Source organism: Nyctibius grandis, chromosome W (assembly GCF_013368605.1).
Source record: "Nyctibius grandis isolate bNycGra1 chromosome W, bNycGra1.pri, whole genome shotgun sequence".
Classification (NCBI taxonomy): Eukaryota; Metazoa; Chordata; class Aves; order Nyctibiiformes; family Nyctibiidae; genus Nyctibius; species Nyctibius grandis.
Window position 1 is genome coordinate 1591731 of NC_090694.1, and position 71494 is coordinate 1663224.

Here is a 71494-nt window from a genome sequence, read left to right on the forward strand (position 1 = left end):
GTTTATTCTCGATCCTGGACAGTTTATCTGACAGTTGTTTAAATGAGTCCTTGTTCTCCTTAGTCAGTTTTTCCACAGCCGAGACACGGGCCTGCAGTGGGGAAGAAATACTATCTTCATACTGTCGCATATAGTTAGCCATTTCGCCCACATTAGGTCGTGCCATAGGATCTTCTCCCCAGACTAATATTGACAATGTATGGGTATGTGTTGGTGGAGCACTCTTCACAACCTTCCGGAACATGGATCGGTTGCATTCCACTTCATCAGGATTTACAGGATCTACAATGTCCTGAGGGTGTTTATAAATGATCTCTTGCACAGCCAGTTCTCTAAGGTAGTTAATACCTTTTTCTATAGTGGTCCATTTGCTTAGGTGGCTCATAACATCATCTTTATAGGGATACCTGCTCTTTACAGCTGACAAGAGTCGCCTCCAGAGGCTGATACTGTTTGACCTTCTTGGAAGCATCTTATCAATACCACCATCTCTGGACAGGGATCCCAACTGTCTGGCTTCTCTACCATCCAATTCTATGCTATCTGCCCCATTATCCCAGCATCGGAGCAACCAGGTAATAATTGGCTCACCGTCATAACGACTAAAATCTTTTCTTATATTTCGCAGTTCTTTCAGGGATAAGGAGTGGTAGGTTATTTCTACTTCCGAGTCCGAGTCCTCCTGTGATTGTTCTGCTTTAGAAGGACCTTTCTTGTCCTTCTTGTGTAATGGGTCTGCTTTAAAAAGACGATCAAGGAAACCCCCCTCTGTGTCAGGCCCTGACTCTGCCTGAGAAGGGCCCTCACCTGGGTCCTGTGCTGGCTCTGCCTTAGAAGGCTCTGAGTCATCATCCTTCACTTTACTAGCTGATTTCTTTCTGTGTTTTCTCCTGGTTACAGGGGCAGCATGATACCTACCGCTGTTGCTGCACTGACATCTAATCACATACCACACCAGAAACACATTCAGGACAAACGAAAATAAAACCATGCCACCTAGACAGCACCATCCTAATTTCGCAAAATCTAGTGGAATCACCTTGGCAGAAAAGGAGAAGGTACTATTTCCCAAAGTAAAATTGGAAGTATAATCATTAACAGAATCAGCTAAAGGACTCCCAGAGTGCGCAGATAAAATCTCTGCTACCGAGGTCAGAGCAGTAACAACCCAGTTTATCACGACATAAATCCGTACAAAACGCCATAACAAAACAATGCATGTTGACCAGTACCCAGCAATGATAAACTGCACATAAACACTAACAAACAACGGCAAGTAAGGTATTATTACACTTAACTCTGTAAAAGGCTTAATAAAGAGACGAGATAGCACAGTGATCAAAAATGACATTACCATCTTCGCTATCTGTTTTAATTTCCAACCCCTCGTAAATCTCAAAGGAAGAACTCCGATACTCTCTCAGCTGAGCTCTCCGGGTCTCCTCCCACTGGAGCTGGGATTCGACTTATCAGAGCAACCTGTCGGAGCTTCTTTCGAGCCCCACGTTGGGCGCCAATAAATCTGTCACGGTTTAAAGCTGGGCCAGTTATTAAACCTGTGGCAGATGCCCTCTGTTATCCCCCCCCTCCCCCCAGAGGGAAAGGGAAAGGGAAAAGGGAGAGAGGCTTCCGGGTTGGAAAGTTAAAACAGTTTTAATAAACTATAATAATGAAAAAAAAATATAATAATAATAATAGAAATAATCAAATATATACAAATATATATACAAAACCAAGATTGACCTCCCCTGAAGTCAGCCACGTCACCACCGGCACTGCAGGGCAGGCTCCGGGAAGGCCCAGGCTGGGCCTAGCAACGGTCGAGAGCTGTATTCAGGGATGCACGGATCGGGATCGGGGGCAGCAGGAAAACAGACGGAGTCCTCCTTGGACACCGGCCATAGCAGAAAAGGGCGCGACCCTCGTGATCCCCCCCCTTTATACCGAGAATGACGTGTGTGGGATGGAATACCCTCGTTGGTCAATTTTGGGTCACCTGCCCTGTCTGCTCCCCACTGCAGCTGCAACCCCCCTTCGGCTCTTCACTCGTAAGCAGTGAGGAATTCAGCAGTGACCTTGGTTTCTCTAAGAATAAGTACAGCAAGAGCCTTACTGCACAACATCCCTACCGGTGCCTCAGCGATAACTACAAACTTCGGGCGTTATCAGTCTTGGAGGCAGACACTGTCTGCAAACATGCAGTTACTTAGAGGAGACTTAGCTGAAAGCAAAAATCACTGAAAGGAAAATCGGCCTGGTTTAGGCCAAACCAGGACACTTATACATGCTATTAATGCAGTTGTTATTTTTATTAGATCAGCGTCAAACATCCTATTTTGTTACGCGCATTCGCAGTCATCAGTTTCAAGCAGGACTTTCCATTGGTAATGAGGCAGCCGACAAGCTGGTAGCTACAGCTTGTCAAAACCCTACAGTTAATCTGTTTGAACAGGCCCGACTTTCTCATGAACTTTTTCACCAATCTGCCAAAATGTTAACTAAACAATTTAATATAACGCTTTCTGATGCGCGTGGCATCGTTCAGTCATGCCCTGCCTGTCAGAAGGCTGGATTTGGTCTTGGCCTCGGAGTGAATCCCCGAGGTCTGCAAGCATTGCAACTATGGCAAATGGATGTCACTCATGTGGCAGAATTCGTCCGTCTTAAATATGTTCATGTCAGTATTGACACGTTCTCACATGCCATTTGGGCCACGGTTCAAACAGGTGAATCTGCAAAACACGTTGTGAAGCATATGCATGCTGCCATCGCCGCTCTTGGATGCCCTAAGGAAATTAAAACGGATAATAGACCTGCATATGTTTCACAAACATTTGCTCGCTTTTGTCAACAATGGGGCATTCGCCGTGTCACTGGCATTCCCTATTCACCTACGGGACAGGCGATTGTAGAACGTGCTCACGCTACTCTGAAGTCGCTTTTGCAAAAACAAAAAGGGGGAGAAGTGGTTCCACTCTCCGACAGACTTGCAAAAGTGCTTTATGTGTTGAACTATTTAAGGCTTACTGGGGACAGAGAGTCGCCCCCAATTGTTGTACATCACGTCATTGCAATCTGGCCTACAAAAATGTGAACAGGTAAAGGTACAGTATCGGGATTTGCGAACAGGAGAATGGAAAGGTCCCGTTGAGGTAAAAATGACTGTCCGAGGATATGCTTGTGTTTTAACAGAGGAAGGACCGCGGTGGGTTCCTAGCCGATGGGTGAAGCCATGGAGAGAACATGATGGACAACAGGATGCATCATCATCACCCTCCCGATGGTAACAGGTTTAGGACATCCACCGACAGTCCTTCTGCCAACACCGTGGAAGGGGAGTCACAATGTTTGGGTGACTCTGATGCGGAGCTTGAACCAGACGCAGTTTTGTGCCTCCTTAGCTCAACCTGAACAACCCTTTCATACATTTCTAGTGGGGGTCCCCTTAAACAGATCTGAAAGTAAGGAGATAGTGGCAGGGTTGAATGTGCTGAAACAGAGCCTCTGTGAGAATGCAATGAAATGTGGCGAACATTGGGATTTATGGGACGATAGCTTGCCTGTCAGTCCCTTAGAGCCCCAAGAACTTGACATCCTAGGAGCTTTAGGGGCGGAATCCTGTGTGTTTTTCAGTTATACGGAGGGATCAAACATTTATCAGAACAACATAAAGGGATTACAAAATGTCACACCCAGTAATCCATTGTGGCAAAATGAATCTATCTGGTGTGCAAACGTAGGCCGCAGTCGAACAGAGCCAGCACCGGATTTGGCCATGCCTAGAAAATTACCAGAAGGTTTATTCCTAATTTGTGGGGATAGGGCTTGGCCAGGGCTGCCCAGTAAGAAACTGGGAGGTCCGTGTACCATAGGTAAATTAAGCTTACTAATGCCTACACAAAAGGTCATATTAAACCACACTAACCTACACAAGATTAAAAGAAGTGTCACTACCTTGGGGAAAGAATGTAAAGATGAGGTAGAACTATGGTCTAGGACCAAAGTAGTTCTTTCCTCTATTTTTGCACCGGGTGTCACTGCTGCACAAGGACTAACACAATTGCAAAATTTAGCTTGCTGGGTTGCAAAAAGAGCTGATCAAACTTCTAGAATTTTAGGAACATTAGCCAATGATGTAGATAGTATCTGACATGCTACCTTACAAAATAGAGCTGCTATAGACTTTTTATTATTAGTGCACGGTTATGGATATCAGGATTTCGATGGGATGTGTTGTATGGATCTGAATGATTGCTCCAAGTCAATTCATAAGCAGATCAAAGAGCTCATGGACGCCACACAGAAAATACGGGAACAGCATGGGTTTCTGGATGATTGGTTGGGTAATCTGGGAATTGGAGGGTGGCTGGTCAGATTGATTAAAATGCTATTGATGGGATTGTTTGTGATTTGTATTATCTTGCTGATATTGCCGTGTCTATTCTCCTGCTTGCAAAGGGCCCTGCAGCAGATGATAAACACGGCCTTTCTGGCTCAAAAAAAGAAAGGGGGAATTGTGGAGGGGTTTCTGGAAGAGAATGGTCACCTCCTGAGCCAGATGTAAAAGGCCACAGGCCTATCTCCTGTGTGCTTCCCACAGAGCCTCTGCCAGATTTAACACCTGCAAGGCCACAGGCCTATCTCCTGTGTGCTTCCCACGGAACCTCTGCATACTTGACAGTAAACATCACTGTGAACAGTGCTGGACTTGGCACCTGCAGGATCATGTTACAGCACAGGGGGATGGTGAAAGGACTGACCAATGGGAGGTTGCAGGGGGGAGCGTGGACAAAAAGACTTAACGTATCATAAGTGGGTTGCTACGGCGTGATTGCTATTAAGCACCAATCATAATAAAGTAGGCGCGTGATAAGGAAATAGAACTGCTATATTAATCCAGGTGTATCGGCTAATAAACGGCATTTGCTTAATCATATTGGTTGTGTAGCAGTGTCCTGTAACTTCCGCGTCAACAGGATGGATATATATGCCCTGAACAAAAGCCAGCGTGCCCAAAACATCGCACAGCGTTCCCCTCGGCACGTATGACTTCTTAGTTATCTGGAGAGTGGGAGGCTCCAGCCTCTCCCAGATGGCTGCACTTTAGAAGAATTTCAAATCAAAAACTTCTTCTGACACAGATTGCCCCTGTGTCTGGGTCCATCGCTTCTATTCCTTTTCTTCCCCTGAGTGTGAAGATGGGATATCCGTCCAAGGAGTTTGCTGATCAAAGGCACTTTCTGAATGTACAAATAATTATCAGAGTCCTCAAAGACTTTCTTAAAACGGAGAAGCACTTCAGCTCTGTGTGGCTGGGAATAACTGGAAACACCACCTCCACCATGCTGGCCAGACCAACAGTGTCTTCTGCCTGGAGAACCTACAGAACAGGATTGACAGCATCTAAACCACCGCTCCAGCTCAGACAAGTGATGGGAGGGCTGACATGATGGTCACTCCCAGTTGGTCACCTCAGAATGTCATCCCTTAACCTGTGGCCTTTCTTTCTCCACTGTCCCTCCTCTGTAGCTGCATCTCATATTAAATACTTCCTTCATCAAATGTGAGTACTTACTGTGGCTATTAGTGATGTACCAAGCTGTAGCCGTCAACTGTGGTGTAATCAGGCTCACCTGAAACACAGAGCACAAAAAAATTAGGTCTGCTCATGAGAAGTGCTCATTGTGAGACTTTATGCAAGACAGAAACACCGTGCACTGGCCACTCACGTTAAAGGGATGGGGAGGTAGAGAGGAGTGAGGCTCATTGATTTGCCCAAGAGCCAAAGCACGACTTCATTTTGCTGAGTCCCACTGCAGTATCCCATCACTGACGAATGATATAGCTCATGCTGTTGAAGCAGAGAAGGGCTCAAACTGCAGAGACAGGCGGGATCCCAATCTTAGACATCCTTAAGCTTCAGGAATGCCTACACACAGGGCTTTGATCAGAAATTCTCCTGGGTGAAACCTTGCCTCCAAAGTCAGCACCCAACTTCCCAGCATCTTTCAGTGGGGACTGGACTTATAGCAGGAGCTTCACCTAAAGCAATCCCTTTAGAGAGCTAAAGCTCACGATCTGATGGGGAAAAGCAAGAGCAGAGTGTTCTCTGTGGGACCAGAAACCCCATAAAGCCAATAACTCACCTGGCATGCTGGTCGGGGTGGGTAGAGGTCCCCTCCTGCGCAGAAGGAAACACAGAGCTGAGGATCTACGTGGCTACAGGACTCACAATGCCCTGGCTCTGTGCCAGGGCAAGAGGTTTGGCCAGCCTGGGCTTTATGGAGACCTGCTACCAAGGCATGTCATGGTGGGCTCACCACCAACAGCCTGCTTGGCAAACATGGGAATTGAAGCTGATATGGTGGGGGAGAGGAAAACGTAACCAAAAAGCACTAAGTTGGGGAAACATTCACAAGTGAGCCTCAGGGCATGCCTTTTTACATGCCTCTGCCCAGAGTGAGACATCAGGAAGCCATAATTGGACATGACTCCTCTCCCAACGTGACAGCCAAAGTGGCACACTCATCTTTAGCGACAGTCTTTAGCCCCGAATCTTCATCTTCCCCCCAGGCAGAAGCATCCTTCACCCTGTCCTCCCTGACCAGCTTCTGTCCCAAGGGAGTGAATTCGGCTCTGCTATTCCTCCCTCTATACCCACACATGCTTTTAACTGATCCGTTGCTCCTCAGATAGACAGACCACATGGAGAACCATGCAGGGAAGCCCAGAAGATTTCATTCTGGTATCAAAGGCTGCTCTAGAAGGGAGCTCAGATAGAGCAAGACATGAAATTCAGTATTCCCTTTGCTGCCTTGCTTTCCTGCTGTCTGAGCACCACAGCCCCTCACCTCCATGCAAAGGACTTCTGGAAGAGGCTTGGCACAAGAAAAAATGAGCACGCCCTCGGCACAAGAAAAAATGAGCACGCCCTCACCACAAGCACTTCCAGAATAAGATTCCCACCTATGAGAAGGGAGAAATGATCCCAAAAAGGGGGGCAAAAACCTCTGACTGGGCTTGAAGGGGTCCTTGAAGAGCTTATAATAGGCAGCATGTTGGCTTAACTCTTGCTGTGGAGAGTGATGGACTACATAGCATGGGAAATATTTTCCTCTAATACTCCCAAATCAAGCCTCCAACAGACTGAAAGCAACAAAATATGCGTTTTTTTTGTTTGAGAGCATCATTTGTAACATGTGATGTCCCTTACCTCGATATAGGTACAGGAACCGGACTTCTCACCAGAGCTGGATTTCTCTGTGTATTATAGTAGTTTTCATAAACAACAGGAGCTAGGGAAAGTTAACAGTAGTAAAGTACAGACCTTTTATAAGCATAAACTACTTGTCAACACCAATATTCAGCTGCTAAGCCTTTCCTCTCTCTGGGAAAATGCCTGATCAGGAAATTAAAAGTTACGGAAAGGGGAGATTATCTTCAGGGGCTGGTGGTAAGTGGCAGAGACTAGTGCTGCATGCCAGTTAATGAAAGGAGGGATGTTGCAAAATCAATGTTTTTGCATCCAAACTGATGCTGATCAGAGCAGCAGCTCCATGAGGAGCACAAGGAAGCCAGCGCTACTTTGTGAGATTGTACTGAGCACTTACCTGGGGCCAAACTTCCAGTTTTGCGTAAATTTACAAAAAAATCAATATCCTTCTCAATGCTGCACATTTCTAAACTCTTGCGGATTTCCTCGTATTTCTGCAAAAGGGAAATAAAAAGCTTTTCTATACATCAGGTCAAAAAACAAGAGGGTTTTTGTCCAATCATTTATCACACATGGAGTGAAAGCCCAGTGCTCACCCAGGGTACAAGCTTCAATGGTAGAGGAATCATAGAATGGTTTGGGTGGGAAGGGACCTTTAAAGGCCATCTAATCCAACCCCCCTGCCATAAGCAGGGACATCTTCAACTAGATCAGGTTGCTCAGAGCCCCGTCCAACCTGATCTGGAACATTTCCAGGGATGGGGCATCCATCACCTCTCTGGGCAACCTGTGCCAGTGGTTCACCACCCTCAAAAAAATGTGGGAATACCAGAGGAAACCTCATCTGCAAGATGGCCGATCAAAGGCCACAGCCCGACTCAGGGGTAACACAGCAGTGCACAGAAAAGCAAACTGGGCTTTGCTTTCCAAACAGAAAATGAAGATTTTCATTTGTCATACCTCGTCATTCTGGACGCAGTCCTGGGAGAGCTGGTTGACATGAAGCCAGAGGCTGTTGCGGAAGTAGTTGATCCGCTCACATTCCTGAGTCTCAAAGAACTGAAACGACACAGACAAAACGTCCCTAACATCTTTAAAACGAGAACAAAACTCTTTTATCCTGAACGTTTCTCATCCCCAAGTGCCACTACAAAGATGACTGTCCTCAGCGAGGAGCAGGTAGTGGTGGTCTCCTGTAGGAAACATGGAAACCACGAGTCCTCCAGTTTGTCCAGAGGAGAAATCATCCCTCTATGCAACCAGGTATTTCAAAGATGAGTGTTAAGCTCAGGAAGGTCTGCAGGACCAATGTGGAAGGGGTCACCTGGCACACTGCTGCCTCTGGGGAGACCAAGCCAGCTTCCTCAAGGCAGTGCATGTTCCCTAGGTACCCCATGGTCCTGTGGTCCCAGCTCACTTCCCTCCCACAAGTATGGAGCAATAAAAAAGCACTGGGGGTATATGAAAACAGATGTGCATTGATTGGTTGGTCTTCTCCCTCTTTCCTGCCCAGCCCTTTTTGAAGCAGGTTTAAACCCAAATTTTTTGAAATCTGCTGTCTGGTATACCTCAATTTCATGTGCCTTTACATATTTCCATGACAGATAACCTTTCATCTCAAGCGTACATATGCACTTGTTATCAGTTATGACCTTTGCAACAAATCGAGGTGAAAACCTCCATGTAATCTGTCTGCAGAACTGTAACTACTGCTTCCCACGCCCCATCATCAGAGAGGCTTTTGGAGATCCCAGACACCAAAAGCAAACCAGCACTGAGACACCAATGCACACCACACAAAACAGATAGAAAATTCCATTTCAAAAGGAAAAAGTAAAATAGAGACCTGAGGAGAAATAGCTTGGGAAGGGATTGGTGTGGCTGGGTGTGAGAGACTGGAATGTAAAGTGATTGTCTCAAAGTTTGCTTGTGTGTGCCGGCTTGACTGGTAAGACAGCAGAACTGTGGAATCCACAAGCTTGTTGATGCAGCACACCACTCTTCTGCTTATCAGTCGCCGACCATTGTCTGGGCTGAGCAAGCAGCCCACCAAGAACATCCTGTTTACTCTGAGTGATAAGCGAGGCCTAAGGTATGTAAATAGTGCATGAGATGTATGCGCATATGCAAAACTATAGTCACAACGGTGTCAAGACACCGTTGTCAAGATGACGAAACCCACTCCCTTACCTACATGGTATAAAGGAAGACCACCCCCCCGACACACTGTGCCGGACCACCACCAGAACCACCAGAAGACCGAACACCGAAGACAAACAGAGGACCTGCGGGCCGCCACTGGATCCTGGGTGGTGACTATCCTATCCTTGCTATACTTTCTGTAATCTCAGCCTATTTTTCCTTCTGTCTCTTGGTTTCTTTTACATGTCTTTCCTCCTCTTTCACAAAATATCATTATCCACTTATTATTCTCCAAGTAAACATAGCCCACTGTGAATCAATACTGTGCCTCGTTTGTGCTTTATGTTCGTCTCAAGGATCAACTAAGAACCCTTTCATAGGGGAGGGGAATCCTTTGCTGCTCCCGAGTGCACCGGGAGGGAAAGGGGGGGGGGGGAATTATTTTTAGGGGGCTCTAACCCATAGGGGTGGGGCTGACCGTGGAGTTTTTAGGGGGCTCCGACCCAAAGGCGGGTGGGGGCTGACCGTGGAGTTTTTAGGGGACTCTGACCTGTGCCGGCTGGGCAGGGCTGACCGAGGAGGGCTGTGATCTGATCAGTCATAGCTGGTGAACCCCCCCCCTCCCGTGGAACCTTATCGGTTCTTGACACTGGGGATGGGAAGACCTTTTGCAAGCCACCAGCTCTGCACTTCCCCAGCAAGTGCTAGAAATCCTTGCTAGACCACTTCACTGTGAGACAGTCTGCTTTAAGCCAATACAACTGCTCAGAGGGGTTCCCACACTACAGCATGGTCCATGAGATACAAGGTGAAGGGCTCCTGGTGCATGGGGATGGCTTCACCCAGCCTGCGTCCCCAGCCCACCATCAGCCTCTGCTGCAAAGTCATTTAAAGTTTTTCAGAGTTTCAGAACCTGCTTGTATCAGCAATAGTGTGGCCAGCAGGACTAGGGAAGTGATCGTCCCCCTGTACTCAGCACTGGTGAGGCCACACCTTGAATCCTGTGTTCAGTTTTGGGCCCCTCACTACAATAAAGACATTGAGGTGCTGGAGCGAGTCCAGAGAAGGGCAATGAAGCTGGTGAAGGGTCTGGAGCACAAATCTGATGAGGAGTGGCTGAGGGAACTGAGGTTGTTTAGCCTGGAGAAAAGGAGGCTGAGGGGAGACCTTATCGCTCTCTACAACTACCTGAAAGGAGGCTGTAGCGAGGCGGGGGTTGATCTGTTTTGCCAAGTAACAAGTGATAGGATGAGAGGAAACAGCCTCAAGTTGTGCCAGGGGAGGTTTAGATTGGAGATCAGGAAAAATTTCTTCATGGAAAGGGTTGTCAAGCATTGGAACAGGCTGCCCAGGGAAGTGGTGGAGTCTCCATCCCTGGAGGGATTTAAAAGAGGTGTAGATGTGGTGCTTGGCGACATGGTTTAGTGGTGGGCTTGGCAGTGCTGGGTTAATGGTTGGACTCGATGATCTTAAAGGTCCTTTCCAACCAAAACGATTCTGTGATTCTATAATTCTATGGGTGATGTTGCAGCTATAGCACATACTGGCCTCGAGTCACCAGGTGTGCAGAGGTGACCATGACCATGACTGTTCAAGATGATGGCCACACCGAACATGCAAGCAGGTAATGGACAAAAACATCAGCACTTAGTTCACTGACTGTTGATTTTAAAAGGTGGTGGAAGGAAAAAATAAATATAAAAAAATAGTGGAAACCTTGAAGTAGTGGGACCTTGAATCCAGAAGCCAAGCGTAAGACACACGCAGGGTTAGCTGCAACACATCCTGCTGCTTCTCTGCCAGGGGAACACAGAGAAGGCAAATCTGCACCGTCCATGACCCCTGCAGCAAGGGATGGACACCCAGAGGACCACACTGCTGTGTGAAGGTATTTTGGGGCATTTACCTCGCAAGCTTTGATGTGCTCTTTCTGCCATTCTTCACGGATCTTCTCCAGTGTGATAACGTTCTGCTGGTAACTCCTGTCTGCAAGGGAAATTGCATTGTCATCTGATTAAAATTAATTAAAAAAAAACCCTTTTCTAGAAGGTAATATGTGAAGCCTGAAATGGCTGGGATGTCAAGGAGAAAGCAGCAGTAATGTGTGAGCTCGGCTGTGGGTGGGCACTGCAAGGGGACGCAGAGCCGCAGAGCAATGCAGAGGGTCGTGCTGCGGGAGCAGCCTTAGTGGGGCCATGCGTGCTTCTCCAGTGCAGGTGTCCACCTCCAGTATCTTGGGCACGTGCTTCTGAGGAGCCGCGCCTGACCCAAGAGCTGGAGTTCACCCAAGAGCCATGCCATGGCTTCACAACCCCCTGCCCCAGGAAACATTCCCCTCACCCTTCAAACGCTGCATTTCCATGCTCACCAGAGTCCTCCAGAGCCGATTTTGTCTGAGCCAGCTTCAGGAACAGCTGCCAAAAATGAGAGAGAGAAGAAAGGTAGAGGGGAGCACTGGTGCATCACCAACGGCACTGCAGCCCAACCGGGGAACATCACCAGCCCTCCCGTCTCACCCCAAACCCCAGAGCTGGGAAAAGAGGCATGGGGCAGGAGAGCTGTGAGAAGGGACACCCCTTTCTCCCCCTGCCCCATGGCCACCCCCCTTTCCGTACCTTCTCCTGCTGCTTCTGCGTCACCAGGTTTGCGTTGCGGTGCACAACCTGTTCTGCCTCATCCTTATCCCTGCAGCGCTGCTCATAGAGCCGCTTGGCCTAGGAGAGCCACCAAACAGGGCAGGAGCACGTCAGCAAGCAACAAGGTGCAAATATAGCTCATGCGGGAGGCTTTGGAGGAAAGCACAGCCTACAAGTGAAGAGGTGGGCACAGGCTGCTAGCAGAGCAGGGAATGGCACGCAAGGTCCCAGGTGCCCTACTGCTTGGGCAAAACCCACCTCACAAGACAAGCTGCTGTTCACTCAAGATGAAAAGCTCATGGAAATCCGGTCCATGACATCTAAATCACTCATATCCAACCCTGCAAGGCTACCACCAGCCGTGTGCCTTGCATACTCTTCAGTTTCGCTGAGCGTGCCCTGCACACCACTCATGCAGACACAATATAAGGATGTAGAGGGGTTTTTGGAGCAGAATGGTCATGTAATGAGCCAGAAGTATGAGAGTATGGAGTGAAGGCCTAGCTGCGTGAGAAGATTCATGTAGCTAGTGTCAACAAGCCGACCTTCGAGAGATGAGGAAAAACAGCAGCTGAGCAAACAAGAATTGAGGGAGTAGCCGGTGGGAGCCGAACACGGAGGAGAAGAAACAAGAACTGATGGAGCCAATTAAGGAAGGACCAGTGGCAGAGCAGTGACCAATCAACACATCAAAGAAGAGTATGTTTAGTAATATTAACGAATAGCAATGCACATGCTTACAGCTAGGGAAAGTACAAAATGTATAAAAGGGACAGCTTATGCTTAATAAATGTCTTCACTTTGATTCACATTGGATTTTGTGGAGGCGTGTTCCTTCTCCTCAGATGGTGACCCTGATGAGACGCTGATCGACGGCAAGTTCGGGGAATAGCCCAGAAGGAGGTACACCGGCTGGAGTACGGCTCAGCAGGTCTGAAGACCGGGGCGAGACGGAGGACGACTCGCAAGAAAAGAAAAGAAAAGAACGTTGCAACGGGACACTTAGTGAGGTGAGCAGCCGGGGGAAAAAGGAGATGGGCCAAAATATTTCTAAAGAAGAAAGTGCGATAGTAAGGCTTCTCCTACATATCCTCTCTAAGAGAGGAGTGAAACATGATGAGCATTTGCTCCGGAGACTGTTAGTTTGGTGTCGAGAGCATGGGTTCCCTTCGGACCCCCAGAGCGCTTTTAAGGTGGACACTTGGGAAGATATTGGAAAGGGTTTATGGGAAGCAATAAGCAGTGGGGAAAAGGAGGCAATAGAACTGGCAACTGCATGGAGGGCTGTTCTTACTGCTCTTCAAGAAATGAAAGCAGAGAGGGCTGTTGCAGCAGGGGCTTTTACGGCTCTGCGTCCAACAGAGGTTAACCCTGGGGCGAGAGGTCTTCGTGTTTTTGGTCAGCCGCCAATACCGGTTTTTTCAAACCCCTCCGCACCACCAGAAGAGCAGGAGAAAATTGAAATACCCCCTAAACCAACAGGGGAGCCCCCTAAACCGGAGGAAATGGAGGTTGATGAGCATCAGCCCGAGCCCACCCCCCCACCCTTCAAGCCTCCGCGAGCCGCCAATCTCGCAAATCGCGCCGAATACGAATATCCCCCTCTGCCCCCGTCGTCTCCCCCATCGCCTGCCGGCGGTCCAGGGAAATTTAAGGATCCGGTGGCTTGGGCGGAAAAATTGTTAGCAAAATTACAAGACCTGGAAAGACAGACGACCTTAACTGAGCGACAGCATAAGGAGGAGCAGAGGAGAGAAGAAGAAAGGGAACGCCTACGCGGGGGGCCCAGGGGGGCCGGGGGGGGTGCTGAGGCGGCTGGGACTAGCCGCATGAGAAATATGGATGGGAATGTTGGTATGCACTCTGTCATGGGGGACGGGGGAGGAGACGATCCACGATTACGGTGGCGAGGAGTTATACGGAATGCGCTAGTGGAGGGGGAGATTCTGCCCACAGCTTTCCCAGTTATTTTGGGAAATCGGAGAGAACCACCGCACTGGGTAGGATTACAGTGGGAGATTGTTAAGGAGGCACGGAAAGCGGTACAACAAAATGGGTTGCATGCACCTTATACCCAAGCATTTATAAATAGTATCTTTATGTCCATGCTTTTAACACCTTTTGATTTTAAGCAATTGATGGCGATGATTTTAACCCCGATGCAGGAACTCTTGTGGCGGACGAGGTGGCATGACGCAGCACAGGCTGCAGCGGTGGAAAACCTGGGGAGGGGAGATAATGATCCTCTTTTAGGGATAACATTTGACCAACTGGTGGGAGAAGGGCAGTTTAGTGATCCACAACGACAGGCACGACTTAGACCAGAAGCCTTGGCACTTACTGCCACCTTAGCCCGAGAGGCTTTTAAAACCCTCCCAGAAGATGGGAAAGTAATTCCTGCCTATACAAAAATAAGGCAAGGTCCATCTGAGCCTTATATGACATTTTTAGAAAGATTGCGTGAAGCATTGGAAAGGGCATCGCTGACCGATGTAGCTCGAGAGGCGTTGCTAATGTCGTTGGCAGTCGACAATGCTAATCCTACTTGTAAGCGCATTTTACAGACATTACCCAAAAATTCTAGCCTGGCAGAAATGATGGATGCGTGTGAGCGCGTAGGAACAACGGAAGAAACAGCAGGATACATGGCGTCAGCCTTTGCGGCTGCGGTGAAACCTCTAGTACGATCAGGGAGAGGCGATCAGGGACCAAAATGTTACAACTGTGGCAAACCGGGACACCTTAAGGCTCAATGCCGAGTAAAAAGTCACGAGTTTGCAGGGACCTGCAATCGCTGCCGGAAATACGGTCACCGTGCAGATGAATGCCGATCTAGATTCACTAAGCAGGGAACTCGGCTGGGAAACGGGGGGGCGAGCGCGAGGAGACCCAGCGCGATGACACAAAACAGGTCTTCCACCCGGGCTGCCTGGATGGCGTCGCCGCCGCCACAAGAGGGAGTGCTGGGGTCGACATTGCCACAGCAGTAGAGGTGACTCTGATAGACCCGCAAGTGCAATGTATACCCACCGATATGAAAGGCCCACTGGGTCACGGGTTGAGTGCCTTACTTATCGGGCGATCCTCTACGACCCGAAAAGGTCTTTTCGTTTTACCCGGTATAATCGATGCCGATTTTACAGGGGTCATATCTATTATGGTATGGACCCCCCTGCCACCAATTCATATACCCAAAGGAGAAAAAATTGGACAACTGGTCCCCTTTAAATCAGCTGTGCCCACAGCTGGGAATCAGATAAGAGGGGCTGGGGGTTTTGGATCAACAGGCCAGGCTGACATTTATCTGGCAATGGATATCAGTAAGGCAAAACCAACAGAACGGGTAACACTAAAAGAACCTGGTGGGAAAACTTGCGTGGTAATTATGCTGATTGATACTGGAGCAGACGTTACAATAATCAGTCAAGCAGCGTGGCCTCATTCGTGGCCATTGGAGATCCCCCCTACGCCCATTTTGGGGGTCGGGGGAATACAGACCACTAAAATCAGTACAAATGTGATTTGTTGCAAATTGCAGGATGGGAGTACCTGTACAGTAAGACCATATGTGATGCCTGTCCCCATTTGTTTACTGGGGAGAGATGCATTAAGTCAATTAGGGGCACGCTTGGTAACTAACAGTGAGGGTTTTTAGAGGCGGCCATTGATGAAGGGCGACCAATCCTAAAACTAACCTGGAAAACAGAAACCCCAGTTTGGGTTGATCAATGGCCGCTGTCTGCAGAAAAAATCGCCCACCTCGAAAGCTTGGTACAGGAGCAACTGGAAAAAGGTCATATTGAGCCCACAACAAGCCCATGGAACACCCCAATATTTACTATTCCGAAAAAAAGTGGCAAATGGCGTTTGTTACATGACCTTCGAAAAATCAATGAGGTCATGGATGATATGGGAACCCTACAACCAGGGCTCCCATCCCCCAATATGATCCCTAAAGACTGGGACATTTTAATCATTGACTTAAAAGATTGTTTCTTCACCATCCCTTTGCACCCTGATGACTATCAGAAATTTGCTTTTTCGGTGCCATCAGTGAACAAAGCTGCACCTATGAAACGCTATCATTGGGTTGTGTTACCACAGGGAATGAAAAATTCACCGACAATGTGTCAAATGTATGTGGCCTGGGCACTTGCTCCTGTGCGAAGGAATTTTCCAAATTTGATTATATACCATTATATGGATGACATTCTAATAGCAGGGAAACAATTGGATAAAAAACAATTGATTCATACACTGCAGACTGAACTAGCAAAAGGTGGATTGCAAATAGCTCCAGAAAAGGTACAACAGGAGGAAAACTGGAAGTACCTTGGGTGGGAAATTACCAAAACAACTGTTAGACCCCAAAAACTAGAAATTCGTGTGAATATCAGTACTTTAAATGATGTACAAAAACTGTTGGGAGACCTCAATTGGGTGCGAACCCTGTGTGGTCTCACCAATGCTGAATTGGCACCTTTGATGCAATTGCTAAAGGGAGGAGGCGGTGCAGATGCCCCCCGCACATTGACACAGGAAGCTGAGCAGGCATTGAAACACCTGAGTACCAAAATAGCTATGGCATACACTCACCGTTGGGACCCAGATTACAGTATTGGAGTATTGGTTATCAATCACGATCGCCACCCCCTGGCATTAATTATGCAGTGGGTGACTGACAAGGATCCTCTACATGTGCTGGAATGGATCTTTTTGCCTATGCAACCAAAACGTACCATCACTACGAAAGTAGAGGCCATAGCACAACTTGTAATGAAAGGAAGGCAGAGGGTTGTAGAGATAGCAGGCGTCGAACCTGCTTTTTTGGTTATTCCACTGGTTGCAGAGTATCTACAATGGGCATTACAAAATTCCATACCATTACAAGTTGCGTTATTGGATTATAGGGGCGAGTTGAAGGTACATCTACCCCCTCACAAATACTTCTCCGTGCTGCAATTGGGTCAATGGGAAGAATTACCAAAAAGGTCAGAACGTCCGGTCAGTGGTGTCACCGTTTTTACAGATGCTGGAGGCAAAGCTCAAAAAGCAGCACTAACATGGTTAGACAATGGGAAGTGGCATGATGTAATTTTATCTGACATTCAAGGGTCTACACAACAATTAGAATTGCGAGCTGTGGTGGAGGTCTTCAGGCGATGGAACACAGCACCTGTTAATGTGGTATGTGACTCTTTATATGTCGTAGGGATTGTCCAGAGGATGGAGCGTGCTCTGCTCAAAGAGATAGCTAATGAACAACTATACCAACTTTTTCATGAATTATGGCTTTTGCTGACAGAGCGACTGCATCCATATTTCATCACACATATCCGTAGTCACACAGGACTCCTGGAAGGCTTAGCTGAAGGCAATGCTCGGGCAGACAAACTTGTCGCACCTGCCTGGGCTGCGCCTTCAATTGATCGCTTCGCTCAAGCACAACGATCTCATGCCTTTTTCCATCAATCTGCTAAGGTACTGCGGCGTCAGTTTGGGCTACGCAGTGCAGATGCACGTGGGATAGTCCAGTCCTGTCCAGACTGTCAACATCTTGGGGGTGGTTTAGCACCTGGTGTCAACCCCCGCGGTACTGGACCGTTGGAGATATGGCAAATGGATGTAACACACATCCCCGAATTTGGACGGCTGAAATATGTCCACGTGAGTGTTGACTGTTTCTCCCTTGCTACCTGGGCTACAGCACAAACAGGCGAATCCAGCAAACACGTTCAACGACACATGCGTTCTGCTATTGCGGCCCTGGGCATTCCACAGATGATTAAAACGGACAATGGCCCAGGCTATGTGGCACGCGCCACACAGGACTTTTTCCAACTGTGGGGTATAACACATATAACAGGTGTCCCACATTCACCAACGGGACAAGCTATTGTGGAGCGCATGAATCAAACTCTGAAACACCTTTTACAAAAACAAAAAGGGGGAGAGCCAGGGCTATCTCCTCCTGACAGGTTGTGTAAAGCGCTTTATGTACTAAACTTTTTACGCTTGCCACAGGACTACTCTGTACCTCCAGCAGTAAAACATGGTGCAGGGTTAAAGGGAGGTATGGAGGCTTTTCAGAAAGAACAGGAACAAGCCAAAGTGATGGTAAAAAATGGGGTGACTGGTGTGTGGGAAGGTCCAATGAAATTAATAACGTTGGGTCGAGGGTATGCATGTGTCGTTACAGATACAGGAGCCAAATGGGTACCAGCTAAGTGGGTGAAGCCGTGGCTACAAAAACAACCTGAACTACAGGAGCCAACTCAGGATCTGCCTCGGAACACTGACCTCTCGAGAGATCCAGTGCCCTGACTGCGGGAAGTGTGAAAAAAGGTTTGCGTGGGAGGTATAGAAAAGGGAGCAAAAGGCGCAGTCATGATAAAGCAAGGGGTTGTTTTTTCTGTGTTAAGCCTGCTTTGGATCCTGGACCTGACAAAAGGTCATCAACCGATAGTCCTTCCACCTACACCATGGAAGGGGAGTCACAACGTTTGGGTGACTCTGATGCGGAGCTTGAACCAGACGCAGTTTTGTGCCTCCTTAGCTCAGCCTGAACAACCCTTTCATACATTTCTAGTGGGGGTCCCCTTAAACAGATCTGAAAGTAAGGAGATAGTGGCAGGGTTGAATGTGCTGAAACAGAGCCTCTGTGAGAATGCAATGAAATGTGGCGAACATTGGGATTTATGGGACGATAGCTTGCCTGTCAGTCCCTTAGAGCCCCAAGAACTTGACATCCTAGGAACTTTAGAGGCAGAATCTTGTGTGTTTTTCAATTACACAGAGGGATCAAACATTTATCAGAACGACATAAAGAGATTACAAAATGTCACACCCAGTAATCCATTGTGGCAAAATGAATCTATCTGGTGTGCAAACGTAGGGCGTAGTCGAACAGAGCCAGCACCGGATTTGGCCATGCCTAGAAAATTACCGGAAGGTTTATTCCTAATTTGTGGAGATAGGGCTTGGCCAGGGCTGCCCAGTAAAAAACTGGGAGGTCCGTGTACCATAGGTAAATTAAGCTTACTAATGCCTACACGAAAGGTCATATTAAATCACACTAACCTACACAAGATTAAAAGAAGTGTCACTACCTTAGGGAAAGAATGTAAAGATGAGGTAGAACTATGGTCTAGGACCAAAGTAGTTCTTTCTTCTATTTTTGCACCGGGTGTGGCTGCTGCACAAGGACTAACACAATTGCGAAATTTAGCTTGCTGGGTTGCAAAAAGAGCTGATCAAACTTCTAGAATTTTAGGAACATTAGCCAATGATGTAGATAGTATCCGACATGCTACCTTACAAAATAGAGCTGCTATAGATTTTTTATTATTAGTGCACGGTCACGGATGTCAGGAGTTTGATGGGATGTGTTGCATGGATCTGAACGATCATTCCAGGTCAATTCATAAGCAGATCAAAGAGCTCATGGATGCCACACAGAAAATACGGGAACAGCATGGGTTCCTGGATGACTGGTTGGGTAATTTGGGAATTGGAGGGTGGCTGGTCGGATTGATTAAAATGCTATTGATGGGATTGTTTGTGATTTGTATTATCATCCTTGTATTACCGTGTTTATTCTCCTGCTTGCAAAGGGCCCTGCAGCGGACAATAAACACGGCCTTTCTGGCTCAAGAAAAGAAAGGGGGAATTGTAGAGGGGTTTTTGGAGCAGAATGGTCATGTAATGAGCCAGAAGTATGAGAGTATGGAGTGAAGGCCTAGCTGCGTGAGAAGATTCATGTAGCTAGTGTCAACAAGCCGACCTTCGAGAGATGAGGAAAAACAGCAGCTGAGCAAACAAGAATTGAGGGAGTAGCCGGTGGGAGCCGAACACGGAGGAGAAGAAACAAGAACTGATGGAGCCAATTAAGGAAGGACCAGTGGCAGAGCAGTGACCAATCAACACATCAAAGAAGAGTATGTTTAGTAATATTAACGAATAGCAATGCACATGCTTACAGCTAGGGAAAGTACAAAATGTATAAAAGGGACAGCTTATGCTTAATAAATGTCTTCACTTTGATTCACATTGGATTTTGTGGAGGCGTGTTCCTTCTCCTCATAAGGACTTGCAGCAGAGGAGGAAGACCCTTGTGTTTAAGTCTGCCCCAGCGCTGTGCATGAACACATTAGCAGCATTAACCCATCTGGCAAGAAACAGCAGCACGTTTGCTTTACCTCCATGGTCTTCTTGTACTGCAAATTCCTGTTTTTGTGAATTGCGTCCATTATCAGCTCTATCTGTGAAGACAGCAGACCCAGAGTCAGCACGTCACTGACCATCAAAACTCCAGGATGAACTATGTGGCTTAGGAAAGGAAAAGTCATGGAATAGAATGAGATGGGTTTAAGGACCTTCATCTACCCAAAGCATCTTCAAAAAACCCATCCAAGACATTCATCTTCTATGCTTCTATTTAAGCTTCCACTTGTACATGCAAAGGAGCTCTACAAATGAAATCCTACAAATATATAGTGCTGTATCATCACCATAGGGTCTGGCAAAATCGGTAAGCCCACTCCTCTCTGCTAGGTCCAAACCAGCCCCTGGTTCTAGCAGTTTTCCCTCATTTTCCAGACAAAGGAATTTCAAGCCAGAAGAAGTTAAAGAGCTTGCAGATTTTAGCAGACCCTATGGAGGTCATACAGCACTATATACACACTTTAAAAACATCCTTGGTTGAGGCTGGTGTCCCTGGAGCTCAGCCCCCGCTACAGCTGGCCCCAAAAGGTGCCCAAAGGAGAAGACGCAGCAGTGAGAAGAAGGAAGTTGGAGGTTGCCGCACAGTTCACCGACAGAGTTGCAACACGTAGGAAGGAGCTCAGGACTTCCCGTCAGCGGCAGGCACCAGGGGCACGGAGGGGGCTGGGGCATTGCAGGAGACACTGGCTGGGAGCATCCCATTGCTGGGGCAGGATCAACACCCTGAGGTGAAGGCGCATGCTCCTGTGGTGCCTGACCTTTTTCCGATGCAGTTTTTGCTTTTCCCTGAAGTCCTCCATTTTCTTTGCTTCCTCCCGAAGGGTTTGCGCCAGCTGGATGTGACCTTGGCCCACATTGTCTATCTCTGCAAAGAAAAAAATAAAAATACTTATATATGTATTCCTAAAAAGACTCTGTTGCTCAAGTCAACTGTTGTAGCTGACATCAAACTGACACAGAGACCCCCACATCATACATCCCCTTGCAGAAACACATAAAAGCAGCAGCACTTCTGAAGCAGCCTCCAAGCAGCGCCTGCCTATGTAAGGAGCTATTCGGGGTCAGTCCTGCTGGGGCCTGCCCTTCAGCTTAAGAAGCTGTCTGGAGGAAGCATTGCCCTAGGCTAGCAGACAACCAACTTGGGGCACAGAAAAACTAATGCTGAAAAAAGATCTCAGGCTCATCTTGCTGAAGGTGAGCGGCCATACCGTGAAATGCCACTCCAGCAAGCTTATCAAGGGAGCTAAGCAAAACTGTAGCTCATGATTCAACCCCCAGAACTGTTTCAAACCTGCAGCTATCTATCTGTAGTCAGACAGTGCAAGGGCAGAACCTCATTAAGGAGGTCCACCAAGGTACAGGGCAGTAGACAAACCTGGATGGGGTGGAGGGTGGACTCAGCTCAGGATAGCAGAGCACTAGCCCTCAGGGTAGGGATGCTGTCTGCCTGTACCCCGGCGGGCTGTGACACGTGGCAATGAAGGGACAACAGAAGGTGGCCAAAGCATCATCTTTTAGATGCTCTGATTACTGCATGTGTGTGTGAAGAGGGCAAGGCGCGCCTGTCCAACAAACTCCAGCTGAGCTTCCCATGCACAACTTCTGATATACAATGCAAGCATGACCTCTGAGCTGCAGCCAGCCCTGAAAGCCCAAGAGATCCCCAAAGGGTCACCCTGTTGGTCTCCTCTCCCACCCGTGCCTGGAAGCGCCCCGTCCCAAACCCCACACGCTGGAATGAGCCTGGCCAGGAGGACAGCCTATGCCTGACCCCAGCATCGCACTGATTTGGAGGTTTCTCTACTATTTTCTTCCCGAGAAGTTGCCTGCAGGCTTTGGCGCTGCCAAGTGTCCTGACAAACACGAAGAAGAAGAATTACTTACGTTGCTTGAAAACATCCAGGGATCTCTTCAGCGTGCTGAAAAACAGGCAGAGCATTAAAAAGAGTGGAAAAGCACGGCTAGGTGCAGGCAGCAGCAGAGCACCTCTCCCAAAACAGATAGCAAGTCCCTCACTCAACGCCAGCCAAAGAAGCTCCAAGCAGTTTCATTTACCCTCTTTACACCTCCAGCTTTTTCTCTCTCTCGGAGAGTATAACACAGCTCACTTGGTTTGAGATCTACTTTACATCTTTCCAAACATTAGATGCTATTAAAAATCCTGACTTTCATGACAAATGTTTCAGGCAACCTCCTAAAAGTATCATTTGGGACATATGAACACCTTCTACATGGTGCATTAGCCAGTGGTTGGAAATGTAGGGAACTTTTCTCCCTATTAATATTGTACAATAAAGATTTCAGAAACATTTTATGTGGCACCTCACTATAAAACTGTAAATAAATGATCAGAGAATATCAGACCAGGCGTGTATAAAGTACAGAAACAAAGCAGGAAGCAGAAGGTGCCAAGGATCACTGGGGAAATGGAGAGCCACTCACAGAGCCAACCGCAGCGGCCACAGCACCCCTGCTGGGTGGTAACACGCTGGACTTTGAAGATTTGCTTGGTTTGAGTCAAGGAAGTACCTGTACTTCCCTCTAGCCACAAAAACAGTCAAGAGCGAACCCAAGGTCTCATGATCCTCGGCCCTTTGCTGAACTGCCAGCCCACATCTCTCCTGAGCATTTATGATGCTTTGGTTAGTCTACAGCTGGTGGGAACTTTGTGGAGTCCAACTCGTTTATTGGCAAAGGCCAACCCAACTGTGCACTGTTCATTCACAAGACTGATTTCAGATCATCTTCTGGTAGCATCTCAATCACATTTCAACACTGTTTTGTCTCTCACAGCCTCCTTCCTTCTCCTCCTCCTTCATTGCTCCAAGTAATGACACCCATAAAAGCAAAACACACACAGGACTGTGAACTTACTTCAGCTCCATCTGCCCACAGGGCTTCTTCTTCGACAAGTTAATGAGCTCTTTGCCATATTTTTCTTCTATAATCGCCCTGTTGAGGAAAGAGAGAAATGAGAGGAAGTTCTCATTTCAGAAACTGATACTTGTTTGCAGCACAGGCCAAGACCTGCTCTTAACACCCTCTCTAACTTCTGACCTGCTGCAAACCAACTGTAGATGGTTGGCTGAAGGAAGACTGTTGTTTGCAGTTACCCAACAGCCTTTCTACTGACAACACTTTGTTTTGCTGTGTCTGTGATCCAGATGCGTTGCTCTCCCCATCTCCCCATGGCTGATGGGTGCAAGGACCACCTCTGCAGGAGATGGAGGACTAAGCAGCCAGTGCAGCTGGTGGCTAGATACACCCAAGTGAGACACCTGAGTAGTTTTTGGCTCAGTTTCATATGGGAACAAGGCTTGTGCAATGACACGTTTTCTGCATCTTGGCCATCAGCATCTGTCAGTCCATCCACACAAAGTACTTTTGGATATGATTTGGCTGATTTAAGCCAAATGTGACAGAAGGGAGTAGGCACCTCAAAGACCACTCAGCCACCATACGTGCACCCCAAAGCTCAGCTGGGCCATTTCAGCTCTTCAGGACTTTCTAACATGAGGCAATAGGTATTCTCTCCTGCCTGCCTCTGGTTCTTAGGAAGAACACCTGAAGAAGAAGCCACATCTTGTGAGGTAACATAAATAACACCTTTGAGAGATCGTATTATCCTCTCCTCTTGGAAGAAAGAGGTGGGAGGGAAAGAAAGCCTGTGTGTTCCAGTCTAAGAGCAACCAGCTTTCTGCAGTTGCTTTGAAATCTGTACAGACAAGCAGGGCTGGACTTGCTTGGTCAAATGTAGATGTCTCCATCTGGGCAAGCCGCCCTAGCTGTCTACAGTCAGTGGAGAGAAATAAGTGCTTCTAGACACTTGCATTAGAAGGTCTACTGGATAAAAAAACTCCAAAAGCTTGTAGGGAAATGGAAAAAATAAAGATTATAAATTGATTTTTTTTCCCTCTATCTAACTATATTCCCATCAACTTCCTTTTTAGACAAAGAATCAAATCCAACAGGCATGTTCTCCACGGCCGGAACCAGGTAACAGCTGTGCTGTACATGGAGAACTGGGCCCTGTTCAGAGAGGGGTGCCAGTAGCAAGTCCAGGTCCAGCCTCTCATCTCCTCCTGGCTAGACACATCAGTGGGAACCTACATTTCCCTCAACAGCAAAGAAGAACGGGGCACAGGGTGTGGAGGAGGCTTTTTGCACTCTCTCTGTTGTCACGGATGAGTGGGACACAGTTGTCAGGGTTCAGCAGATGGTTCCTTGGGCTGGAAAGCCCAAATTTTCCTGGAACATGGGATTATAGCCTAGACAGATGTAGGTGCATTAGACACTTTCAACTGCAGTTTCTCCTCCTCTGCATCCCCATTACGTTTGTTCCAGGTTGTTTTGTACCAAGTCTCGTATTCAGAGGTTTGTTTTCTCCGGTTCTCAATACCAAAATTACGTTAATTCAGAGTTCTTCTACCACACTCTTCATATTTAGCCATTTCTAACCAGGTGAACCATAAAGTCAAAATATATGGCCAGACCATCTCAGTTGTGCCTTTGTAGCCACAGAACCTCTACTTAGGTCATATCCTCTGATTAATAAACACACTATTTAATGCTACTACTTCTTTTTAACATGAAAACTGTGGGCTGTCCATAATGTACAAAGACAAATTCAGAACAAAGCTGTGCTTCTCCTATTCCAAGGTCTTCACCTGATCTTCTGCAAGCTGAACTGAAAGGTGAACTTCATGGGAGAGCGTGTGGCCTGGGCAGGCCACTAACAGCTGCAAACACATCAGTACAGATGTCTGCCAACACACAAGACAATTATTAAGCTGCTCCTGATTCCCCTTTCTTTTTAACAGACAGTTCAAAATGTGAGCATCAAGCCCTGGGCATCATCGCTGCCTCACAGCTGAGGATTCCTGGGCATGGACTTCATACCACAGCACCAGCCATGCAAGGAAAGGACAGTGTAAGAAAAAAAGTTCCTCATCAGTCAAAAATCAAAGGTGTTTTAACATAGTGGACAGTTAAACGTGACAGAAACCAAACTGGAAATAGGAAGAGTAGAAGTAGTGCCACCGCCCCACTTCCCAGGTTCAACCCAACCCGTTTTCAGAGGCAGCTCCATACCTTTCCTTCAAAAAGTCTTCAAACTCTTTGCAGTTCTTCCTGCCATCATTCAGATGTTGAATGATGCTGTCGTAGCCAACTGTGCTCGTCAGGTCCATACTCTGAAAACACAAGCACAGGAGTCACATCCTTGTCAGCGCAGTCCATGGCCACTGCCACCTCCAGCGGCATTTGCACAAGTGATGGCTCAGCGGGGAGCAAGTGTCCAAGTACCTCTTTATGAATCATAGAATCATTTTGGTTGGAAAGGACCTTTAAGAACATCGAGTCCAGCCATTAACCTAATACTACCAAGTCCACCACTAAACCATATCCCTAAGCACCACACCTACATAAGGTCTTTTTCTTTTAGGGATGGGAGAGGCTCCAGAACAAGAACAATGGTGGCAATTTGGGATGAGGCACTTCCATGACTTTCAGAAAACAGAAGAGCTCAGTCCTACAACATCGTATTGCTCTCCCCTGGCCTAAGCACAGCTGGCCCCACGGCACATGGCATCTCCTCCTAGGAGCTTAGCTACCAGCTCTAACTTAATGATATCAAACACTAAAAACCCTCCAAGTTTCTAGATATAGCCCATCTTGCTACTGCTCCTCCCAGTTTCTGCAGACATGGAGATGGATGTTGGTTAGTGTTGACTTGCACTATTCTGGGCATCACCCTCACCTCTGGCTGTAGGAGCCTACATCTGGGCTGGAGGTGAATTTATCAGACCTTTCTGCACAGAATCACTGAGCTATGGGCTTCTCTCGATGCCCTCACAGTAATATACAGATGCACCCAATGACCACTGCTGCAACAGCCTTCTCTTTGGCCTGGCAAAAAGCAACACTGTCCCACATATCAATTCAAAACACCACTTGTACAACAGGCAAAGATCCTTTCCGTAAGTACCAGCTCCTCCCCCACTACTGCTGTATGCCCTCCAACACACCACACAGGGCTAGCTTCTTCACTCCCCACAAAACATCACAGCCATAGAGAGGTCCTGCCTCCATCGCCCACAGGGCCAAGTCCCATCTTCCAGCCCAGGGCTCTCAGCCCCACAGTGCCGCTCGCACTTCCCATAGACTTCTGAAGGATCAGTGCTTTCCTTTGAATTAATTCTTAAAAATATATATTGTACTGATGCTTGTTAAAAAAAAAAAGATAGATATATGCAGCAATGATGTAGGTTGGCTAGGATGAGGGCTGACTAACTCTATCCCATTCTTTCCTCATACTCATGCACCTTAGGATAAAAAAATGGATTTTTTAATAGAATCATAGAATGGCTTGGGTTGGAAGGGACCTTAAAGATCATCTAGTTCCAACCCCGCTGCCACGGGCAGGGACGCCTTCCACTAGACCAGGTTGCTCAAAGCCTCATCCAATCTGGCCTTAAACACTGCCAGGGAGGGGGCATCCACAGCTTCTCTGGGCAACCTGGGCCAGTGTCTCACCACCCTCACAGCAAAGAATTTCTTCCTAAGATCTAATCTAAATCTACCCTCTTTCAGTTTAAAACCATTCCCTCTCATCCTGTCACTACTTGCCCTTGTAAAAAGTCCCTCTCCTGCTTTTCTGTAGGCCCTTCAGGTACTGGAAGGCTGCTAGAAGGTCTCCCCGGAGCCTTCTCTTCTCCAGGCTGAAGAGCCCCAGCTCTCAGCCTCTCTTCATAGGAGAGGTGCTCCAGCCCTCTCATCATTTTCGTGGCCTCCTCTGGACTCATTCCAACAGCTCCATGTCCTTCTGCTGTTGGAGGCCCCAGAGCTGGACGCAGCACTGCAGGTGGGGTCTCACGAGAGCGGAGTAGAGGGGCAGAATCCCCTCCCTCGACCTGCTGGCCACGCTGCTTGTGATGCAGCCCAGGATACGGTTGGCCTTCTGGGCGGCAAGCGCACATTGCTGGCTCATGTTGAGCTTCTCGTCAACCATCACCCCCAAGTCCTTCTCCTCAGAGCTGCTCTCAATCCATTCTCCGCCCAGCCTGTATCTGTGCTTGGGATTGCCCCGACCCGCATGCAGGACCTTGCACTTGGCCTTGTTGAATTTCATGCGGTTTGCACAGGCCCAACTCTCAAGCCTGTCAATGCCCCTCTGCATGGCATCCCTTCCCTCCAGTGTCTTGGCCACACCGCACAGCTTGGTGTCGTCTATAACTGTTGAGGATTTACCACCCTGGAGACCTGGGCCAAGAGCAGGGCTCCTAAGTGCTATGATAATACAAAGAGATGCTCTGACCATGAGCTCTCCTTCTCTGGAAGAAGCCTGAGGCAGATGCAGGGAGCTGAGCAGAAGGTGCTACCTGTCATCTTCTGCAAAGGGGACCAGTTGGTGTTGCATAAAACAGCACATGTGGGAGCAAAAAATACAGGGAAAGAGGCTGCAGAAAGAAAGCGATGGTAGGAGCAGATATGAAACTCAGGGACAGGAAACAAAAGTCACAATCAGTTATTAGGAAGGTTGAAGAGGAATAATGGCAGGATGGAGAGATTCAGGAAATGGTTTGAAGACAGAATGAGATTACGCAGAGAACTGGTGTGAAAGTGTGGGCAGCAGAAGGGGGGATTTCTCAGGAGTCCGTACCTGGTGCAAGAAATGAGGAGGAACAGGGCTGGTATTTGTGAAAAAAGAAGGATTTCATTATGTGGACTTCTCTAAGGAGTCAAGGACTTGAATGTCAGCGGCCAGAAAGCAAGAAGTGAAGCAGAGATCTGGTGGAGTGGGACCTGCAGGAAATGCCTGGGTATCCCAGATCAGCTTTGCTCCATCCGTGGCATGCGTGGGAAGAGAGAACTGTGGAGCAGGACCTAAGCAGAAACCAAAACAGTTTCTGTTTCTTTACAAAGCACAAAAGTCCCTCCAAAATGGGCTTATTGCTGATAAACTCACAACCAGTTCTCAGTTTGCATTTTGTCTTTGCTAACCAGGTCTATGAAAAAGGAAACACGCTTGCACTGAAGTCAATGTTCACGGCAGTTGCAAAACGCAGGAACATCCTAACTTGACTTCCTATCCCCGGTTTCAAAGGAAATAAAATGGATGTGGAGAACAACTGTCAGTCACTGTCAGCCTGGGCAGGATGGAGCAGTCAGAACCACATCGCTGCATGTTGGGGGCACCTGAAGGCTCCTGCACCCCACTCTGCAGCTCGGGATGTGTGGGTTTGCTGTGCTGGGTGGAAGTGCACGGGGTAAAATTGGGACCATCCATCAAAAATATGCACTAAGCTATTTTATCGCCCTTCCTCCTCCAGAAGAAAGATTTAATTCCAGCATGTATGTATTTCCTAAGCTCCCAATTCTTCACCAAAAGGGTTGTCAAGCGTTGGCACAGGCTGCCCAGGGAAGTGGTGGAGTCACCATCCCTGGAGGGATTTAAGACAAGTAGATGTGGTGCTTAGGGACATGGTTTAGTGGTGGACTTGGCAGTGCTGGGTTAGCAGTTGGACTCAATGATCTTAAAGGTCCTTTCCAACCAAAACGATTCTGTGATTCTAAGGCTGGACCTGACCTCACAGTGCAAGGTGTTACATGAAATGCGGGAGGTAACAGAGACGATGAAGGTTTCCAAAAGAGCTGCTTCCAAGAAGGAGGAGCTACTGGCCCAGAAGGAGCTGAGCAGGGTTGTATGCCATGAAACCAGCCTTTGCAGCACCCTTCTGGGCAGATGTCGGCACGGAAAGAATAAAAAGGACCAGCGTGACTGCCCATGGGATGTCCCAGAGGCAGGGCTGGCAGGGAGCACTGAAAGAGGAAGGGCAACACGGCGAACACAGAGTCCTGGGAGCAGAGGACAAGATTTAAAGACATAATAACCTAAGCCAAAGACAGGTATGGAGGATGGGGAGTTGCACCAAGCCCTCCCAAACCAGAGGGATCTGGGGGGATGAACATTTCTCAGCCCACCCTGCAGCACACGGCTGTCCTGGTCCTCCGCGCTAGGCAGAGCTCTGAGCCCATGTGCTATTTAGAGGACAGCACATGGAAACTACAAACAGATGATTTCAAAGATGACAAAGCAGCAGCTGATGTTTCTCGAGCCCACAGGGCTCAGCAGGACGTGCACCCCCTTCCTGACCCGCTGCCTGGGTTTGCACCATCCTCCTGACGGACTCACTGAGGAGAAGGAACTTGTGTGCTTGTTGTGATGCTTTGGGTTTTGTTTGCACTTTTAGCCAAAAGAGGGGCTGAAGTGCTCTAGTGGGGATCTGAAGTCATGTTATGACCTTGTGTGAGTCACAGCTGAAAGGAAAGCTGCTGAGCTTGACATTTCCGTCTTCTACCCCACTTTACATGGAAAACCTCCTCCAGACACACACCCTATGAAGCCAATGACATGGGAGAATCATAGAATTGTTTTGGTTGGAAAAGACCTTTAAGATCATCAAGTCCAACCATTAACCCAGCACTACCAAGTCCACCACTAAACCATGTCCCTAAGCACCACATCTGCGTGGCTTTTAAATCCCTCCAGGGATGGGGACTCCACCACTGCCCTGGGCAGCCTGTTCCAATGCTTGACAACCCTTTTGGTAAAGAAATTGTTCCTGATATCCAATCTAAACCTCCCCTGGCACAACTTGAGGCCATTTCCTCTTGTCCTATCACTTGTTACCTGGGAGAAGAGACCGACACCCACCTCGCTACACCCTCCTTTCAGGTAGTTGTAGAGAATGATAAGGTGTCCCCTCAGCCTCCTTTTCTCCAGACTAAACAACCTCAGTTCCCTCAGCCACTCCTCATCAGACTTGTGCTCTAGACCCTTCACCAGCTTCGTTGCCCTTCTCTGGACTCGCTCCAGCACCTCAAGGTCTTTCTTGTAGTGAGGGGCCCAGAACTGCACACAGGATTCGAGGTGCGGCCTCACCAGTGCCAAGTACAGGGGGACAATCCCTGCCCTAGTCCTGTTGGCCACACTAGTGCTGATACAAGCCAGGATGCTGGTGGCCTTCTTGGCCACCTGGGCACGCTGCTGGCTCATATTCAGCTGGCCATCGACCAACACCCCCAGGTCCTTTTCCACCAGGCAGCTTTCCAGCCACTCTTCCCCCAGCCTGTAGCGGTGCATGGGGTTGTTGTGACCCAAGTGCAGGACCCGACACTTGGCCTTGTTGAACCTCATACAGTTGGCCTCAGCCCATCGATCCAGCCTGTCCAGATCCCTCTGCAGAGCCTTCCTACCTTCAAACAGTCTGTCTCAACCTTCCTAAAAATGAAAGGTTTGGGGCACTGCACTGCTCACGGACCATCTCTTGAAAGATCTTTCTTTATGCAGATGTCTTAGTAACTCTCCTCAGCCTTATCTGCTCAAAGAAACACAGCAGAAGATGGATGTCTGTTTTAGTAGTCAGAAACACCGTGCAACAATAAATGGCTGCACTATTCTTGCTTGCAGTCAGTACAGCCTCAAAACCACTCAGGGTCCTGCAGAGGTTGCTGAGACCAAGACAAATGCTTGTGCTGGTGCCTGCAGGGAGCAGGGTGAGGAGAGCAGGAGTTGCTGCAAGAGGCTGCAATTCCTTCCCATCCCATAACTGGGTGGGTACAACAGGACAGACAAAACTCATCGCAGGGAGGAAGAGGACTCGCTGCAAATTCACCCACCTGAGAATGGCAATCCTGCAAAAAGCGGCTTTTTGATTAATTATTTTCCATTTGAAATTTCCTTTACCCTATTCCAACACCTCTACCCTGCTCTATCCCAGAGACACAGAAAGCAACGGACCCTCCTGCCTCGATGCAATTACTTCTTCCCACAAACCCCACATTGTTCCTTTCAAATGACAACCTGGGGATTTCATAACGCTGTCGATAAACCCTGCCAAGCGAACCCCCGTTTACAGAAGGACAAGCAGGGGTAAGGGGAAGTGAAACGGCCCGGCTAATGTCACGTCGTGAGTCAGCAGCCAGGGAATGAACCTAGGAGCTGGGGCTGGCAGCCCTACCTCATCCCCCAACAGCACGGATGCAGAAAAAGGGAGTTTATCCCCAGCCAGCCAAAAAAAAAAAAAAACATGGTAATGAAGAAGAAATGTAGCCAGTCACAGCACTGACAAAATATCATCCACAACCCATGATAGCGGGTTCCTTTGCAGACACGGGCACTCCCTTGCTCTGCAGCGAGGGGCAAAGCATTTCTTTTCCCCCATGCTTCGTTTCTGCCATTGCAAAAAGAGATGCAATAGCTCTTTCCCAGGTTTTTGGTGGCAAATAAGTGTTTTCAGATACTTTGCCACATGCTTTGTTAGAAAATCAAATGTGCCAGTGCAGCTTTTACTGCAGATGACTTGCCTGAGCCATGGATTGCTTTAGCAGCATCACTTTTTCTTGGTGTGACAAAGAAATATTTAAGAGAGTGCCTGAAAGATTTAGATACCCAAGTCTTATTTTTAAAAACCATTTGACCGGACCAACCTCGGTGAGAGTCAGCAGCTCTCAGTCTTCAGCATTATTTGCTTATTTTTTAAATGTTTCAACAAATGCTTCTTTTTAATGCACCCTGCAATACACTGCAGAGAGCAGAGCATTGTTTTTGTCTCATTAAATGCAAAATAACCAAAAATCCACTCTCCAAGTTGCAAGTTGTTAGCCAACAGATCAGACTTAAAGTGTTTTTTAGCATTATCATCATTCCTATTTTTCCCACATAGTTTTACAGGTGCCTACAAGGACTGAACGATGAGACCCAAAGCTTTGCTGTCGGGTTACCTGAAATACTCTGCAAGAACAGGCTTGGGGAGAACCAGGCACGTACCAAGAAAATGATTAAAGTGAAAGAAGAGACCTCGTGTAGTGAAAGAAGAGACCTCGTATAGTGAAAGAAGAACAGCAGGTTGCAAAAACAAATGAAAACAAAACCCCACTCTTGCTCAACTTGCAGCAATCGCTACAGCCGGGGCAAGAGGAAACAAACATGATCTTTGGCATGTTTTCATTTTTCAGGAGTTCTTTTGCAGGCAGCTGCAGGCAGCACAGGCTGCGGGAGGGAGCGTTCGGAGCAATGCGGGTTTATAAGGTCCTCCGCGCCCTCAGGTGCAGATTTGGGCATCTCTGGACTTCGGCCCTTGGGCAAGCAGGGGATGCGATAGGATGCAAAAGAGCAAACCCTTTTATTTAATGGCATTTGTTGTCTTGTGCTGAGACCTAACAGGGTGAGCAAACTCGACTGCAGAGAGCAAAGTCACGCTGTGCTTTCCCGACGCCATGCATCATGAGCATCACGCCATGAACTTGAGGACATGGAGCTGTTGGAGCAAGTCCAGAGGAGGCCACGAAGGTGATCAGAGGGCTGGAGCACCTCTCCTATGAATGACAGGCTGAGAGAGTTGGGGCTGTTCAGCCTGGAGAAGAGAATGCTCCAGGGAGACCTTCTAGCAGCCTTCCAGTACCTGAAGGGGCTACAGGAAAGCTGGAGAGGGACTTTTTACAAGGGCATGTGGTGATAGGATGAGGGGGAACGGTTTTAAACTGAAAGAGGGGAGATTTAGATTAGACATTAGGAAGAAATTCTTTGCTGTGAGGGTGGTGAGACACTGGCCCAGGTTGCCCAGAGAAGCTGTGGATGCCCCCTCCCTGGCAGTGTTCAAGGCCAGGTTGGATGGGGCTTTGAGCAACCTGGTCTAGTGGAAGGTGTCCTTGCCCATGGCAGGGGGGTTGGAACTGGATGATCTTTAAGGTCCCTTCCAATCCAAACCATTCTGTGATTCTATGACTCAGCAAGGACCAGGTTCCAGTGCGGGAAAAGACAGACACACGCAGCCCACTGAAGAAACCAGAACTGCTGGGGTTTAAAGCTACATCAGTCCCCCCTGTTCTAGGGACACAACCCCGCCACCTCGGCAGAGCAAGAGGGGGCTGCAGCTTAACCCCACACAAAGAAATTCAGCGGTCGCCATTCACGACCAGCCACGTTTCAAAGCTGGAAGATGCAATACCAAAAATGGCTCAGCTTTTGGGGGGTTTGGTTATTTTTTCAGACTTTGTCCCATCAATTGGAGCATCCCTCTTCTGCGACCCTCCCAAAATCTCCCCTTTCCCATCAAGCTGTCCTGACCACTGCGAAATCACTTGCTTCAGCAAAGAAGAGTTCTCCTTCCCTTTTCGGCTTAACCGAAGTAATTTAAGAGGAAAAATTGCAGGAGGAAGTTTGCACTCTCTCACAGCACTTAACAGCAAACCAAAGCTGGAAGAGCAGCCCTCTGCACCTCGTCTAAATTTGGTTCTTTTCTGCCATTTCTTTCCACCCCTCCCTCCCTGGCCCTCGCAGCTGATGCACAGTCACCGGTACGTGGTGTGGAGACTGGTCAGGGTGGTACAGGCCTTTTCCATGGGCCAAACGACCGCAGCGGGGCTTTGATCTCTCCACTGAGTCATCGGCCATCATGTTCCCGGCCAACCTCCGCCCCAGCTGCCTGCCCCAGGCATGTTTCCTCCGTCAGGGGTTGAAGCACAAGCAAAATCCCTGGAAACACCAATAATTTTGGGCTCAGCAAGATGATTATTCAGTAAATAGATGTCTTTGTGCTATAAAAGAGACCGGGCAGGCATGAGTGCCCCGTGCAACATCCTGGCACCTCCTTGCCTTGGGGGCTTGGGGTTGCCCCTGCTCTGATATTTTCTCCCACTGAGCCCTCTCTTCCAGGATCCTCCTTCAAAAAGCACCACGCCACAGCAGGAGAGGAATGAACCGGGCAGCGCTAGCTCAAGCCAGCCCTGCGGCGAGGACAACCTTATTGCTCTCTACAACTACCTGAAAGGAGGTTGTAGTGAGGTGGGGGTCGGTCTCTTCTCCCAAGTAACAAGCAATAGGATGAGAGGAAATGGCCTCAAGTTGTGCCAGGGGAGGTTTAGATTGGACATCAGGAACAATTTCTTCACCAAAAGGGTTGTCAAGCAGTGGAACAGGCTGCCCAGGGCAGTGGTGGAGTCACCATCCCTGGAGGGATTTAAAAGTTATGTAGATGTGGTGCTTGGGGACATGGTTTACTGGTGGGCTTGTCAGTGCTGGGTTAACGGTTGGACTCGATGATCTTAAAGGTCCTTTCCAACCAAAACAGTTCTATGGTTCTATGATTCAATCCAATGTACCACCGAAGCACGACAAACCATGTCTACTCAACTCTCCTGGCATCACGGTTATTCCCCTGTCCTGGTTTGGCCTAAACCAGGCCAATTTTCCTTTCAGTGATTTTTACTTTCAGCTAAGTCTCCTCTAAGTAACTGCACTTTCTGAAACTAACTGCATGTTTTGCAGACAGTGTCTGCTTCCAGGACTGATAACCCTCGAAGTTTGTAGTTATCACTGAGGCACCGGTAGGGATGTTATGCAGAAAGGCTCTTGCTGTACTTAGTCTTAGAGAAACCAAGGTCACTGCTAAATTCCTCACTGCTTACGAGTGAAGAGCCGAAGGGGGGGTCGCAACTGCAGGGGGGAGCGGACAGGGCAGGTGACCCAAAATTGACCAACGAGAGTATTCCATCCCATACATGTCATTCTCAGTATAAAGTGGGGGGATCACGAGGGTCTCGCTCTCTTTCTGCTATGGCCGGTGTCCGAAGAGGACTCCGTCTGTTTTCCTGCTTCCCCCGATCCCGATCCGTGCATTCCTGAATACAGCTCTCGACCGTCGCTAGGCCCAGCCTGGGCCTTCCCGGAGCCTGCCCTGCAGTGCTGGTGGTGACGTGGCTGACTTCAGGGGAGGTCAATCTTGGTTTTGTATATATATTTGTATATATTTGATTATTTCTATTATTATTATTATTCTCTTTTTCATTATTATAGTTTATTAAAACTGTTTTAACTTTCCAACCCGTAAGTCTCTCTCCCTTTTCCCTTTTCCCTTTCCCTTTTGCGGGGAGGGGGGAGGGGGGGGAGGGTTAACAGAGAGCATCTGCCACAGGTTTAATAGCCGGCCCAGCTTTAAACTGTGACATCCCCCCAGCCTGGGGGATGCTTCCACCACCCTCACACCCCTTGTGTACGTTTGCAAAGCAAAGGGAACACTGTGGAAATTTCTCAGGCAAAAAAACAGCTCAGAAAAGAGCTGCCAGATGCAAAGCTGGCTTTATTTTCCAAGCCGGGCTCAATACCTATACAGGATTTACATATTTGACAGCGCTGCACCAGATAACATGCTAATGATGCTGGGCAAGCCCAGTGCTCAGCATCTACCCCTCTTATTCCACAACACGCAGCAGCCCCAAGCCTGGCGCCCGCTCCTCCCAGGACCCACGCACCTTCACTCCATCCTGCAAGACAGGAGCTGCTTCCCAGGCATAGTCTGGGAAACCCTGAGCGCCGCCATTCACAGACGGGTATTTTCAGCCCCTAAAGCCAGAATTTTGTCATTTATTTCCTGGTTGCCAGTACCTGGAACGAAGGTCCATGCACCAAGAGGAACTGAGCAGCCACAGAGCCGATGCCCTGCAGCAGATAAGTGGCTGTTCAGCACTTCTCCATTCCCAAAAGCACAGTTCTGACTCAAAAGAATAAACTGCGGCTTTCCCCGAAAGGGGAGGCTTTTCCTCCACAGCTCGGCAGCAGCACACCCAGGGACTAGCTCCTAGTCCGGGATTAGCTTGACATCAAAGGACCCTTTTTGGCCATGGTGTCTCCAAGTCGTTCACTGGTGACCAATTAATATTATCAAACCCTCAGCCCGGCACCAGCTTCCTCCAGCTCGGCAGCGGGAGATCGCTGGGGCGTTATTTTGGCTGCACAGGGCAGGTTGCAAAGCCACAGCTCTGAGGACACGTGTGGCCGGGCAGTGCCTGCCGGGGGGTGCTCAGAGCCCTCAGCAAAGGCACCGCAGAACCACGAAGGCGACTTTGAAGCCAACTCTGACCAAAGAGGGGCGACCCCCGGACCCAGCTGTGATCCCCCGCCTCCAGCTGTGACCCCCCCCCCCCCCCCCGGCTCCGGCTGGGTCCTGTCCCCACTCCCCCCAGTTCACCGTGCCCCCCGCTCACCCAGAAGTGGTCCCTGAACCGCGCCTCCCGCATACTGCTGCCACCGCGCTCCGCCACGCTCTGCACCATCCCGCCCCACCCGGCCGGTCCCACCCCGCAGCTCGGTGTCCCCACCCAGTCCCCCGTGTCCCACCCCTAAAGTGCACGGTTACATCCAACTGTTACAGGCCAAATGTGTGAGGTTCAACAAGGCCAAGTGTCGGGTCCTGCACTTGGGTCACAACAACCCCATGCACCGCTACAGGCTGGGGGAAGAGTGGCTGGAAAGCTGCCTGGTGGAAAAGGACCTGGGGGTGTTGGTCGATGGCCAGCTGAATATGAGCCAGCAGCGTGCCCAGGTGGCCAAGAAGGCCACCAGCATCCTGGCTTGTATCAGCACTAGTGTGGCCAGCAGGACTAGGGCAAGGATCATCCCCCTGTACTCGGCACTGGTGAGGCCACACCTTGAATCCTGTGTGCAGTTCTGGGCCCCTCATTACAAGAAAGATCTTGAGGTGCTGGAGCGAGTCCAGAGGAGGGCAACGACGCTGGTGAAGGGTCTGGAGCACAAGTCTGATGAGGAGCGGCTGAGGGAACTGGGGGTGTTTAGTCTGGAGAAAAGGAGGCTGAGGGGACACCTTATCATTCTCTACAACTACCTGAAAGGAGGGTGTAGCGAGGTGGGTGTCGGTCTCTTCTCTCAGGTAACAAGTGATAGGACAAGAGGAAATGGCCTCAAGTTGTGCCAGGGGAGGTTTAGATTGGAGATCAGGAAAAATTTCTTCACTTAAAGGGTTGTCAAGCATTGGAACAGGCTACCCAGGGCAGTGGTGGAATCCCCATCCCTGGAGGGATTTAAAAGACGTGTAGTTGTGGTGCTTGGGGACATGGTTTAGTGGTGGGCTTGTCAGTGCTGGGTTAACAGTTGGACTTGGTGATCTTAAAGGTCGTTTCCAAGCAAAACAATTCTATGATTCCATGATCCACCCCACTTGCTGTGTGGAGCTTTGCTGTGCGCTCCTGGGTCTCCGTGGGTTGGGGGACCAGGGCACGCTGCTGCAGGTGGCTGAGGTGGGTGGGGATGCGAGGCACAGTATGGCTGCACCACAGGGAGAAACCCACTAGTGACAGCCAAACCCGATTGAGCCACACAGTTTCATGAAGGAAACACGAGCGGAAGGTGAGCATCATGGCCAGCAGCTGCACAGCCACGCCCCTCTGACCTGCAGCACATTCCCCACCTGGCTCAGCCAGAGATTGCCAGAGTGTTTTGGGAAGGTTTCACCATGTGTGTCTTGTTCTTATCCTTAGTTGATGAGGGGACAGCACCTGAGATGAGGCACTCTGTGAGCAACCTCTGAGCAGTTCTTAAAAAAGATGAAAGCAGATGAGATAAGACACTGTGTGCTGGAAAGCCTGAATCAGACCTGCTGCCTTAACCTGCTGTCTCTGCTTTAACACAGGGACAGCTAAAACAGTCCAGTCATGTAAAAAAAAAGCCTTTTTCCACTTACTGAAATATATCTGCTCAGTCGTGACCTGAGGCCACTGCCACTTGGCAAAGGTTTCTGAGGTTTATACTGACTAAAGCAGGTTGGCATGGATTTTGCTTTCAGCAGTCACAGCTGCAGTTCCTGCCTTGGCAGCAGATGTAGCATCACATCTGTGTTTCATATTTGAACGGCATCAGTCAAAGCTTTGAAGAGGTTTTAGCAACCTCATCTGAACATCTATCTGCTAAGGTACAACCTACCCAGCTGCAAGCCCACAAAGTCTCCAAAGTGTGAATTCTGGAATAAATTTCCAAGTTCTGATCTGACTGCACTGGAAAGGCATTGAGACCCCAAGCGAGCAGGACAGAGCACTGTGGATCAAAGCAGAGCAGCTGCGGGCAGCATGCGTGACAGTCATTGTCAGCCCTGCAGCAACAGCTGCGCATCAGCTTTGGTGTCACCCCTGAGCTCAGTGCTTTCTAACTACAGCAGGGTGTAAGTAAAACATGATGCAGCACCACCACCAAGTAACTGGGGTTTAGCCACTATGCAAGAGTAGCAAAGTGTAAAAACTGCCCTGGAAGGGATAAGTGATGTAGGGCAGCCAGAGCAAAAAGGCTCCACTGCAGTATTCCTTCACACCTAGGAAGCTGCCCAGCCATGGCTGCTGGAGCTGTGTGTCAACAGAGCATTGTGAAAGATAAGAGCAATGCCCCAGGAAGCCCTCCTCCAGGAGCACAGCACTATTCTAACATCCCAGCTCTTCCCAGCAAGATGTCCGACACTTCTGGACTACAACTAAGTGCTTATTTTTTCCTGTGTTGCAGAAGCAAGAGCTCACACTCACACTCTCACTGCACTCAAGCCCTTAACAGAGAAGCCTGTGAGCCTGGAACTGTGTGAAAGAGATGAAATGTTTCCAGCTGCTTGTAACACAGCAGGTTTGAACTTGGAGGGAGGATGTTCCTGTGAAGGAAGTGGGGAACAGAGTGAACAGAAGGACATGGAGCTGTTGGAGCGAGTCCAGAGGAGGCCACGAAGATGATGAGAGGGCTGGAGCACCTCTCCGATGGAGACAGGCTGAGAGAGTTGGGGCTGTTCAGCCTGGAGAAGAGAAGGCTCCAGGGAGATCTTATAGCAGCCTTCCAGTACCTGAAGTACAGGAAAGCTGGAGAGGGACTTTTTACAAGGGCATGGAGTGATAGGACGAGGGAGAACAGTTTTAAACTGAAAGAGGGGAGATGTCAATGAGATATTAGGAAGAAATTCTTTCCTGTGAGGGTGGTGAGACTACAGAGGATGGTGGCATTTAAACCTCCAGCAGTTACTACTGTAACGGCTAACTGGGCAGTTATCCTGAGACATAAGGACAGTCAGTTCTGAAAGAACCCATCTTCTGAAAGCCAGGCACCAGAATGGGTTAGACAGCACTTCTAAGAAATACTGTCACAGTATCAGACTGTTAAATAATACCATAAGGTTCAACTAGTTACCACCCATGACAAGACAGCATAAAGTGCCTCCCCCATTGTACACCTTTCTCTGAGATCAGCTGTCTGGTGAAAAGGATAAAAACTGCACAAGCGACCCTCAGCTGTCACAATGAAAACTGCAGTCTTAGCCACAGCATCCAACCCCTACCCCTACTCGATCCTGTACAGGGAGTTTCGTCCAGGTGTGTCCAGGGGAGTGTAACTCTGTGGTTTTAAAGGCATGTGTTGCTCAAGAAGCAGTAATTTAGAACAGAATATACAAGCCTTTGTACATGGAAACTTTTATTCTCATTGAGATCTGTACAGTCAAGTCGCACATACTTTTAAATCACTGATGGAGCTGGAGCATGGGATCACAAGAGCCTGGTCTGTTTGAACAGTTTTAAGAGTTTATGCCTCAAAAGTAGACAGGAAACTTGTAACTATTTCCTTCAACTTAGCTTCTGTCTGGTCAGAGATCCTCCCTTCAGTCCTGTTGAAAAGAGTTTAGTTAAACTTCTGACACAGAAAGAGATATATGGTCAAACACTGACTAAGGCAAAGAAAAACACTTTACAATGAACCTTCCAATTTTTAACACAATTAGCAGATGAATCAACACATTTCTGTTTGATGTATGAAGCTGTACCACTGAAATGAACGTAACATCTCCTCTCCTGAAAAAGTGAGTCCCGTTTAAGAATTAACATTTGTCAACACTTTCAAAACAGCTGTACGTAGTTCAACAAGGCTCTGTCTTCTATAGCAGGGAAGGCAGTGAGCAGCACTCAATCCACAGCACTATTAACACAGCTTAAAGCTGTCAAATACATGGGAACTGACTCGATTAAGTGATTTCAGTGTCAGATTACAGGACAGGTATGCAAGTAAGTTCATTTTAAGCATCAGCTGGTTTTCCTAAGTAAAAACTGAAGACATGAAAATGAGCTCTGGACAGCAGGAAGGCTGATGTAACCTCCAGTTCTGGTACAGGCAGCTTAAGGCCTGATGTTCTAAGATACACTAAATTAACAGTTCAGTGACCATTATCTGCACTCCAGACATCAAGTCAACACCCCGAGGATGAAGTAAGATAAATCATCATACCTGATCGTGGAGAGGAGGGCCTGGTGCTGGCTCAGCACATGAGCTAGGAAAGCACTCTCAAATTTAGTGATTTTGCTGGGCTCCAGCTTGTCCAAGTGACCTCTTACACCAGCATAGATGACTGCAACCTGTTCCTCAATAGCCATTGGAACTGCAGAAAAGAAAGCATTGATGCCATCGGTAACTCTTACACTGGGAGACAGCAGTACTACAGAGTCATAGAATCATAGGATCATTTTGGTTGGAAAGGACCTTTAAGATCATCAAGTCCAACCGCTAACCCAGCACTGCCAAGCCCACCACTGAACCATATCCCCAAGCACCACATCTACATGGCTTTTAAATCCCTCCAGGGATGGTGACTCCACCACTTCCCTGGGCAGCCTGTTTCAATGCTTGACAACCCTTTCGATGAAGAAATTTTTCCTGATATCCAATCTAAACCTCCCCTGGTGCAAATTGAGGCCCTTTCCTCTCGTCCTATCACTTGTTACCTGGGAGAAGAGACCAACACCCACCTCACTACAACCTCCTTTCAGGTAGTTGTAGAGAGCGATAAGGTCTCCCCTGAGCCTCCTTTTCTCCAGACTAAACACCCCCAGTTCCCTCAGTCCTTATTTGAAGGTCAACTGCACATATACAACGTAGTTCAAATAAATCTACATTTACCATGTCCACAGAATGTCTTAATGCTGCCACAAAGACCAACCTTGTTAGCATAAGAGACTAATGGGAAACGCAGACTTGTTAGGTCCAAGACACTCACCATACTGTCCTTGTTTGAGGAGCTCTGTCAGACGTACACCACGGTTCAGCAGCTGTTGTGTGGCAGCATCCAGATCAGACCCAAACTGAGCAAAGGCAGCTACTTCACGATACTGAGCCAATTCCAGCTTCATGGTACCTGCCACCTACAAGAGAAGATACGGAGTTTGATCACCTTTTAAATGTGTCTAGTAGTTTGCAGGCTATCTTCAGCTGACAGTTGTCACAAGTCAGCTTTGCCTTGCATACCAGGCAAGTGAATCTCAAGACTCTGACAGATGATCACATGCATTTCTAAAAATCATAGAATCATAGAATCATTTTGGTTGGAAAGGACCTTTGAGATCACCAAGTCCAAACATTAACCCAGCACTGCCAAGCCCACCACTAAACCATGTCGCCAAGCACCACATCTACATGGCTTTTAAATCCCTCCAGGGATGGGGACTCCACCACTGCCCTGGGCAGCCTGTGCCAATGCTTGACAACCCTTTCCATGAAGAAATTGTTCCTGATATCCAATCTAAACCTCCCCTGGCACAACTTGAGGCCGTTTCCTCTCGTCCTATCACTTGTTACCTGGGAGAAGAGACCGACACCTTCCTCTCTACAACCTCCTTTCAGGTAGTTGTAGAGAGCGATAAGGTCTCCCCTCAGCCTCCTTTTCTCCAGACTAAACACCCCCAGTTCCCTCAGCCACTCCTCATCACACTTGTGCTCCAGACCCTTCACCAGCTTCGTTGCCCTTCTCTGGACTTGCTCCAGTACCTCAATGTCTTTCTTGTAGTGAGGGGCCCAGAACTGCACACAGGATTCGAGGTGCAGCCTCACCAATGCCGAGTACAGGGGGACGATCACTTGCCTAGTCCTGCTGGCCACTGTCTGCTTGGCCTTTTAACATAAGCATGCTATTTCTCCCTGAAGTGGTGACAGTTGATATTAAACCGCTCTAATTCCCTATCTGGGCTAAAAATCAGGGGGTTAAGAGAGCATTCTCTATTCTAGTTAGATCAGTACCCAGTTCAGCATACTGAAACTTAATAGTCCTACATCTTCATGCAGATACTATTTTCTTTTCTTCCCTCCCTCTCTCAGCAGGCAATGGAAATATCAAAGACATCCACGAAGTTTGTTCTTTTACAATTTCATAACGCTAATGAATCCAAAGCTTTATTCCCTCTCTATTCACAGCTCTTTAGAGTGAAATGGGTTGGAAAGCCTACACACTGCTTATCTCTAGTAAGAGGAGGAGCAGCAGTTTCATGTTTACCTGCTTCATAGCCCTGGTCTGAGCAGCAGAACCTACGCGGGACACAGATAGACCAACATTGATGGCTGGACGGATACCTTTGTAGAACAACTCTGTTTCCAAGAAAATCTGTAGGAGAAAATTGTTTTATTCTCTTGATCAGAACCCTGGAAGCCTCCTCAGAGACATGCCAGTAAGTTACACAGAAGTAGTAGCATGTGAAGAAGTCCTACCTGTCCATCAGTGATGGAGATGACATTGGTTGGAATGTAAGCAGACACATCACCAGCCTGAGTTTCAATGACAGGCAAGGCGGTCAGAGAGCCACCTCCAAAGGAATCATTCATTTTGGCTGCTCTCTCCAGCAGGCGAGAGTGCAGGTAGAACACATCACCTGGGTAGGCTTCACGACCGGGTGGACGACGCAGCAGCAGAGACATCTGACGGTAGGCAACAGCCTGTGTGGTACAAAGAAAGCTTCCAGACTTCAGCAGCTCATTTAACATTTTGAATTTCTAAACCTGAGGTGATCTTACAGATACAAACACCAATGCTAGACTATGAAACCTATAAACAACGTTTCCTGACCTGTTTGGATAAGTCATCGTAGATAATTAACGCGTGTTTTCCATTGTCTCTGAAGTATTCCCCCATGGAGCAGCCTGAATAGGGAGCCAGATATTGAAGGGGTGCTGCATCAGATGCCGTGGCAGAGACCACAATAGTGTACTTCATGGCATCTGGAAAGAATTGGAGATACAAACCACCGTAAGGACGTTACCTCATCATGCCAGTAATCAGCAAATACAATATGCATGTGAAGTACTAGTTGCTGAAGCAAGCCCTGACAGCATTACTACATTGCTACAGGAAAGACCACTGTACTAGATTAACACATCCATAGCTCAACTAACTCAAGAAGTTTCAAGAGCAAGTTCATGGCAGCTAACGTGTAACACATGCAGAATTCTTTCCCATTTAAAATGAGGTTTAAACTTTCACTAAGATACACTTTTGTTCTAGAAGTCACTCAGCCTTAAAGTCTGTAAAGTCTTCTGCAAGGAGATACTACCCTTTGCTTCATGGTCCCAAAAACATATTATTGTCATTAAAATGGGTTTATTTTCCTACTAGGTATCACTCTGCTTGACCAGCAGGCAAGAGGTAAGGTGCCCAATCTCCTGCAAGCTCTGTTACATATGCAGCCTTGGTCAACGAGATCAGTTTCTGAAAGATGCTATCATTTAGTCCCTTACATTTGGGCAGTAAAGTCTGTTCACTAAACTTGCAACTGCCATTCACACTGACTTGCATACACATGAAACAAATGCCAAGGCCATAAATATTTGTAGGCCATAGCTTGCCATCAGGTCTGCCTGACTGCCAAGAGGAAGCTCTCAACTCTGCTGAAAAAAAAAACATAGGCTGACTTTTCCAGAAGCAATTCAGCAGTTTTGGTGCCTCACATTAGTCTTCTAATGTGATATAGCAAAAAGGGTTTTTTTCCCCAGATACCTAGAAAAATTTCTTGTCTGCCAAAGTAGTTCACTCATTTAATAAGAATTCAGCCTGTACTCGCAGCTAGGAGAGGTCACAGTCACATTCAGCATTATAATGAGAACACGATGTCACTAGTTGCCAGGCTCAACCATCTTCAAAAATCTGTACCTGCATCAGTGAGCCTCTTCACCAGCTGAGCAACAGTAGATCTCTTCTGGCCAATTGCAACATAGATACAGTACAGCTTCTTTTTCTCATCTGTTCCATCATTAAATCGTTTCTGGTTGATTATTGTGTCAATTGCAATTGCAGTTTTCCTGTGTTAACACAGAGCTCGGTAAGTTAAGCTGCCTACGGTTCTCCCAACATCTATGCAGTTCTGTGTTCAGCTTTATACAGCTGAGCACGCTGTACTCGTGTCTCTATTTAAGGAAACATTTTTAGCTTGGGCATTTAACTTACCCAGTCTGCCTGTCACCAATGATCAGCTCACGCTGGCCACGACCAATTGGCACCAAGCTGTCCACAGCCTTAATACCAGTCTGCATAGGTTCACGCACAGAGATTCTGGGAATGATCCCAGGGGCCTTTAAGCCAACTCGTCTACGTGTCTTAGATGTAATAGGACCCTTGGAAGAGAGGAAACAACCTGTTGCAGTCTGTATCGCATAGATACAAGCAGAGGTAGTAAACACCTAGTTACACTTACCTTCCCATCAATTGGATTGCCCAGGGCATCTACAACACGGCCCAGCAGCTCTTCCCCAACTGGAACATCCACAATGGCACCAGTCCTTTTCACAACATCCCCTTCCTTGATCAGTCTGTCATTACCAAACACAACAACACCAACATTGTCGGGCTCCAAATTCAAGGACATACCCTAGGACAAAGATCACATTATCCTGAGAAAACCCATGCCAATGTTTACAAGATTTGGACAGTTTAATACCAATATTATTCTACAGTGTAGAACATCCAACATAATCTTATCTCAATCTTATTTGTAGCAATAGTCACTGTTCTGCTTTTATGTACAATATAAGTTCTTCCATACTGGTGAGAGAACCTGCCTAAGCCTTCCAGCTTACTACTTAATTAATTATACTTGCAGCAGTCTAGGATTAAGTCACTTCTCTAAAAAGAACAGAAAGGATAAGCAGAGTTCAAATACAACATTTCTCTCTTGCCTACAAACTGGACAAGGGAAAAGCATCTGCAGCTTCTCTGCCTAAGGCGAGTTAGGTCATTAAAAATACTGGAAGAGATGCTGCAGCACTCCCTGAACAGTCAGGCAGCTTTTTAACTCCAGCCTACTCTTAGGACTGTAAGAAGTCCTAAGTCCTAAGTCCGGGGCATTGGGGCCAGCCAACATGGATTCATGAAAGGCAGGTCCTGCTTGACCAACCTGGTCTCCTTCTATGACCAAGTGACCCGCTTAGTAGATGAGGGCAGGGCTGTGGATGTAGTCTATCTAGACTTCAGTAAGGCATTCGACACTATCTCCCATAGCATCCTCCTAGACATATTGGCTGCCTGGGGCTTGGATGGGTGGACTCTTAAATGGGTTAAAAACTGGCTGGATGGCCGAGCCCAGAGAGTGGTGGTGAATGGGGCAAAGTCCAGCTGGCGGCCGGTCACTAGCGGTGTTCCCCGGGGCTCAGTTCTGGGGCCGGTGCTGCTCAATATCTTTATAGATGATCTAGACATAGGGATTGAGTGCACCCTCAGTAAATTTGCAGATAACACCAAGCTGGGTGGGAGTGTCGATCTGCTGGAGGGTAGGAAGGCCCTACAGAGGGATCTGGACAGGTTAGATAGATGGGCCGAGACCAACAGCATGAGGTTCAACAAGAACAAGTGCCGGGTCTTACACTTTGGCCACAACAACCCCATGCAGCGCTACAGGCTGGGGGAAGAGTGGTTAGAAAGCGGCCCAGTGGAAAGAGACCTGGGGGTGCTGATCGACAGCCGGCTAAACATGAGCCAGCAGTGTGCCCAGGTGGCCAAGAAGGCCAATGGCATCCTGGCCTCTATTAGGAATAGTGTAGCCAGCCGGTCTAGGGAAGTGATCGTCCCTCTGTACTCGGCACTGGTGAGGCCGCAGCTTGAATACTGTGTCCAGTTCTGGGCCCTGCACTTCAAGGAAGATGTTGAGGTGTTGGAGCGAGTCCAGAGGAGGGCGACCAAGCTGGTGAAGGGTCTGGAGGGTCTGACCTATGAGGAACGGCTGAGGGAGCTGGGGTTGTTTAGCCTGGAGAAGAGGAGGCTCAGAGGTGACCTTATTGCAGTCTACAACTACCTGAAGGGAGGTTGTAGTGAAGTGGGAGTCGGCCTCTTCTCCCAGGCAACTAGCGGTAGGACAAGAGGACACAGCCTCAAGCTTCGCCAGGGGAGGTTCAGGTTGGACATTAGGAAGAATTTCTTTTCAGAAAGGGTTATTAGACATTGGAATGGGCTGCCCAGGGAGGTGGTGGAGTCACCATCTCTGGATGTGTTTAAGAAAAGACTGGACATGGCTTAGTGCCATGGTCTAGTTGACAGGGTGGTGTCAGGGCGATGGTTGAACTCAATAATCCCAGAGGTCTCTTCCAACCTGATTGATTCTGTGAAGTCAGCAAACTGCACACTGTATTGGAGCAGAGAGGCTATTATTCAACAGTAAACAGAAAAGCCAGCCTGAAACCAAAGAAAACAAAATCCAATGACAGATTAGTTCTTAATACTTCCTACATGAAGACACATAAAGTTCAAATATTGGCCAAGAACCAGATACTGAAAGCAAAGCTTTATAAATTCAAACAATATTTGCTTTCTGTAGTATTATTTCAACTAATTACTACACATTAAAGTTGCAATAAAGTCTGTCAAGGGTCCATATGGGTAACTCAAGCATAGTCTCAGATTCTCCTTAAAAGTCTTCTTAAGTCTTCTTTGTATTTCTAGGCTTCAGTGACAGCTTACCTTCAGTCCAGAAGAGAATTCAACCATTTCTTCTGCTTGGACATTTCTTAGGCCATACACACGGGCAATACCATCACCAATCGAGAGCACCCGGCCAGTCTCCTCAAGTTCAGCAGAGGTGTCAGCTCCCAAAATACGTTCCTCAAGAATAGAGGATACCTCAGCAGTGCCTGGAAAGAGATGTTTCAAACCAGATTTCGCACATTAGGGCACAGTATGAATTCAGTAAGCTTGTCTTGAATTCACAAGCCAAGGTACCCTTTCTCAAGTATGCCATGAGGTCTAGCAAACAACATCCTTCCCTACATAGGATGCATAAGGTAAATAACAGCTTCTGTATTCACAGCCAATAAAAGCAGCTTCAACTCATCATTACGAGCCAGCTTCAATGAAAACATTGATGGTTCCTTAATTACCTATTTCCTTCAGTATGTCCTATACTATTAGCAATCTCTCCCCCTAGAATGCAATTAGACTAAACAGATTAGACTTAGCTCAGAAAGAACAGACATGCTAGCTCCACTTGCTGAGCATTTACTTACACCAGAGGTACCAAAACACCCTGTCGTGTTTTGTAATCCAAGATCCAAATATATTTAAAGGAACTCAGTACATCTAAGGAGCGAGTCGTTCAATATAAGCTATAAAAATGTATTTTCCATCTTCCTCCAATTTGTTTGTCAGCACACCTCCAACAACTTTTTGTTTCCTCAGCTAGGAACAGTAAATAACACTGTGAAACTTATTTCTTAATAACACATTTAATCACGATAAACCACTTCAAAAATTGCACATGCACCACTACCAAAAATGCAGCTATCCAGCGCCACTGCCTTCTCTAAACACCAAGATGCTAGCAGCAAAAAAGCTATACTCAAGGACACAAGGTCAAACACAGGCAGGCCTGTGAAAGTCATCTGTTCCTTCATACTGTTACAAACAAAACAGGAAACTGGAATTCGAGGCATTTTTCTCAGGTAATTCTGCAGAAGAATCAAATCCTCATGAAGCAGGTAAGCTGTGTAAGCCAACTGACATGTGACAACTCCTTTGGTTTGGGCATAATTTGAATAGTTATTAAAGTGAAGTCTCCTGGATGCTATTGTGTAACAAGTAGTTCACTGTCAGTACATAAATGTCCTCAAGCGTTTTGTCAACTGACATACACAGCCCTCACACTCCATATTCAAATTCCTTTTTGTCTGACAGAGCAAGTTCTTAAACCGCACTCTTATACAAAGACCTTTCTCAGACTCACCAGTTTTCTGAAAGCATGTTTTGGAGGCATGGATGTTTCTTGTAGCAACAAACGCCACACCCAGGGTGTTTCTGGAAATCTAAAATAATTGTATAAGTAATAGTGAGATTTCCTCAATCATTCAAAAAAAATATTAAGCGATAATACACTGAAATTTTTTATCATGAGCTTATACATTTAATGCGTCTCAGTTTTGAGTTGAACTCCATAGCACTGCATTCACAAGTTGTAGTTGTGGAACCAAGTCCAGGACTACTAAGCAAGAACAGATGGTAAAGGAGATTGCTCTAAATTACTCGCTGCATTTGTCTGCATTGCACTGCTGTCACCGTCACAGCCCTGCAGCAGCTCCCAAAGCAACACCTCCTCTCGTTTGCCACCTTTGTGCTGAATATCAGAAGCTTAGGGCATAAAGAAATTAGTGCACCCCTCATGGTTCTGCACAAGGGAGAAGAAAAATTATGTCTTCTAAGGGTTGGCCTTTCTAAGAAAAATCTAGCTGCAGAATTTCTGAAGGATGACTAGAACATAGACGATAGCAAAAACAGAAAAAAAAAATCTGTGATAATGAATGCATTAAAAGATTATAATCCTACATCCCAAGCAAATCTCCCAGGGCAGTCCCATACAGCATTAATGCTATTTCTCTGAAAGCCTGGACAGGCCTCTCCTCCATTCACCTTCATGAGGGACACTGGCCTGGAACGGGTCCTGACGCACCTTCGCTTTCCCCAGAAACACAGGGAGAAAAATGCCACCTGGCAGAGCCTCGCAGCTCAAATCCCTAACCCTGGCTGGTATCCAGCAGCTTTCAGACATTAACCTGAACCCCAGCAGTGCCAATCCGCATCCCCGGGGAAGGACACACCGTCCCCTAGACCCCCCCGCATCCCAAGTGAGGACACCCCCACTCCTCAGCAGGCGGTCGGGCCCCGCTGTCACCCAGCGCTGAGGTGATCCCCCCACACATCCCCCACCCCACACTCCCGAGCGCGGGAGGCCGCGGCCCCTCAATGTCACCGCGGCCCCCAAGATGGCGGCGGCACCCGCCACCGCCTCCCCCCCACGCTCGTCCTAGGGAGGAGAAAATACGCTCACCAGGCCGGCCTGCCGCGGCAGGGAGCGGGCGAGGGCGGCAGCCACACGAGCGGACAGCATAGCGGCGGTGAGCAGCAGCCCCTGCAAACACGGCCGAAGCGGATGGGAAGCAACTGCCAACCCCACACTCTCCCTCTCCACAAAATGGCGGCGCCGCGCTCCGCCCCTTCTGGCGGCGAGGCCACGCCCGCGAGGCGGGGCGCGGACCGGAAGTGCTTCCCCCGCCGCCACCGTGTCCCTCAGGCGGCGCGGCGCCCTTCCCGCGCCTGCGGGCGATGGGGGAATGTGTAGAGATGTATATAAAATAATTAAAAAAAAAAAAAAAAAGAAACGAGGCTTTTAAAGATACCGCGTTGCCGCAGGTGCCCTTGAAATGGCCCTCGGCGGGCAGAACGAGCGGCGGGCGGGTATGGGCGTGAAGTGGGCAGGGGCCGGTGTGAGGGACGGGAGGCTGGGGTGTGAGGGCTGAGGGGCAGCCTGGGGAGGTGGGGCAGGAGTGTGAGGGGCTGTGAGGCGGAGGGCAGTGGTGTGGGGCTGGGGGTGGTTTGGGGGTGTCCCCCCTTTTCTGGGAGCTGCGGGCGCTTGCGCTGCTGGCCACTGTGTCATAGAATCACAGACTGGTTGGGGTTGGAAGGGACCTCTGGAGATCATCTAGTCCAACCCCCTGCCAAAACAGGTTCTCCTTCAGCAGTGATATGGGAAAACAGGCCAAGAGTTAAAAACATCTTGGGATGAGAGGGCAGGCAGGGAGACATAACAACAGGCCCGAAGTTCTGCTAACAAGCAAAAATGTATAGATAAGAGGAACTGCTGGTACACAAACGGGTTAGAACTGGTCTTGCGGTTTAGAAGCTCAGCCAACTCAGCATTCTAGGACAAAGGTGGAGAGTACACAGTGAAGAAGACTACAAGTCTTCATCCTGAAGACCCCCATAGACGACCACCAGATAACAGCGCGCAAGTGCCAGGAGGAGACTTATGATAATGAGTTCCTGGAAATAATTACCATAGTCACGCCTATTCCCAGAACTAATTGTAATAACCCAGCCCATATTAATGAATATGCATATTTTGTGTAATAAATGGATGTTTACTTTGTGGTCCAGTGCGCAAGTTTGGAGGAGAGATCCCCCTTGCACCTGGTGCTGTAATAAACATACCTGCTTTATAACCCTTTGATGAGTTATAGAGTTTGATTCCGTGTTTCAGCACGTTGCACAGGGTTGCGTCCAGGCGGGTTTTGAATATCTCCAGAGAAGGAGACTCCCCACCCTCCCTGGGCAGCCTGTTCCAGTGCTCTGTCACCTTCAGAGTTGTTTTTCCTCATATTCAGATGGAACTTCCCATGTTTCAGTTTGTGCCTGTTGCCCCTTGTCCTGTCACTGGGCACCACTGAGAAGAGTCTGGCCCCATCCCCTTGACACCCGCCTGTGGAAGACCATCAGCCTGCAAACAGCTGTGCTTTACTTGAAGAGCAGAAGGTTCGCTTAGGAACGCCGCATTGAGAATAGTTCTTGCTTGCTTTTACGATAAAGGAGCCATGACCAGTTCACAGGGCCCTTTGAGGTATGAAAGAAGTAAACATGTTGAAGGTCAGTTCTGAACACAGAACTGAAAACTGATACAAAAGTTGAAAATCTCCAAACCCCCTTGCTTTCTAACTTTCCTCACCGAAGTGGGAAGCTAGGTGCAGCTGGGTAAGGAGTCCGAAAGAAAACTCAATAACCCCAGAGTGTGTTATTAAGCAGGCATTCTTTATTGCAGCGCTGGGCAGCACTGGGGATTATCCACCATGAGTGCTCCACCAATTTGGCAGATTTTCAGAGACTATATACCATAAAGTTGTACATTGTCATAGGATTTCCGAGAACTCATTTACATAACCATGAGATATGCAAATGTCCGCTCCGCATGCACAGTCATCTTCCCTGGTGGTTGTCAGGGGTCTTCAGATGAAGGCCGGTGGTCTTCCTCACTGTGTTCGCTGACTGACCTCTGCCTCTGCGCAAACTCAGTCCTGGGATCACGTAGGCCACGTAGGCCGTGTCCTTCGAGGCAGCTGTTGTAACTCCCTTATCTTTAGGTTTCTGTGCCTCTCCTTTCCCAAGGCCAAGTTGTCTGAAGTGAAATACAGCCATCTTAATTAGAAACTATCTTTTCAAGGCCCAGTTGTCTGAAGTGAGAACACCCTGGAACCTCCTTATCTTACAGCCTTACCGCTCTCCAAATTGCAAAGGCTTTCCTTTGTTTAGTTGAGCACCCAGGATAGTTGAGTAATTAAGGTATTTACAACATCCCCCTTGTTCTTGGGGCCCCAACCATTTCAAAACAAGGAATGGTGGTTGATGTTTTGAGCCCAGAACACTGTGGCTCTTCCCAGAATGGGTGATGAGTGCTTAGCGTGTGAATGTTGATGTTATCTTGAACTGCATAGTACAGCTCCTGCTTGTAGCATTTAAATAGGGTAGTAGAATAACAATAAAAGGTGCCGTTGACGCCAGCGGCTCCGCCGTGTCCTGCGTCTGCCGTGCCAGCTATTGGGTTTCACATATATTCATATATTCATAGTTGCCTTGTGTGACATCCGTACATCGCCACCTGTGATATTTGGGACCACTAAATGAGGAGAAGGAACACGCCTCCACACAATCCAACGTGAATCAAAGTGAAGACGCTTTATTAAGCATAAGCTGTCCCTTTTATACATTTTGTACTTTCCCTGGCTGTAAGCATGTGCATTGCTATTCGTTAATATTACTAAACATACTCTTCTTTGATGTGTTGATTGGTCACTGCTCTGCCACTGGTCCCTTCTTAATTGGCTCCATCAGTTCTTGTTTCTTCTCCTCCGTGTTCGGCTCCCACCAGCTACTCCCTCAATTCTTGTTTGCTCAGCTACTGTTTTTCCTCATCTCTCCAAGGTCAGCTTGTTGACACTAGCTACATGAATCTTGTCACGCAGCTAGGCCCTCACTCCATACTCTCATACTTCTGGCTCATTACATGACCATTCTCCTCCAAAAACCCCTCTACAACTAAACCCCAGTATTTCCAGTCTCCTTTGGAATATTGCCATTGCTTTTACAGATAAGTATTAAGGACTTTTCTCTTTTGTCATTCAGGGGAGAAGTAGCAAAAACTGGAGCGAATAGTTGAATGGGTTTTGGTTTTATTAAAAACAATTGTGACTGTCTAGTTTACAGTTTTGTATTCGAGTTACCTGATATGGCCCCTGTTGTTACCGAAAAAGAGTAACCAAGAAAACTCTCCAAACCAAATTATAGTTTAGAAAGCCAACATTGGTTTATTACAGCTGAGTGCATGGGGGATATCTCCTTCTATCATGCACACCTAAGAACAAAAGCTTGCTCCTTATATACATAATTCCAAGAAAAAGCCCACCCATTTTAAAACAAACCTTATACATAACACGTTATATAATGCATTACATAATGTCTCTACGCATGCGTACTAAATTGGGGAAGGGGTCTTAGGTGGTCTCTGGGGGTCGCTGGTGGTCCCAATCCCCCTTAAATCGTGCTTGTGCGCAAGCGTGGTTGAGGCCTTCTTGTTTACAAGTACATGTGTTCCCAAGAAGAAGATATCGTTTTGGACTTATCTCTCCTCTGACACAAGAGTTTATGAATCAAGTTAATTTAGACATCACAAAGTTGTTCTTTACAGTTTTGTTTTGTCTTTTGGCCTTATATAATTAGCAGAGACCTTTGTTTTTCTAGGACTAAGCGTAAACAGCATGAATCTTTGTTTACTAGAACCTTGTTATCAATCCCATAAACAAACTCTATCTACAAAACATGTAGTTTACTTCAGAACCTATTGTTATTCTCTATTATTCTAGCTAAAAGGAAAATTATTGACAGGAAAGTTTGTTCTGTATAAAGGTAACACAGAGCAGGCCTTTAGAGCCTACTCTGAGGCCTACTCTTGCTAAACCGTTGCTAACTCTGAGGCCTACTCTTGCTAAACTGTTGCTAAATTGAACCGTCTGGTATCACTGTCACCTCCTCATCTGAGCACCCCACAGCCTTTAACAGAGCTAACCTCAGACCTTTCTGTGTCAGATGTGAAAAAGATTTATTCCAGTTCTTATAAATGGGGCACAGAAATCCAGAGAAAGACTTGTCCAAAATCACATAGAAAATGTGATTGATCACATCTCTGTTACAAATATTTGAAATTAAATGAAATTTAATTTAAAATCATAAGAAGATAAGTTTAATAGAATAGGTATAATAATAGAAGGGGTGCTGTGTTCTGCTTTCGAATCTATGAAGTTAGCTATAGGATTGTTAATTTTTAACAGGTAACCATAGAAACCCCACTAGGTAAGTTACTGGACTTCTTGTTTTGTTAGAGACCGTCATGGACACTAGTTGAATACAATGGAGTTACTGGACTTCTTGTTTTGTTAGGAGACCAACATGGATGCTAGTGAAATACAATGAACACCAGTAATGCTACTTGGAAATCCCCTTACCCTTCCTATCTTGATTTAAATATTAAGGATATCGGCCAGTAAAGCTAACCAATGATTATAATAAAATTAAAATATTGATGTGATCGTGTGATGGAGAGCTAACCAATGATTATAGTAAGATTGGAATATTGATGTGATCGTATGCTGGGTGAAACCAATCAATGTAAAGGTTATGTAACAATGACTTGACTGAAAAAGTGTATAAAACCCCTTAAATTTTGATGCTAAGGTGGACACGCAAGGTGGAGCTATCCCCCGTGTCCCCAGCGCTGCAATAAAGGTGTGCCTGCTTCTTAATACTACATTGGTGTTAAGAGGTTTTATTCCTGATTTCGGTGACAGTTTTGGCGACCCAGATGGGACCTTGCAAGTGAGACTGAAGGAGATCGAGTGCTGATCCAGCTTGTCACGGTTTAAAACTGGGCTGGCTATTAAACCTGCAGCAGACGCTCTCTGTTAACCCTCCCCCCTCCACCCAAAGGGAAAGGGAAAGGGAAAAGGGAGAGAGACTTACGGGTTGGAAAGTTAAAACAGTTTTAATAAACTATAATAATGAAAAAGAATATAATAATAATATTGGAATAATCAAATATATACAAATATATACAAAACCAAGATCGAGCTCCCCCGATGTCGGCCACGTCACCACCGGCACTGCAGGGCAGGCTCCGGGAAGGCCCAGGCTGGGCCCAGCAACGGTCGAGAACTGCATTCAGGGATGCACGGATCGGGATTGGGGGCAGCAAGAAAACGGACAGAGTCCTCCTTGGACACTGGCCAAAGGCTCAAGCCGCAGAAGCAGCCCGAAGCAGCAGAAACACCCAAACACAGCAGAAGAAGCAAGGGAAGGGGCAGAAGAAGCAGCAAGACCCTCGTGATCCCCCCGCTTTATACTGAGAATGACGTGTATGGGATGGAATACCTTCGTTGGTCAATTTTGGGTTACCTGCCCTGTCCGCTCCTCCCTGCAGGTGCAACCCCCCTTCGGCTCTTCACTTGTAAGCAGTGAGGAATTTAGCAGTGACCTTGGTTTCTCTAAGACTAAGTATAGCAAGAGCCTTTCTGCATAACATCCCTACCGGTGCCTCAGTGATAACTACAAACTTCGAGTGTTATCAGTCCTAGAAGCAGACACTGTCTTCAAAACATGCAGTTACTTTCAGAAAGTGCAGTTACTTAGAAGGGACTTAGCTGAAAGTAAAAATCACTGAAAGGAAAATTGGCCTGGTTTAGGCTAAACCAGGACACAGCTCCAGCCGGCGCCGAGGAATTCTCGGAGGGGAAGCATCACCCTCGACTCACGATATCTCCTTGCAACGTCCCCTGGAAAGGTAAGGCACATCTTTACAAACTCTGGTTTGGTTTTGGTTTTGGATAGCCTGCCTGTAAGGCATGGCGAAAGCTTCGCAGGGTTGGGGCTCAGGGCGCCCACTTTGGGTCTAATCAGCTGTTGCTGAATTAGACGTTGGTAGTCTGCCCGTCAGTCATAAGCGAAAGCTATTGCAGGGTTGGACATTTGGTTTTGGTTTTGATTGCCTAGGCATTTGGAATTTGGGAAACTCGAGTTCTGGTTTTCCTGTTGGGTGACTGTGTAACTGAATTTTATTGAGTGTGTGAGTGTGTGACTGAGACGTGCATATAAGCACGAAGCGAGTGCGGAGTCCCAATCCGCAGTTCCAACGTCCCACGAGGGGCTTGGTCGGAGAAGGATGAAGCGTTTGATTTGTGTGTTTACAAAAAAAAAAAAAAAAAAAAAGAGAGAGAGAAAAAAAAGAAAAAATTGGTAACATGGCATCAGGATTTGTAAAATTGTTTAAGAGTAAAAGTGCAGGGAATTTAACATTGGATGAAAAGATACCAAAAACCTCACCCTGGGGATGTTTGCTATCACACTGGGGAGAGTTACATGAGGATTTGTGTAAAAGCCAAATGATAGAATATTGTAATAATTGGTAGCCGTTGTCTGTCTTGGAAGATCAGGAAAAGTGGCTGATAAATAGAACATTGAAATATAACACTATGCTACAATTAATGCTGTTTTGCAGGAGGGAAGGAAAGTGAAGTACCATATGTAGTTTTGTTCTTTTATTTGAGACAACAAACTGATTGGCCAAATGAATGTAAATTAATTAGTCAGGATAATCTAGTAATGACATTAGTCTCAGAAAAAGGGAAAATTAAAAGTTGTTGTTCTGCTTGTGATATTGGCAAGAGATGTATTAGGTGTACTGTACCATGAGAAGATGAAGTGGAATTAGAATTAGAAATAGCTCCTTTAAGACAGGGAGTAGGGCAGCAGGGGCCAGTGTATGTGATAGTGACGTTTTCTGTTACGGATTTGATGACATGGAAACAGGCAGCAGGAATGTATAGGAAGGAGTCAAATTTCTGGTTGACACTGGGGCAACATATTCTGTTCTAAATGTTTGTAAAGGAAAGTTGGGAAATAAATCTGCTAAAATAATTGGAGCCACAGGGAAAGAAGAAAATAGGCCATTCCTACAACCCCTAGACTTAAAATTTTGAAGTAAAATAATCACACACGAATTCTTGTATATACCAGATTGTCCGATACCTTTACTAGGATGAGATTTGTTATCTAAATTAAATGCACAAGTAGTTTTTGAGGAAGGTGAAGTCTTTCTGAAAATTCCAGAATCAAAGACAGGAGAAATATTGATGATACAAGAAAGGGTAAAAGAATCAGAAATACCCCAGGAAATAGATGAGGCTGTTATACCGACAGTCTGGAATACAGACATACCTGGGAAGTCTAAGGTAGCACAGCCTGTAAAAATAGAATTAAAGGATCAAGCAAAACCAGTAAGGATTAAACAATATCCAATTAAACCAGAGGTGAGACAGGGAGTTAAAAGAATAATTGACAAGTTTTTAAAATATGGGATTCTAGAAGAATGTGAATCAGAATATAACACTCCAATCTTACCAGTAAAGAAACCTTCAGGTGAATACAGGTTAGTTCAGGATTTGAGAGCTATAAACCAGTTAGTTAAAGACATACATCCTGTTGTTGCAAACCCGTACACACTCTTAACTGCATTAACAGAAAATTATCGGTGGTTTACAGTGCTTGATTTAAAAGATGCTTTCTTTTGCATACCCTTGGAGAAGGAAAGTCGAAAACTGTTTGCTTTTGAATGGGAAAATCCTCAGACAGGACGGAAGATGCAACTGACATGGACAAGGTTACCCCAAGGATTTAAAAACAGTCCAACAATCTTTGGTAACCAGTTAGCAAAGGAGCTTGAACAGTGGAAACAAAATGATTCAGAACCAAAACCTGGACATTTACTTCTACAATATGTGGATGACATCCTGATTGCTACAGAAACAAGATCCACTTGTGTAAAGGTAACAACAGACCTTTTAAACTTCCTTGGACTAAGTGGGTACAAAGTATCTAGAAATAAGGCTCAAATAGCGAGCCAGACTGTATTCTATTTAGGATTTGAGATCACTCAAGGACAGAGGCAATTGGGAACAGACCGTAAAGAGGCAATTTGTGGTATCCCTGAACCTAGAAATGTGCATGAACTGAGAGCTTTTCTAGGAATGACGGGGTGGTGTCAACTTTGGATAATGAATTATGGTCTGTTAGCAAAACCGTTATATGAAGCTCAGAAAATTGTACTGTTTATGTGGGGCCCAGAACAAAGAGCCTTTCAGGATTTAAAACGGGCCCTGATGACTGCACCAGCACTAGGACTTCCAGACTTGACTAAGGACTTCCAACTGTTTGTTCATGAGAGACAACATCTTGCACTTGGAGTGTTAATTCAGAGGATGGGAAGCTGGAAGAGACCAGTAGGATACTTCTCCAAACAACTGGACACTGTAAGTAAAGGATGGCCAAGTTGCCTTTGAGCAGTTGCAGCCACGGTAATGCTAATACAAGAGGTGCAAAAATTGACTTTGGGGAGAATGATAACAGTATATGTACCACATATGGTAATCACCATTCTAGAACAAAAGGGGGGTCACTGGCTATCCCCTAGCAGAATGATGAAGTACCAAGTGATTTTAACAGAACAGGATGATGTGATTCTGAAAACTACTAACCTAGTCAATCCTGCAGTCTTTTTGAGTTCTGTACAGGAAGAAGGGCAACTAAAGCATGACTGTCTAATGACCATAGAACATGCATACTCCAGTCGGGAGGATCTAAAGGATACACCGTTGGAGGATCCTGACTGGGAACTGTATACAGATGGCAGCAGCTTTGTGGAAAATAGAATTTGATATGCAGGATATGCGGCGACAACTGAAAACTCTGTCATAGAAGCAAATTCTTTACCTAGCACAACCTCAGCTCAAAAGGCAGAATTGATAGCCTTAACAAGGGCATCAGAATTGAGCAAAAAAAAAAAAAGAGTAAATATCTGGACTGATTCAAAATATGCCTTTGGTGTAGTACATGTCCATGGAATTCTTTGGAAAGAAAGAGGATTACTATCTTCCCAGGGAAGAAGTATAAAATACAAAGAAGAAAATTTAAAATTAATGCAAACAGTTCAGAAGCCAGCTAATGTAGCAATCATGCACTGTAAAGCCCACCAGACAGGAAACTCAAAAGAAACAACAGGAAATAAACTAGCTGACAGGATAGCTAAAAGAGTAACAAAGAAAGATGCCTTTCAAATGGCATTAATTCCTACTAAGACTATTACCCTACCTAGAGAAGAACCTAAATATTCACAAGAAGATCAGAAGTTAAAAAATTTACTGAATGCAAGGAAAAATGTAGCTGGATGGTGGGTGTCACAGTTTAAAGCTGGGCCGGCTATTAAACCTGTGGCAGACAGTCTCTGTTAACCCTCCTTCCCCCACCCAAAGGGAAAGGGAAAGGGAAAAGGGAGAGAGACTTACGGGTTAGAAAGTTAAAACAGTTTTAATAAACTATAGTAATGAAAAAGAGTATAATAAGAATAATAGAAATAATCAAATATATACAAATATATACAAAACCAAGATCAAGAGCTTGGAAATCCTCCTCAGGCAGAGTTGCTCCCCCCAGCACAGGCAGAGGGGAAAATGCAGTACCTCCCCCTGCCATCACACCTGCAGGCTTTTAACTGGAGAACTGGCAAAGCTGGTACCAATCAGTGGGAGACAGGAGGGCCCCTCCCTCCTGGGCCCCACCTCCAGGAGGCAGTGGGTTAGTGAAAAATAGGAAAGTGAGAATGACATGTATGGGATAGAATACCTCGTTGGTCAATCTTGGGTCACCTGCCCTGTCTGCTCCTCCCTGCAGGTGCGAGCCCCCTTTGGCTCTTCAGTCATAAGCAGTGAGGAATTTAGCAGTGACCTTGGTTTCTCTAAGACTAATTGGCCTGGTTTGGGCCAAACCAGGACATTCCACCCCTTATTCCATACCATTCATGTCATACTCAGATCACCACTACCTTTTCATTTTCAAATATATATACACATATCACTAGTTTATGATTCATCTCTATACAAAAAGTTCATTAAGTTCATTTGGTTCAGGATTGTGGGTTTCCATCTGGCTAGCAGTCTCTCAGGGCAGGAGAGATGGTATGAGTTTTGTCACGGTTCATGCCCACGGGTTGCAGGTTCAAAATGTCAGACTGGAGGAGGTTACTGGACGCCACTTGCGGCTAGCTCCAGTCTCATCACCACTGTCTTAACCTGAAAGACACTTATGCAGCAACAACATACAGTTCAGAATTAAGTAGTCTCACCCAGAATCAGATCACCTTCAGGGACACATTGGACTTCACCATCTTGCAACATCACCCACCAAGTACATCCAGGTCCCTGAGCAAAAGCAATCCCACGAATGGGTTTACCTTTTCCCATTGCAGGAAGAACCCAGGCAGTTTTTCCCAATAGATTCCTTTCATGCACCACAGGGACTTTATCCCCTTCTACTGTATGTAAAAGGTCTGACTGAGCAGGGCCAGCTCGGTTGATAGATCCCCTGGTGTTAACTAACCAGGTAGCTTGTGCCAAATGCTTATCCCAGTTTTTCAAGGTTCCACCCCCCATTGCTTTTAGGGTAGTTTTTAACAGCCCATTATACCGTTCAATTTTCCCAGAGGCTGGTGCATGATAGGGGATGTGATATACCCATTCGATGCCATGCTCTTTGGCCCAGTTGTCTATGAGACTGTTTTTGAAATGAGTCCCATTGTCCGACTCAATTCTCTCTGGCGTGCCATGTCGCCACAAGATTTGCTTTTCAAGGCCCAGAATAGTGTTCCGGGCAGTGGCATGGGGCACAGAGTATGTTTCCAACCATCCGGTGGTCACCTCCACCATGGTAAGCACATAACGTTTACCCTGGCGGGTTTGAGGGAGTGTGATATAGTCAATTTGCCAGGCCTCCCCATATTTATATTTCAACCACCGCCCCCCATACCACAAAGGTTTTAACCGTTTGGCTTGCTTAATTGCGGCGCATGTTTCACAATCATGGATAACCTGTGCAATAGAGTCCATGGTTAAGTCCACCCCTCGGTCACAAGCCCATCTGTATGTTGCATCTCTCCCTTGATGACCTGAAGTGTCATGAGCCCACCGAGCTAAAAATAGTTCACCTTTATGTTCCCAGTCCAAATCTACTTGGAACACTTTAGCAGGCTGATCCGCTTGTTGGTTGTTTCGATGTTCCTCAGTTGCCCGACTTTTAGGTACGTGAGCATCTACATGACGTACCTTCACGACTAGTTTCTCTAGCCGAGCAGCAATATCTTGCCACAATTCAGCAGCCCAAATAGGTTTGCCTTTACGCTGCCAGTTGCTTCGCTTCCACTGTTTTAACCACCCCCACAAGGCATTTGCTACCATCCATGAGTCAGTATAAAGATACAGCCTTGGCCACTTTTCTCATTCAGCAATGTCTAAAGCCAGCTGGATGGCTTTTACCTCTGCAAATTGACTCGATTCACCTTGTCCTTCTGTGGCTTCTGTGACTCGTCGTATGGGACTCCATACAGCAGCTTTCCACTTCCGATGCTTTCCTACAAGACGGCAGGATCCATCGGTGAACAGGGCATACTGCTTCTCATCCTCTGGTAGTTCATTATATGGTGGGGCTTCTTCAGCACGTGTCACTTCCTTTTCTGGTGCCATTCCGAAGTCTTTGCCTTCTGGCCAGTCCATGATCACTTCTAAGATTCCTGGGCGATTAGGGTTTCCTATTCGAGCCCCCTGTGTAATTAATGCAATCCATTTACTCCATGTAGCATCAGTTGCATGATGGGTAGTGGGAACCTTACCCTTGAACATCCAGCCTAGTACTGGTAATCGGGGTGCCAGGAGAAGCTGTGCTTCAGTACCAATTACCTCCGAAGCAGCTTTAGCTCCTTCATGTGCTGTCAGTATCTCTTTTTCAGTTGGAGTGTAATTGGCCTCGGAACCCTTGTATCCTCGACTCCAAAATCCTAGGGGTCGACCTCGAGTCTCCCGTGGTACTTTCTGCCAGAGGCTCCAGGTAGGACCATTGTCCCCAGCTGCAGTGTAGAGCACATTTTTAACATCTTGTCCCGTACGGACTGGTCCAAGGGCTACTGCATGCACAATCTCTTGTTTAATCTGTTCAAAAGCCTGTCATTGTTCAGGGCCCCACTGAAAATCATTCTTCTTTCTGGTCACTTGATAAAGAGGGCGTACAATCTGGCTGTAATCTGGAATATGCATTCTCCAGAAACCCACAACGCCTAAGAAGGCTTGTGTTTCCTTTTTTGTTAGTTGGTGGGGACATAGCTGTTATTTTGTTGATCACCTCTATCGGGATCTGGCGACGCCCATCTTGCCATTTAATCCCTAAAAACTGGATCTCCCGGGCAGGTCCCTTGACCTTGCCTCTTTTTATGGCAAAACCAGCTTTCAGAAGAATTTGGATGATTTTCTCCCCTTTGTCAAAAACTTCTGCTGCTGTATCACCCCATACAATGATGTCATCAATGTATTGCAAATGTTCTGGAGCTCCACCCTTTTCTAGTGCAGTCTGGATCAGTCCATGGCAAATAGTAGGACTGTGTTTCCACCCCTGGGGCAGTCGATTCCAGGTGTACTTGATACCTCTCCAGGTAAAAGCAAACTGTGGCCTGCACTTTGGTGCCAAAGGAATAGAGAAAAATGCATTAGCTATGTCTGTGGTGGCATACCACTTGGCTGCCTTTGACTCCAGTTCATATTGAAGTTCTAGCATGTCTGGCACAGCAGCACTCAGAGGTGGTGTAACTTCATTTAGGCCACGATAGTCCACAGTTAATCTCCATTGTCCATCAGACTTTTGCACTGGCCATATAGGACTATTAAAGGGTGAGCGAGTCTTGCTAATCACTCCTTGATTTTTCTAATTGTCTAATCAGTTTATGAATGGGGATCAGGGAGTCTCGATTGGTGCGATATTGTCGTCGGTGCACCGTGGCAGTAGCAATTGGCACCTGTTGTTCTTCAACCTTCAGCAACCCCACAACAGAAGGATCTTCTGAGAGGCCAGGCAAGGTAGACAGCTGTTGAATGTCCTCAGTCTCTACAGCTGCTATACCAAAGGCCCATCTATACCCTTTTGGGTCCTTGAAATACCCTCTCTTGAGGTAGTCTATGCCAAGGATGCACGGAGCATCTGGGCCAGTCACAATGGGGTGCTTTTTCCATTCATTTTTAGTTAGGCTCACTTCGGCCTCCAATACAGATAACTCTTGAGATCCTCCTGTTACTCCTGAAATACTGCTAGATTCTGTCCCTTTATAATCCGATGGCATTAGGGTGCACTGTGCACCAGTGTCTACCAGGGCTCGATACCTCTGTGGTTTTGATGTGCCAGGCCATCGAATCCACACAGTCCAATAAACTCAGTTGTCCCTCTCCTCCACCTGGCTGGAGGCAGGGCCCCCCTAATTAAGAAATGGATTCATGCTGCTCACAGGGACTGGACCTTCATTTCTCCTATTCACACTTGGGGAAAAAGGGATTTGAGGCCTATCTACCCTGCCTGGGGTCCTGTTCACTGGTAACTGGAGCAACCATCCTTCTAGAAAAATTCTCTCTGGTATTTCTTTTAGCTTGCAACTCACGTACTCGTGCCTGTAGGGTACTGGTAGGTTGTCCATGCCATCTGCTCATGTCCTCCCCATAGCCACGCAGGGCAAACCACAGGATACCTCGTGATGTGTTCCATTTCCTTTGAGCTGGTCCTGTAGGAGAACGTTTTCCCTTAACAGCTGCAACACGTGCCTGTGTAGGTAGAGAGTCAAGTTTATTCTCGATCATGGACAGTTAGTCTGACAGTTGTTTAAATGAGTCCTTGTCTTCCTTAGTCACTTTTTCCACAGCCGAGATGCGTGCCTGCAGTGGGGAAGAAATACTATCTTCATACTGTCGCAGACAGTTAGCCATTTCGCCCACACTAGGTCGTGCCATAGCATCTTCTCCCCAGACTAATATTGACAATGTATGGGTATGTGTTGGTGGAGCATTCTTCACAACCTTCTGGAACATGGATCGGTTGCATTCCACTTCATCAGGATCTACAGGATCTACAATGTCCCATGGGTGTCTATAAACGATCTCTTGCACAGCTAGTTGTCTAAGGTAGTTAATACCTTTTTCTATAGTGGTCCCTTTGCTTAGGTGGCTCATAACATCATCTTTATAGGGATACCTGCTCTTTACAGCTGACAAGAGTCGCCTCCAGAGACTGATAGTGTTTGACTTTCTTGCGAGCGCCTTATCAATACCACCATCTCTGGACAGGGATCCCAACTGTCTGGCTTCTCTGCCATCTAATTGCATGCTATCTGCCCCATTATCCCAGCATCAGAGCAGCCAGGTAATAATAGGTTCACTGTCATAACGGCTGAAGTCTTTCCTTATATTTCTCAGGTCCTTCAGGGATAAGGAGTGGTAGGTTATCTCTACATCCGAGTCCTCTTGTGATAGTTCTGCTTTAGAAGGACCTTTCTTCTGTGATGGGTCTGCTGTAAAAGGATGATCGAGGAAACCTCCATCTGTGTCTGGCCCTAACTCTGCCTGAGAAGGGCCCTCACCTGGGTCATATGATGGCTCTACCTTAGAAGGCTCTGAGTCATCATCCTTCTCTTCACGAGCTGATTTCTTTTGGTATTTCTTCCTGGTTACGGGAGCAATTGGTACAGATTCGATAGATGCTGGGGTCTGAGTAGCTGCAGTGGCCTTCTTGGGGGGTGTAGCAGCTGTGGTACAGGCTGCCGAGGTTTCAGTGGATTTAGTGGCTGTGGTGGCAGCACACGCTGTAGGATCCGAGGTGGCTGCATAACACCTACACCTCTCCCTGCACTGATATTTAATCTTATCCTACATCAGAAACACATTCAGGACAACCGAAAATAAAAACATGCCACCTAGACAGCACCATCCTAATTTCACAAAATCTAGTGGAATCAGCGAAGTAAAACTGGAAGTGTAATCATTAACAGAATCAGCTAAAGGACGCCTGGAGCGTGCAGATGAAGTCGCTGCTACTGATTCGCGATTAAAGCTGCCCATGATTGCGTCATAGAGATAAGAGATTGGAATAGCAACTGCCCAGTTTATCACAGCATAAAGCAGTATCAAACCCCATACCAAGACAATACATTTCGACCAGCACCCACTGCTAAACTGCATGTAAACATTCATAAGAAGCAAGCAATAACACAGTGCCCACGGCAGGTAAGGCATCATTGCAATACTCAATTGTGAAAGAAACTCCATAAAAAGATGAGATAACACAGCATTCAAAAATGACATCACCATCTTCACTATCTGTTTTAATTTTCAACCCCTCATAAATCTCAAAGGAAGAAATCTGATATTCTCTCAGCTGAGGTCTCTGGGTCTCCTCCCCCCAGAGCCAGGATTCAACTTATCAGAGCAACCTGTTGGAGGTTCTCTCAAGCCCCACTTTGGGTGCCAATAAATCTGTCACGGTTTAAAGCTGGGCTGGCTATTAAACCTGTGGCAGATGCTCTCTGTTAACCCTCCTTCCCCCACCCGAAAGAAAAGAGAAAAGGGAGAGAGACTTACAGGTTGGAAAGTTAAAACAGTTTTAATAAACTATAGTAATTAAAAAAGAGTATAATAAGAAGAATAGAAATAATCAAATATATACAAAACCAAGATTGAGAGCTTGGAAATCCTCCTCAAGCAGAGTTGCTCCCCCCAGCACAGGCAGAGGGGAAAATGCAGTAGCTCCCCCTGCCATCACACCTGCAGGCTTTTAACTGGAGAATTGGCAAAGCTGGTACCAATCAGTGGGAGACAGGAGGGCCCATCCCTCCTGGGCCCCACCTCCAGGAGGCAGTGGGTTAGTGATAAATAGGAAAGTGAGAATGACATGTATGGGATGGAATACCTTGTTGGTCAATCTTGGGTCACCTGCCCTGTCTGCTCCTCCCTGCAGGTGCGAGCCCCCTTCGGCTCTTCACTCGTAAGCAGTGAGGAATTTAGCAGTGACCTTGGTTTCTCTAAGACTAATTGGCCTGGTTTGGGCCAAACCAGGACAGTGGGTGACAGGAACAGGTCAAGTGGTGATTCCACCACTTTTGATTAGGGAAATAATACAGACAAAACATAGGGAATGTCATTGGAGAGCAGAAGCATTAATAACTTCCCTAAAGAGACAAATTGTATCAGTAAAGATGCTAGAAATGACGATTGCTAAATGTGAGGTTTGTTTAAAGAACAATCCATTAGTGAAAAAGAAACTTCCAATGGGAGTGTTAAAATCAGGAATGGAACCAGGAGATTATTGGCAAATAGATTTTTCGGAATTACCCTCAGCAAATTTGCAGATGACAACAAGCTGGGTGGGAGTGTTGATCTGCTGGAGGGTAGGAAGGCCCTACAGAGGGATCTGGACAGGTTAGATAGATGGGCCGAGACCAACGGCATGAGGTTCAACAAGAACAAGTGCCGGGTCTTACACTTGGGCCACAACAACCCCATGCAGCGCTACAGGCTGGGGGAAGAGTGGTTAGAAAGCGGCCCAGTGGAAAGAGACCTGGGGGTGCTGATCGACAGCCAGCTAAACATGAGCCAGCAGTGTGACCAGGTGGCCAAGAAGGCCAATGGCATCCTGGCCTCTATTAGGAATAGTGTAGCCAGCCGGTCTAGGGAAGTGATCGTCCCTCTCTACTCGGCACTGGTGAGGCCACACCTTGAATACTGTGTCCAGTTCTGGGCCCCGCACTTCAAGAAAGTTGTTGAGGTGTTGGAGTGAGTCCAGAGGAGGGCGACCAAGCTGGTGAAGGGTCTGGAGGGTCTGACCTATGAGGAACGGCTGAGGGAGCTGGGGTTGTTTAGCCTGGAGAAGAGGAGGCTCAGAGGTGACCTTATTGCAGTCTACAACTACCTGAAGGGAGGTTGTAGTGAAGTGGGAGTTGGCCTCTTCTCCCGGGCAACTAGCGATAGGACAAGAGGGCACAGCCTCAAGCTTTGCCAGGGGAGGTTCAGGTTGGACATCAGGAAGAATTTCTTTTCAGAAAGGGTTATTAGACATTGGAATGGGCTGCCCAGGGAGGTGGTGGAGTCACCATCTCTGGATGTGTTTAAGAAAAGACTGGACATGGCACTTAGTGCCATGGTCTAGTTGACATGGTGGTGTCAGGGCAACGGTTGGACTCGATGATCCCAGAGGTCTCTTCCAACCTGGTTGATTCTGTGATTCTGTGATACCTAGACAAAATCGGTATCGATACATTCTGGTAGGGGTTGATACTTTTTCAGGATGGCCAGAAGCCTTTCCCTGTCGTACAAATCAAAAAAAAAAGTTATTAAATGGTTGTTACAAGAAATCATTCCGAGATTTGGAGTACCTATTGGAATTTCCTCAGATAGAGGTCCACAATTTATTTCAGAGGTAGTGCAAAATATCAGTAAGGTGTTGGGAATTACTTGGGATTTACATACACCTTGGAGGCCACAATCTAGTGGAAAGAATGAATCAAACAATAAAGAGACAAATCAGTAAAATATGTCAAGAAACCAATTTGAAATGGCCTCAGGCTCTTCCATTAGCCCTTTTACGGATAAGGGTTCAACCAAAAAGTGAGACATCAATTAGTCCTTATGAACTATTGTATGGAAAACCTTATGAATTTCCTGAACCAAATGTAAATACGTATTTAAAAGGGAAACAAGATGTATATAACTATTTGCTTTCTTTAGGAAAAACTCTAACTGCGCTTCGGAGTGTGATTGTGTGGAACAGTCCTCTGTGTTTAGAAAATCCTGTACATGATTTTCAACCGGGAGATTACATTTATATAAAGACCTGGGCTTCTGAACCTCTTCAGGAACGTTGGAAAGGACCTTTCCAGGTGTTGCTGACTACATTCACCGCCATAAAAATCGCTGAATCAAATGCATGGATACATTATACCAGAGTGAAGAAAGCTCCGCCAGCGTGGAGGATTGTTAAAAGGGATGCTGAAACTTCAAAATTGACTCTGAAATATATCTAACTTTGGATATCAGTTTGTAATACTTGTGAAATTAATATTGATTCAGGAATTATTGTTAGTGGGAGCCTGGTTTGAGACAAAAATTGGACAACATGGTGTAACAAAAGGGTATGGGGACACAGACCTTCAAACAGAAACAGATCAGTTGATATATCTCCCAAGGAAAACTCAGGAAGAAAATCTGATGTTAGAATTAATTACACAGATTCCAATACCAAGGGCAGTGGGTGAACCAATTCCATGGGGAATTTTAACTATATTGACCGATGCATATACTCCCATAAGAGGAAAGAGATTTAGTTGTAGAAAAGACACAATTCAGAACCCAGGACATTTAGTTTGGGCGATGAGTGATGGAACTTGGACAACCCACTTACCTTTAGATGGGAAAGTAAAACAAATAACATTAGGCATGCCAACATTATGTCCAATTTGGAAAAAGTCTCCCTTTAAGGGAGCACTTGAAAATTTGAAATTAAAATGTGTAAAAAGGTCAGAAAAAGAAGATAAATGGAATGAACCATCAACTGGTGTAAAAGTAAGCTGATTTTTGGAATCCCTGTTAACTCCTTTATCAACATACAGGAATAGAGAATGGATTTATCAGTAACAGGACAGGTAGAGAAATTGGCAAATGTGACCAGAAAAGGATTTAGAGACTTAAATTTACAATTATAGGCAACATCTAGAATGACTTTACAAAATAGAATGGCATTGGATATGCTCTTACTTAAAGAACATGGGGGATGTGGATATCTGAAAGATAGAGTAGACCACTGCTGCATACATATCCCAAATGTGACTCAAGATGTGGAATATGATTTAGATTTATTGGAGAAAAAAACTGATAGCCAAAAACTTCAACAGGACATGCAAGAAAATTGTATAGACAAAATTTTCAGTGGATTGGGATGGAAATTGAGTTCATGGGCTAAATCATTGATTAGCACCGCATTAGTTTTGCTAATAGTCTTTATGACGATTTTTCTGATCTATTATTGCCTAAAGAAACAAATAAACAACAAGACTGCCTTTAATCGGATGATTATCCAAGCAGTGACCAGACCACAAGATGAAAGATAAATGATTTTAAGGCTCCCACCAACAAAACTGAATGAAAATATATTAACAGATAAACTCTAGAGATAAAGGTGAAAGTCTTGAAATGATATTCAAAACTTTCAAAGGGGGGAAATGTTATAAATATTTGAAATTAAATGAAATTTAATTTAAAATCATAAGAAGATAAGTTTAATAGAATAGGTATAATAATAGAAGGGGTGCTGTGTTCTGCTTTCGAATCTATGAAGTTAGCTATAGGATTGTTAATTTTTAACAGGTAACCATAGAAACCCCACTAGGTAAGTTACTGGACTTCTTGTTTTGTTAGAGACCGTCATGGACACTAGTTGAATACAATGGAGTTACTGGACTTCTTGTTTTGTTAGGAGACCAACATGGATGCTAGTGAAATACAATGAACACCAGTAATGCTACTTGGAAATCCCCTTACCCTTCCTATCTTGATTTAAATATTAAGGATATCGGCCAGTAAAGCTAACCAATGATTATAATAAAATTAAAATATTGATGTGATCGTGTGATGGAGAGCTAACCAATGATTATAGTAAGATTGGAATATTGATGTGATCGTATGCTGGGTGAAACCAATCAATGTAAAGGTTATGTAACAATGACTTGACTGAAAAAGTGTATAAAACCCCTTAAATTTTGATGCTAAGGTGGACACGCAAGGTGGAGCTATCCCCCGTGTCCCCAGCGCTGCAATAAAGGTGTGCCTGCTTCTTAATACTACATTGGTGTTAAGAGGTTTTATTCCCGATTTCGGTGACATCTCTTCTATTACGAACTAGGGACCTGTCTGCTGGGGCCACACTTCTCTCTTCACTTCCTTAGCCCCTCCATCGAGGTCCTGCCTCTCAACACATCTCCGTTGTACAAATACTGCTGTCTCCCTCCTAGAAGAAAAGGATGAAGGGAGAGGGTGGCACTGCTTCTTGTTTAAATCCGTCTTACTCCAAGAGGAAGCTGCCTCCTTGCCTCAGGGAAAACAGGACATTCAAATTGGATTAGGTTCTCCAATTCCCCCCTCCCTTCCATCTTGCTGTCAGTGCAGACAGGGAAAGCCCTGATGCCTTGCTTCTGGTGCAGGCAGAAGGAGAGAGGAAGGTTTATCCTTGCGAGCTTATTGTGCTTTGGAAAATTTGTGCACACATATGTTTAAAATCCAGTTCCTTGATTGGTTGGTTTGGAAAATTGCTAAAAATGGGGGGATTTTTAGACTTTAGGCCATACCAGACTTTTGAAAAACATGTGATTGCCCAAACCAAACTGATACTAGGCTGTTAATGTCAGTACCTTTTCCATGTGAAGGGTGTACACAAAACTGGTTTCATTATCCCTGAATTTGCCTGCGGCACATCATTAGACTCTTGCAATGATGCAGGGACTCTGTGTTTCCAGCTGAAATACTGATTATTTTATGCCACTTTGTCTCATTAGAATCCTTCCCTTGCACAAGTGAAGACTGAAGAAGTAAAACGAGAACTGGTAAGAGGGTTTTTTTAATCTTTCAGAGAGATTTAAATGAGTGCTGTCGTTCCAAAACAAGCTCTATATATTAACTGGTTGTGGATTTATCTACCTCACATTGTAGTCTTAATGATCTCTAGAGGGAAATTTTGCTCTGGTAAGGCAGAAGCTGTGCATATTGGTAGGTGGAACTGGTAGAGGAATGATATCTAAGCTACGAAGGCAGTTGGGCATAATGGTATCAAGAGGGATTAGGTATCTATATCCCTCTGGATTTTGTCTGCTTCACCTGTCAGAATGTTTATTCACTCAGCTGTGTTGCAGCTTCTTGGTCTCACAACCTTCCTTGCTGCTCCTGAACTCTCAGAGGGCTCTAAATAAATGTTTTATTTAACAGCTGCCTTGTAGACTGCAATGGGGACCGTCCCCTATAAAACAGAATGCCCATTTCATCCATGCTTGTGTAGGCTGCAGGTATGGTTGTTGGGAAATGTTCATTTAAAGCTGTTTGGGAAGTTCGTACATAGCTTTCTTGAGTGAGCTGGGCCACATTTGAGCATAAAACCTGTCTTTTATTTCTTCGGGCTACTGTCTGCTTGCTCATAGATAAAGCACAAGGTATTCAGTGATAAGCCTTCAAGCTGTGATCAAAAATCGCAGCTATTTGAGAATATTTGGTACATTTTCAGATGGGACTGCTCAGGTTGGTGAGCCGCTTGGTTTTGATTCAGCAATACAAGCTCAGCTTACCAGCCTGAGGCTTTTATCAGGTCAGAATACTCACCTCTGGAGTGTAACTGTTCAGCTTGAAGGTGTCTAATATCACATTGGGGCACAGGATAAAAGGCAGCTGAGCTTGTTTAACCCTTCATTTGGAGATTTCTCTGTAGTTATCTACAGAGACTACTGCAGTTTGCAGTAGTGTGACCTTCTAGTTCAATAGTTGGGTTAATCATTGCTAATAATATTCCAAGATTTGATCATCGTAGATACATTTGTCTAACAAGAATGTAAGAAAACTGTTTCACGGTCACTGAGTCCTCTTGGTATTTTTTCTCCTGCTAGAACGCCTTGGAGGCAGAGTTCTCAAAGCAGATTGACATGCTGACTCTTGAGATGCCAGAGCCCAGCAAGCCCCAGTTCACCTGAAGCGGCCTGCATGGAAGATTTCCCTCCTATTGTCTATTTATTTGCACTAGTTAAACATTTTGGACTTTTATTGTACTTCTGCAACTTTCTGTCTTACTCCTCTTGCTGTTGGATGGCACGCTACTTGTGACCTTCCAGCAAGCCTGCTCATTTTTAGGGGTTCATGTAGCCTTGCATTTATAAACATCACCTATTTTTCATAAAATAACCCCCAGACTTACTGTTCTCTTTATCAGTTCTTTTTCCATATGTGATACACACCTGTAACTGCCCTCCAGATGGCACCTTCACCAGGAGATGTCCCTGTCAGGATTTGATTGACCGTTACCACGTAGAATTGAACTGATCAGGGAGTCTGGTTTTCTTCTTTTTCCATCCAGGCTTTGGACTGTGCTTTTTCCTGGAGTCCTCTCTGTGGTGGTGCAAGTACGGTGATGACAGACTCTCTTTACATCTACTAGATCACTGAGGTTTTGCTCCCTTGTTTGTTTTCTCTTGTCCTTTCAGGGTTGGGGACACATAAATTTTTTTTTCCACTCATGGCATGCCTGATGTTTGTGAAGATGAGTTCTAGACTCGTGCCTAGTTTGAGCATTTTCTTTAAACAGAAATGAACAGTTAAATTTCTCCTTAATGTCTTCAGCAGGGATTTGATACGTTAATCAAAGTGAACGAT

The 71494-nt window shown here is 46.6% G+C and overlaps 2 protein-coding genes across 2 annotated transcripts; both read right to left on the bottom strand.

The window, feature by feature from the left end:
- Nucleotides 1-4829: 4829 nt before the first annotated feature.
- LOC137675708 (proline-serine-threonine phosphatase-interacting protein 2-like) lies at nt 4830-36304 on the bottom strand. The gene is made up of 15 exons (XM_068421900.1): nt 36259-36304; nt 25306-25406; nt 23089-23166; nt 22099-22133; nt 20973-21079; nt 20190-20252; nt 11971-12069; nt 11724-11769; nt 11262-11341; nt 8174-8272; nt 7611-7707; nt 7214-7295; nt 6147-6181; nt 5576-5633; nt 4830-5380 (listed from the first exon to the last, which is right to left on the bottom strand). The coding sequence occupies exons 1-14, from the start codon at nt 36289-36291 to the stop codon at nt 5584-5586; spliced, it is 1005 nt and encodes a 334-aa protein (XP_068278001.1). The 5' UTR covers nt 36292-36304; the 3' UTR covers nt 4830-5380; nt 5576-5583.
- A 3184-nt stretch (nt 36305-39488) lies between these two features.
- On the bottom strand, nt 39489-49304 carry LOC137675740 (ATP synthase subunit alpha, mitochondrial). Its single transcript, XM_068421938.1, has 12 exons — nt 49144-49304; nt 48046-48124; nt 46788-46957; nt 44533-44706; nt 44286-44452; nt 43992-44140; nt 42912-43063; nt 42557-42781; nt 42345-42452; nt 41076-41220; nt 40310-40460; nt 39489-39695 (listed from the first exon to the last, which is right to left on the bottom strand). Exons 1-12 carry the CDS (start codon nt 49201-49203, stop codon nt 39614-39616), a joined length of 1662 nt encoding a protein of 553 aa, XP_068278039.1. The 5' UTR covers nt 49204-49304; the 3' UTR covers nt 39489-39613.
- Nucleotides 49305-71494: the final 22190 nt, after the last annotated feature.

Bases quoted from the DNA above. Each gene is read 5' to 3' on its own strand.
- LOC137675740 (XM_068421938.1), bottom strand. From the start codon at position 49,203: ATGCTGTCCGCTCGTGTGGCTGCCGCCCTCGCCCGCTCCCTGCCGCGG. The intron at 44,141-44,285 runs GTAAGTTAAATG...GTGTTAACACAG, and splicing joins ATTGGTGACAGGCAGACTGG to GAAAACTGCAATTGCAATTG. The intron at 43,064-43,991 runs GTACAGATTTTT...AATTCTTTCCAG, and splicing joins GAAGAGGCTCACTGATGCAG to ATGCCATGAAGTACACTATT.
- LOC137675708 (XM_068421900.1), bottom strand. From the start codon at position 36,291: ATGCGGGAGGCGCGGTTCAGGGACCACTTCTGG. The intron at 25,407-36,258 runs GTGAGCGGGGGG...TTGTGTTTTCAG, and splicing joins GGTTCAGGGACCACTTCTGG to AGTATGGACCTGACGAGCAC. The intron at 21,080-22,098 runs GTAAGTAATTCT...TTTTCTTTGCAG, and splicing joins CCTGGATGTTTTCAAGCAAC to AGATAGACAATGTGGGCCAA.